This window comes from Lathyrus oleraceus, chromosome 4, assembly GCF_024323335.1.
Source record: "Lathyrus oleraceus cultivar Zhongwan6 chromosome 4, CAAS_Psat_ZW6_1.0, whole genome shotgun sequence".
NCBI lineage: Eukaryota > Viridiplantae > Streptophyta > Magnoliopsida > Fabales > Fabaceae > Lathyrus > Lathyrus oleraceus.
This window is the reverse complement of record NC_066582.1, coordinates 5,745,278-5,812,228: the sequence shown is the minus strand read 5'-3', so window position 1 is coordinate 5,812,228 and position 66,951 is coordinate 5,745,278. Positions and strand designations below refer to the sequence as shown.

General features: G+C 37.2%; 1 protein-coding gene across 1 annotated transcript; it reads left to right on the top strand.

The window, feature by feature from the left end:
• Positions 1–42,764: 42,764 nt before the first annotated feature.
• On the top strand, positions 42,765–43,888 carry LOC127135082 (peroxidase 7). The gene is made up of 2 exons (XM_051061898.1): positions 42,765–43,029; positions 43,139–43,888. Exons 1-2 carry the CDS (start codon positions 42,772–42,774, stop codon positions 43,886–43,888), a joined length of 1,008 nt encoding a protein of 335 aa, XP_050917855.1. The 5' UTR covers positions 42,765–42,771.
• The last annotated feature ends 23,063 nt before the right edge of the window (positions 43,889–66,951 follow it).

The following is a 66,951-nucleotide window of genomic DNA, read 5'->3' as shown; positions in this document are numbered from 1 at the left end:
GAGAGAGAGAGAGAGAGGACCAATACCAACATCAACAATGAGAGTATTGGTAGTATTCATATACAACCCAATCTCGATCTTTAGTCGCACAAAGTGGAATACAACATGTCGAGAACGATTTTGTGATTCAATATAATGGTTTTTTCTTGAATACAATTGATCATCAAAATAAAAATAAATGCTTTCTTAAAATTTTAGAAACTCGATCATGTATGTGAAAGAGTAGCTCATAGAGGATCAAAACATATTTTTTAATACCATTTTAACAATAGAGATAATAAAATTAAAGAGAAAACGAGGTGCCCACTAAAAGTCTAATACAACTTCAACGATGTCTTATATGAGTAATTTTTTAATGGGAAAATAATATATTAATAAATAAGAGAGAAATAATCCAACATAATACAATATAAAAACACCGAGGAATAAGGAGTGTCAAGTCAAATAAAACAAATACAAATAAAAGAACAACCAAATCACAAGAAAAAATTTTAAACAACTCGAAAGCAACTAAGGAGAAGGAACAAATGCCTAAGAACCCCTTGCATAACAGAGCACCACCCCAACAAAAATCAAGATATAACACAGACACCAGACCCACTACCAACAGACAAATCTCAAATGTAACGTTAAAAACCACTAAGTATCATAGGGATAAGTCAGAAATATTGATCTGCTATTAACTCAAACACATAATAGGATTCTAAAGCTAGTCGTCGAAGGAGCAAGAGTTCACAGACGATCTATTAAGGAACCAACTCCAAACTAAAAAAATACTTTTATCCTCCGTCTTTTTTCCATTTTATTGATGTCCTAAAAATATATTATTATTACGAGCCGAATACATAGAATACACCACAACATACTAGATTATAATAAATCTACCTCTCAACTTGGCCTTAGGACCTAAAGAAAAGTAAAACTCACACAAAATCCTATGATCCCTAAGAAAAGACAATTGCACCCCTAACCACATAAATATCTTATACTAAAAAGTAGAGGCTAAATTATATATAACAAACAAACGATAGGTCAACTCAATCCAATCCTCACACAAAATACATAAAGTTCGTGTCAAAAATGACCTTCCGCTTGAATCAATTTTCCTTATACGAGAACATGTTTTATAGAAGCTATCTAAAAAAGACAACCATTTTTGAGGGAGCCAAACTCTCCCATATCAAAGAAAAAGAAGGAAGCACATTGACTCGATGAGCCTCAGAGATAGAACCAAGTCCAGTAATACTCTCCCAATAATACTCGATACGAAACTTAACATCGCACACTTGAACTTCACAATGTTTTGTTCTCAAATATATTTTTTACAAACTATAAGTATTAAGCATATATTAATGAAGAATTATCAATGAATCTTGTTTACAAGTATTTTGAATACATATAACTTTTATTCTATTTTCCCGAAAATTAAAAAATATGGATTTAAGCTATGTTTCAAAATACATCTTATTTCCCCTCTTTTATCAAGTATTTTGTTATGATTCGTATGTTTAGTTTTAAAAGTTTCAAATATTTAAAGCACAAAAAACAAGTTTCAACTATTTATGTTGTATTCTACGCATTCTTACTAACTATAAATAGAAGTCTTGTATCCACTCATCCTATTTCAACTATTCAACCCAATAAATTGAACATTTATATATAATTTCAATATCATTTCTCTTAAATTTCTCCCTTATACATATTAATTAGTATTCTAAGAAAATGAACAAGTACGAATTTTGTAAAAGAAGTATTCAATTAGTTTTCGCAGTTTCTATAGTTGCTTTGTTTGTATGCTACTCTTCTTGCTTTTCCTACATACACCCCCCTTTGAATTCATTCAATACTTACTTCTCAACGTGCCTTCTCTCCATGCTTGAAAAAAAATACATGTTCCTTATCTGTAATCTCATCCTTGCATTTCTAGCAAACACCATTTCCTCTTCTTCGGATCACTTTGACAACGACACTCAATCTCAATTTTCCAATGATCTTGTGGTTGATATTGAAGATGAATATAGTGAAGTACTACTACAAGTGATGAAAAAGGAAGAAGAAGAAGAAGGAAGTTCAGAGAATGAAGATCCAATTGAAGAAGAAGAATTAGGAGATATTAATAGAGATGAACTCAACAGAAAGTTTGAAGAGTTCATAAGAAAAATGAAGGAGGAGATAATGAATGAACCCAAATCAGTCTAGTTTGCTAGTAAGGGTGCATGTGATTGTTGTAAATCACACTTTGTCATATTAAACTTGTTCAAAAACTAATAAGATGTTAAACATATCATTATTTTGAGAGCCTAGATTCAATAGATGGTTATCCTAAATCATGAAACTAAAACTTATTTTACAATAACACACGAAACTTGTAAATCGATTTTCTGGCAAAATTTAACATTTTATTATGTCGAAGTAGTTAGCTGAGGTATAAGAGTCAGCTGTATAATTTTATTTTATATTTTGTATGTTTTGAATTTAAATCTGTTTGTATAGTTTTTGGACATGTGCTTTAATTATTTATATAAAGACACTGTATGATGTAAACAATATACAACAAAACAACAACTTCGCTCGATACTAATTTCTACAAATTTAGTTTATAACTTTCACTTTTTTTTCTCTCTTCATCTTTTTCTCCCATCTTTTTTAAAATATCTTTTCTAATTTTTACATAAATCGATCTTTGGCTATGCATATAAATTTTAAACATACCGTTATTTTGAGAGCCTAGATTCAATATATGGTTATCCTAAATCAAGTACCTAAAACTTATTTACAATAACACACGATACTTGAAAAACAATTTGCTAAAAATTGTAATTAAATGTTCTTTCAAATTTTAGTTTATAGTTTTCTCTCATTTCTTTCTTCATCTTCTTCTCCCATCTATCTCGAAAAACCTTTTGTTCCAACATGATTGATCGTCTCTATTTATCCATATAAAATTAAATTGCATGAAAAAGTCATCGACTTTTATCTCTTAATCTCATAACATACATGCTACGACCTGATGTACTATGAGATGTACTAGTTTAACCCTAAATTGGTTGACTACGTATAGACCGATCCTTGTCAATGCTTGTAAATAGCTATGAAGCACGAACACCTCTAGGAGTAAGCGTGTCGCGGTGTCCGACACGCGTTAGTGTCCAACACTTGTATGACACTCGTACGACACGTGTTGAAAAAGTCAAAGAAGTGTTAGAAAAGTCAGACAAATGTCCACTAAAATGATTTTTTTCTTTGTTTTGACACTCTATGAATCAATGGTTGACATCCGTATGACATTCATAACACATATATTAAACAATTCATACAAGTGTTTCAAACAAAAATTTGTTTTTTTCTTTGCTTCAACACAACTTTATACATATTTTGGATAAATCTCACACAAATTTAAAATTGTTAAATGTGTATTTACGCAATGTTATCAATAAAGAATTAAATACATTAATTTTGATTAGAATATTTTCACCTTTTAAAATCATAGATGTATAAATAAAGCTCAAATACTCTATTATATATAATGGCATCAGTGTTCTATATTTTAACATTATCGATATCGGAGTGTCTGTGTTGTGTCGTGTCGTGTCGTGTCCCGGTATCCGTGTCAGAACCTGTGCTTCATAGGTAAATAGTCGTGTAATATATAAATCCAATTTACCAATACATTGCCTTGGTGATATTTGGACCTCCTAGTAGAAATAATGTTGAGATGAACCAAAGAAACAATAGAAGGATCACCAGCATCAGATTTAGTTTCAATACAATTTTCAAAAACTAAATTTGTTTCTTTTATCATAAAAAATAAAAATATTTTAATAGTATTCGTCTCGCCCACCAAACTGAAGACAAATTTGGGCACACATGATATTGTGTTTTCATTACAGATTTTATTGGCCTAAGCCGAAAGTTACAACAACAAGTGGATGAATCATCTATAGTTTTCATTCAGAGATTTCCTAACCCCCAATATACTTGAATGGCCATAAATAGAATCCAACCTTGTATAACAGAGAATTTGGCCCAACATGCTTGCCATTATCTGGATTAATTGACTTCTAGAGAAGCACAAATCAGACAATTCAAATAAGAAAATGAGGCTAAATGTGTTAGGGGAGGAAGAAGCTCACATGTTGGTCCTTATCACACAACAATTAATTTTATTGTCTTCTTGAAATAAATTATAAAGCTATCAAAGATGTTAGGTTTAAGTGATCCGATAAGTGAATTTCATAAATAACTATTGATAACAATAATTTCCCAACCTTCTTAGAGTCTACAAGATTTTAAAGCCGAAAAATATGTTTCTGAAAAATCATATTTAATATTATTTAATATTAAAACCGAAAAATCACCCGGGGTTAAAAAACTGAATTAGGACATAGTAAAACAATATGTTTCTGTTGGTGAAGTGGGTTTTCAATTGGTTGCCAAAGTCCATAACAAGTATGAAAGGGAGTTATCATCAAGTATTATAACTTTATTCTGATTACTGAACTATATTTACAATTGAAATTACTGAACTATATTTACAATTGAATGTCAACCACATCATTTTTTCCTTCTGATTAAGATTATTAGGGATTAATTGGATAAGTGATGACTAGTATGTTATTTATAAGAAAATTAAACCCTAGCTTTCAACTAACGTACTAAACGGTTGGATCAACATACTAGCCAAATTCGACATGCTAACTTAAACAACAAGCTAACATACGACAACATGCTAGAACAAGCTTCGACTACAACACGCTCATCTTCGACTAAAACATACATAACTCGTGTCGAAACATGAAGTTATCCCTATCGAGACTATATTTTGATCCAAAATACCACACAACGAACATAATGACAACATCATGATCTCCAAGGAATATAAAGAAAAGGTATTGAAAACTTGCGGCCATACTAAAGAAGGCTTTTAACTGAAAATCAATTTGACTTACAAACATTTTGTCACGGTTAGCCATACAGTTATCACCTATATGGATATATACTCGGGCTATAGTAAAATATTTGTAGCCAACGAAGATACCCACAAGAAAACGTTCATATGTCCATGATTTCTTGGAATCTATGAATAGCTTGACATTTCATTATGACTGAAGAATGCAAGCGCCACTTATTAAAAGACCTATGAATGTCATCTTCCACGATCTCATTGGCAAGAATATAGAAGTTTATTATTATTGATATCGTGATCAAAGTACATAAACCTTAAAAAATAATATATTGAAATTTAACATGTTGTGAAAGCGATGTCCATAAAACAGAGTATGATCGATTTTTGAATCAACAAGAAAACCATATAGTAAAAGAGAAGAGATAAGAGAATAGAAAGAACAGACAAAGTGGTTAAAAACTGGATTCTTGGTTCAATTACACATTAAGAAATGATTTTTACAATTGAATTTCAACCACGTCACTTTCTCCACCTGAATAGGAATAACTGGGATTAATGGGAGAAGTGAGAACTAATATATTATTTATTAGAAAACTAAACTCTAGCTTTCAACTAACATACTAAACAATTAGTCCAATAGGCTGATCCAATTCAACATGATAACTTAAATAACAAGCTAACATATTTGTGCATGCAAGAACGGATTTCGACTACAGCATGCACATCTTCGACTATTTGTCGAACCAGGAAACTAACTTTGTCGAGACTAGAGTTCGATCCAAATACCACAAAACCAAATCATGAAGCGGATGAGATTGTACAATTTGAAAATAAATAAGACTAATTGTATATTTAGGGTTTCTACATGTGACTTTTTGGATTTCCAGATACATAAATGATTACTCTCTCTAGTCACTATTCTAAGCAAAAAAGTGACCTTAAATCTTGACCACTATTATAAGTCAAAATCATTAAGTTTTACACTAATTAATACTTATATTACTATTATACCTTTAATTTAATTCAAAAATATTTATTGTTGATAGTTGATTTATAAAATATAACTAATAATATTATAGTAAGTTTTACTTTGATACACAGAAAAAAGTTTCTTACTACTATTTTTTTAACTTATAATAAATTATTTATATGAGAATATTTTTGTTAAAATAAATTTAATGTAGGGTAGGGGAATAAATGATAGGATCTCTGGAGACAGTTCTTTAGGTTTTTGGCCTTGTTGAGATTATTGAGGAGCTTAAGTTGTACCTTGAGTTTGATCATTTTTTTTCCATGAGAAATTTGGATGATTCTTTTATCCAAAGCTATATGTGTTGGAAATGAATTCCACTGCCTTTGATTTTTTATATTTAAATTTTACTTGTTTTTTCGGTATATCCCTTGAGAACACGATGACCATTTGCATGACCTCCTCCACGAAAATAACACCTAAGGACTTATTGAGGAGTATTCTTTGCAAAATTTATCGTAGTCAATGGTTGGTTAGTTCCTTTAGTTGACAATCATCAACTTATTTCTTACTAAGATTGCATTTGTGTCATCTAGCTTCGATATAATACTTTTTTAGCATCCTTAACATTGAGTGCAATATTCATTGTCTGCATATCAAGTCTTTTGTTTGAATTTTAGATTTGTTACATATCAAATCTTTAGTTGATGGACAAAATATTTAAGAAATAGTAGCTTAAATATCTCTCGTGCATAAGATATTTTGCACCATGTTTCCCAAAACTTATGATTTCACTCTTTATCTTCAAAAAATTGAATATTAGAAAAATTCTATCAACAAGAAGTTCTTATAAATCATCTCACAATTGAATTATACCATATGATAGAGCATGCAACCTGCATTTCCCCTTCTTGATAAATGCAAACTCGAATAACCTCAATATCATGGCATCTTCTGATACTCCTAATAAACTATTTATTATGTGTGTCTCATAACGACTCAGACGTTGAGTAGGTTCTTCACGGTATACTTCAAAATATTCATATTTTTAAGAGCAGTGACCACAAAACTCTTACTCTCGAAGGCAGCTAGGTTTTCCAGTTGAACCCATGAGTGAGTTGTTGTTCTATATTGTTTCTTCGTATGTAAACTCAAAGTGTTTTCCTAAGTGGAAGTAATGGATGTAGCTTATCTTCCATTATTTATTTAAATACTCATTCAATTAGAGGAATAAAATGTGTTTTGCTTCTTGTGTTGTTTCTTCCTCTATTTACCATGTTAGTCTAACTCTTTTCCGAAATGCTTTTGCATGAAGGAATATCACAAATAAAAATGAGTAAACACGATAGTTAAATACTCTCTTTTTCCATTTAAATTAATTCTTAAAATAACATAAATGGAAGGATTTCATTTTTTTTAGGAAGCCAGCATGTTTAGTATGACTCATATTGTGGAGATTATCATGGGTATTGTTGAGATAATTATATGTAGAAATGATTGTTTGTTAAGGATAACTAGGGATTAGGGTTTAGGTAAAACGTATCCTAGTATTATATATAGGAAAATACTAATGAGTGCCCCTAGGACACTGGTTAAGAAATTAAAATGGTAAGTTGAACATTATTTAAGAGATTTAAAAGATATGCTTTTTCTAAATATATGTGTATTCAATGCACTGAAAACATAAATAATCAACTTTTAAAAAAAATATTATGTGTATTCAATGAACTGAACATAATATATTTTCTTTATTTAGAATTCATAATATATGGTTTGTAACACTAGAATCCTAATTCATAAGAAGAAACAAATGGAACTATAGTTGCTCTATAATCATAAAGGTAGAAATCATTGTCCGAACTGCATTAACAAAGATAAATCGTGTTCATTGTCTTTTACATTCGTTTATCATTAATCTTCTTACTTGTGCTATTCTAACAATTGGTATCAGATGACAATTAACTTTAGTTAGACATTCGAAGTAACAAGTTTTAACGGGATGAGTAATTTTGGATTATGGAAAAGGAGAATCAAGGAGTTGTTGGCTCAATAAAGTATACAAAAGACATTGTGTGAGACAAAACCAAACGAAATAGAGGATACCAATTGGACATAGATGAAAGAGAAGGTCACGAGATTGATTTTCCTACGTGTTTCAAACAAGGTGATGTATCATATCTTTGACCTGACGACTCCGAATGAGGTTTGAGACAAATTGGAGAGTCAGGAAATGTCAAAGACACTGATGAAAATATTGTTCTCAAAGTAGAGACTATAGAGTTTGAAGAGGCATGAAGGATATGATTTGAAACAACATATCAATGTCTTCAACAACATAATTTCCCGATCAGGTAAGGCTTAGAGTGAATATTAATGATGAAGACAAGGAAATCATCTTGATCTTCTCGTTACCAGGTTCTTATGACCACTTTGTGACTACTCTTACCTATGGGAAAGATATTACAAGTCTTGATATAATTACTGCTACACTTTTATCTCATTCTCAAAGGAGATAAAGTTTATGGTAAGGAACTCAAGGTGACAGTCTATATGTGAAATAGGGTAAAAATAATGGGTGGAACAAATGTAATGGACATTATAGAAAAAGAGTTCTAATACATGAATCGTTAAACAACTAAGTGTTACAGTTGCAAACAGATTAGGCATTGGAAGATGGATTGTCCAAACGGGAAGAAGAGCTTATCCACTTATGCAAATGTGGTTCGAAATGATTATTTTGGAAGTGAAGTGGATATATTGTTTGTTTCATCCAACAAGTGCACATATCCATGGATTCAAGACTCTGGTTGTTCTTACCACATGACGTCGCACTAGGAATTTTTCTCAACATTCAGATCATGTTATTTGGGATTTGTTTATCTAGGTGATGCTAAAACATGTACTATTATTGGAATGGGATAAATTAAATTTACATGGACGACAATGGTGTGCGAATATTGAACGAGGTCATATATATTCCAAAATTGAGGAAGGACTTAATTTCCCTAGACACTCTATAGGCAAAGGGTTTTTTCTACAAGTATGATGGAGATAGTTACATTATGAAGGTTAGAAAGGGTGAGTTGACTATGATGAGAGCAAGGAGAAAAGTAGGTAGCATCTAAAAATTTTAGGGGAACATTGTAGTAGGTGATATTGTATGAGTTGAGTTTGATAATGATGCAATCAAGCTCTGGCATATGCGTTTGTGTCATCTTAGTAAGCGTGGGATAATTGAAATTCATAAGAGAATCTATGGAAGGGTGTTCGTAGTTTCAAGTTGGAATTATTAAAAGATTATATAATAGGGAAATATTGTCATGTTCGGTTTAAGACCAGGAAAAAAAACAAGGGAATTTTAGACTATGTTCACTATGACTTGTGGGGACTTACCCTAGAGGTTTTAATGGTTGGTTCCACAGATTTTATCACTTTCAGAAATGATTTTTCTCGCAAGGTTATGGTGTATTTCTTGAAGCAGAAATTTGAAGTCTTTACAAAATTTAAGTTGTGGAAGGAAAAGGTAGATAACCAAACAGACAGGAAATCAAGTATTTTTAGATAACATGACAAAGTGTGTTGATTATAATTTCAAGAGGTTCTATGAAGAAAATGATATTCAAAGATGTTATTCCTTTTGGATTGACTACATTATGAAAAACAACATGGAGTGTACAAAATATTTTGGTGAATGTTGGTTCTAAGTGTTGGCAGCAAATTTGGTAAAACAAAGAGTGTTCATAAGATGTTATGTGTGATATCTTAACATATAGATATCTTATGTACCTCCTAGAGTTTAAGGAACATGATCATGCAGGATTATTTCAGAATGTCATAATGACATGGCATCTGATGTTGTGTACCTGCTGGAGTCCAAATGGAAGACATGATCATGCAGGATTGTTTCAAGATGTCATACACAATGTCATGGCATCTGATATGTTTGTACCTGCTGGAAGTTATAAATGGAATTATGCAGGAATTACTCCAGGATGTCATACCCGATGTCATGACATCCTGTACACAGAACATTCAGTGTGAATGTCTGGTGTTTTGTGATTGCACAATTAATGGCAATCTATGTATGATTGAAGATCTGATTTGCAGGCGCATTCAATCATGGATTACAACCTGATTTACTTATTTTCCAAGGAGATCTAACCAGCTGTCATGAGAAGATTTGATTGGAAAATAGATTTAGGGTTTTCAAGATGTCCAAGCCTAGCTGAAAGCTTCTATAAAAAGGGACTTGGAAAGCCTGTTTTAATACACAACCAATACTGAGCGAAATACTGAGAGAGAGCTAGGGTTTGTGTCTTGTTTAGTCATGAGACTTGTAAGCCATTCAAGTCATCCATTGATGATTGAATTGGTCTGATTTGTGGTTGTAATTTGTCACTCTAAAGCTGTTAAGCAAGAGTGTGTGTCTACTTGATCAAAGCTGTGAAGCAAGATCAAGTGTGTGTCTTCTTGATCAAAGCTATTAAGCAAGATCAAGAGTGTGTCTTCTTGATTGAAACTGTGAAGTAAAATCAAGAGTGTGTTATTGAAAAGTGTTTTCTTTTCTCAAGGAATTGTTGTTTAAGATCACAGGTGTGATTGTAGGGAAGTGAGTGGGTTCTCATATCTAAGAGTGCTTAGGTAGAAATTGCACGGGTAGAGATTAGGTGAGAAAGACTGTAACTTGTTGAAGTGTACGGAGAGTCTTTGAACTAATTCTATTTTAGTGAATTTCCTTCCTGGCTTGGTAGCCCCCAGATGTAGGTGAGTTGGACCGAATTGGGTTAACAATTGCTTATGTCTCGTGCATTACTATTATTTATCTTTCTTCTGTTTATGTTAATCAGATATTAGTGTCGTGACATTACCTTCGGCATCTCATATCTGATACCAGAATTTCAATTGGTATCAGAGCAGGCATCCTGCTCTGGTTCTGGGTGAGATCTAGGGGCAATACTTTTTGGTACAATGGAGAGAGATGGAGGATCTGTTCACAGGCCACCAATTTTGGATGGATCTAACTATGACTATTGGAAACCTAGAATGATAGCTTTCTTAAAATCTCTGGATAATAAGGCTTAGAAGGCTGTGTTAACAGGCTGGGTACATCCAGTAATTACTAAGGAAGGAGCAGCCACAACTGACAAGAAGCCTGAAGAACAATGGTCCAAGGAGGAGGATGATCTAGCCCTTGGAAATTCTAAAGCATTGAATGCCATATTCAATGGAGTAGACAAGAACATCTTCAGGTTGATAAACAATTGTGAAGTGGCTAAAGATGCTTGGGACATTCTCAAAACCACTCATGAAGGCACATCTAGGGTTAAAATATCTAGACTACAGCTGCTCACCTCCAAGTTTGAAAATTTAAGGATGAAAGAAGATGAAAATATACATGAATTTCATATGAGCATTCTTGAAATTGCTAATGCCTCAGGAGCACTGGGAGAGAAGATGTCAGATGAGAAGCTGGTAAGGAAAATACTCAGGTCACTCCCTAAGAGATTTGCTATGAAAGTGACAGCCATAGAAGAGTCCCAAGACATCTCCAACATGAGGGTTGATGAGCTAATTGGTTCCCTCCAAACATTTGAGATGGGATTGAATGATAGTTCTGAAAAGAAAACCAAAAGCATGACCTTCATATCAAACACAGAAGAGGAAAATAGTCAGGATGGTGATGAAGATCTGGCCAATGAAGTAGCAATGCTGGGAAGACAGTTTAACAAACTATTGAAAAAGATGGATGTAAGATCTAAGGCTAATGTCAAGAACATCTCATCTGACATCAGTAAATCCAACAATGTTGGAAGAAGAGCAAGGTCAGATGAGAAGCCCAAAGAAGGAAAAGAAGTTCAGTGCTATGAATGTAATTGGTTCCCTCCTACACATTTGAGAGATGAAAATGGTGTTTATGCTGAAGATTTAGCAGATGGTAGCAGCTGTTCTCAACAGGGTTAGTTGAAACTACTGATGATTGCATACAATGTTACACACGATGTCTTGACATTGTATTATGACAATATGAATGCTACAACTATGTCCAAAAACTCTATTCAGCATAGTTGGACCAAGCACATTAATTGCTGTCATCACTCCATTAGAAAATTGGTGGAAGACAAATTCATAGCTCTAAAGCATGAAATGCAATCAGCTGACAAGTTTGCAAGGGACTTGAGTGATAATCAATTTTAATATGTAAGAGGGAAATTAGGGATTTGGATTCTTGAAGAATTATGGCAATTAATATGGAGTGGAAACGGTAACAAAAATATTGTCTGCCCAATTAAAAGAAAGAGCCACATTAATGATGAATCATTCCCTAGCATTGGAAATAGTATCTATGCCAAGTGCACACTCTACCTAAACACAACTCTTTCCATCTTCATCAAACTTCTCAGAGAACCTCTGCTAGGGCAAAGAAATTTCTCTCAAAAGCTCAACAACATGTCTCAACATCCTTCATCGTCTGGATCAAATCCCACTCATCATGCAAGGACTCCCTCCATGGAGTTTCTAGATGAAGACGTGTTAGATGTTACTCCTCCCTGTGTGATACCAGGTGACGCCCCGGGTTCTTCTTCCATGGCTGGAAGTAAGCAAGGTAACATTCCTGAAAAATCTCCTCATAAAGATGACATACACTTTACTGGTCGTACTATTAGAAACCAAGTTACTGGGATTCTAAATGAAGAGCATGCTGACAAGGGTGTTTCTACCCCTCTGTCCAGAAGGGACCCCTCTCCTGAGGTGGAAACCCAAGCCGAGAAAGATGGTGACTCATCTAAGTCAGAAAAGGAAGTAGCTGCTGAGGGATTATGTTCTCTTGGTAAAAATTTACCTAGCAAGAAACCAGCAAATATGTCTCATGAAACTACTGAGGATAATATTGATTTGGAGGAAGAAAGTTCTGAAGAAGAGGATGACACTTTGGTCCATCTTGTGAAACCGAGTGTAGCTAAGAAATTGAGGACCAGAAAAGGGAAGACTATGGCTGAAATGAGGAAAGCAATAAGATAGAAAAAGGTTGCTGGTGTAGGACCCTCCAAGTCGTGGAGTAAAGTTGAGGTTAGAAAGAGGAAAGAAAGAGAGAGTTCTGAATCTGAAGAGGATGTCGAAGACGATGTCCCAGACATCACCCCTGCTAAAAAGCAAGTTGTTAAGAAGTCTCCAGGCAAAACTGCTGTTGTGCACTTAGACAATATCTCATTTCATTTAGAAGATGGTGCTGCAAAATGGAAGTTTGTCATTCAGAGGAGGGTAGCTGTTGAAAGAGAGCTGGGAAAAGAGGCTGTTGAGATAAAGGAAGTAACGGACTTGATCAAAAATGCTGGACTGATGAAGACTGTGGTTACTCTGCCCCAATGTTATGAGGGGTTAGTAAAAGAGTTTATTGTGAATATTCCTGAGGATATTTCTGAAAGGAGCAGCAAGGAATTCTGTAAGGTGTTTGTAAGGGGTAGATGTGTGAAATTCTCACCAACCATTATCAACAAGTTCCTAGGGAGAGGAATGTATTTAGAGACTACAGACAATGAGGTCTGTAGGACTATTACAGCTGACCAAGTTAAGGAATGGCCTAGTAGGAATCACCTATCAGCTTGCAAGCTAACTGTCAAGTATGCCATCTATCGCAACCTGAAAAATGGAATGCGAAAAAAAACAACCAGCGAAGAAAGACAGGAGAGTCGCCACCATGCGTTATTTATCCCAAAGGAGGGAAAAGAAACGCTCGAAGTAAACCTGGAAAAAGGAAAGGACAAGACGGGGTCTCGCAACCAAATCTTGGGTTCGGGAGTCGATTATGCGAAGGAAAGATATTAGCACCCCTACACATCCGTATTACTCTAAGGGATCCACTTTTGTAGTTCTTGTCTAAAGGGTGTGGGTTTATCTAATGTGTTATTTACTAAAGAAAAGGGGTCAAAAGAAAATGACTCGCACGGATGTCGCATCCACTGCATACGTATCTCATCTGAATATGAGAATCAGAGTCTTCGTAGCTCGGCTGCCTATGGGTTAAGGGTAATTGTGCTCACCTAAGACATCGCGTCTTATGCCTACGTATCTCATCTGGAATGAGAATCAGAGCAAGCCGTAGTTCGGCTAACTACGGGGTTATGGATTGGGTTTTGGACGAACGACGTTACTACGCAATCTACCGGATGCTCGACCTTTGGAGACTTACTCGCCTGTAGTAGAAGGAGTAAACGTGTGTTTAGGAGAAGAAAAATCAATGAATTTGTTTGCGTTTTAGGAACGCTCAGGCAAAACGGAAATCCTAGACGAAGGAAACTGCATAAAGTAAACACACAAAACATTGCCTCCTATCGAGGTCTTCCAGCTAAGAAAGCGGTAAAAATACGGGAAAATGTAAAAGTACCACAAGGATAAAGATCCAAAGTAACAGTAATTAACGGAACAAGGAAACCCTGAGATCCTCCCAAGCTAACACCATCAAAGTGTAAGAACAAAAATAGTTCTACAACATATTCCAGGATTTTGATGATAACAAAGGATGAAACCAAAAATGGCACTCTAACAAAAAGTGTCTAACTGTGCAGGACTCTGAACAAGAACAAAGGAATCTGATCGCTTTATCAGATACAGAATCAAATCAGACGCAGAGTACCAGAAGATCAGAAACATCTGAAAGAGGAAAACACGCTCTAGAAGTTCCGACTCTGAGCAAAACAGCATAGCAGAATATCAGAAGCTCTAAAGTTCCTCTTGAACCAACGTTGAGGATCTAAAAGAACAGGACTATCAGAAGCTCTGAAGTCACATCTCAAAGATCTCAGAGTAACGCAGACTCTGACAAAGAACTTCCATATCCAGAAAGAGTAACGGCAACTACAACTTCAAAGGGAAAGAAACCATATTTGGAAAGAAGTTATTCAGGGAGACAAACCTGTTTTGGCAAGAAACAACAGAAGTTATGACATTAAACTTTCATCAAGACAAAATATCTGCCATCACTACAACGGTCCTTTCACCTCTATATAAAGGACGGCGAACCTCATTGAGAGACACACCTAAACGCACAGAAATACTCTACTCTCTCTCTTAATCTTTCACGAGCTTTTGCTCATAACGTGAAACTTCTTACTTGCTCAAATTTCTTTAATATTTGCTTTATCCTAGAAGCACTCTAGATTACAAATTCTGTCTTTACCTAAATTGATTTTTTATTCCTCAAGTGACTCTGCGCAGTCTGTATACTTGAGAGGACTAAGAGATCTTTCTCTTAGACGTTGGTTGTAATAATCTTTCAAGATTAGTGGATTAAGTCCTTGTTGAAGGCGAAATCACCTTGGCCGGGTGGACTGGAGTAGCTTTGTGTTATAAGCGAACCAGTATAAAATCCTGTGTGAGTTTATTTTTGCAAAAGCGCTTATTTTCCAAATCAATTCAAACCCCCCTTTCTTGTTTTTCTCACCTTCAATTGGTATCAGAGCTTCGGCTCTGTTATTGATTTTCCAATCAAACACTTAACCGTGTAGAGAGATCCAGAACGAGAAAAACTATGGCTCAGACAAATGAAAGAGACAGTTACAATGCTAAGCCTCCTGTCTTTGATGGAGAGAAATTCGACTACTGGAAGGATAGAATTGAAAGTTTCTTTCTAGGCTATGACGCTGATCTCTGGGACATTGTCACAGATGGATACAAACCTCCTGTAACTAATGCTGGGGTTGAAGTTCCCAGAAGCAAGATGACAGATGATCAGAAGCGCGAATTCAAGAATCATCACAAATCCAGAACGATACTTCTCAATGCCATATCCTATAATGAGTATGAAAAAATCACCAACAGGGAAACAGCTAAAGATATACTTGACTCCCTGAAGATGACTCATGAAGGAAACTCCCAGGTCAAAGAAACAAAGGCTCTGGCTCTAATCCAGAAATATGAAGCCTTCAAAATGGAGGATGATGAAGCTGTAGAGGTAATGTTCTCTAGATTCCAAACTCTTATTGCAGGTCTCAAATTACTAGACAAAGGATACACAACTGCAGACCACGTCAAAAAGATAGTCAGAAGCTTGCCAAAGAAGTGGAGACCCATGGTCACTGCATTAAAGCTTTCAAAGGATCTGAACAACATCAGCCTTGAAGAGCTTGTCAGTTCACTCAGAAGTCATGAGATAGAACTGTAGGAAGATGAGCCTCAGAAGAAGAACAAATCTGTAGCATTAAAGTCCAGATCTGAAAGACGTAAGCCTGACAGGAACAAAGCCTTCCAGGCCGAAACAGAAGATGCTGATGACTCTGAACAGGAAGATTCTGATGATGAAGAAGAATTGTCCCTCATAACTAGAAGAGTTAAACAACTCTGGAAAAAGAGGAACAATAACTTCAGGAGACCAAGACCCAGAGGGGATCGATCAGAATCAACCTAAAAAGGTAAAACTAACAAAGATGTTACTTGTTATGAATGTAAAGAAACAGGTCACTACAGGAACGAATGCCCAAAGTTAAAGAAAGACAGCTCCAGAAAAGATAGCTTCAAGAAAAACTCCCTCAGAACCAAGAAGGGATTAATGGCCACCTGGGATGATAGCGAATCCGACTCATCAGAATCTGACTCTGATGAACAGGCAAATGTGGCATTCATGGCTACCACATCCAGGAGCACTTCAGATGAAGAATCTGAATTAGAAGAGGTATTTTCTGAACTCTCTCGATCTGACCTAGAATCATGCTTGTCTGAAACTCTTAGCTCATATCAGAAACTAAAACAAAAATTTAAAGCAATAAAAGGCTGTCTTGAAGAAAAATTTGAAGAATGTGGCAAACTTGAGATGACAATTCTAGAACTAAAAGATGAAAACAAAGTTTTAACATCACTAAGAGATGCAGCAAAGAAAAATTGTTTAAAACTAGAAGAAGCGTTATCTCAAGCTCCACAAACTTCAAACACGATAATTTATAAGTACGAAAAAGCCTTTCAAAAGTTTCTGAAAAATGGGATAGGAAGGAGTGTAATGGCATCCATGGTTTATGGAGTCAGTCAGAACAATAGAAGAGGAATTGGGTATGATCCTAAGGAAGATAAAACTTCTACTAGTGACCAACCTAAATCCCCATTTTCATATCACTATACACACACACAAGAACAAAAGTTTGATAATGCTAGAAAACCCAAGGTAATCAGAAACTCTGGGAAAACTAATCATAAAGGACCCAAGAGACTCTGGGTACCAAAAGATAAGATTGTTTATGTTGCAGATATCTTATGCAGCAAAGTTCAAACACCAGTCATGGTACCTGGACTCTGGATGCTCGCGACACATGACGGGAAGAAAGTCTATGTTCCAAAGCCTGGAACTTAAAGACGCTGGATTCGTAGGTTTCGGAGGAGATCAGAAAGGAAGGATCAGAGGCTCCGGAACTATTGGTAATGGTACTCTTCCCTCTATATCTGATGTTCTTTACGTAGAAGGATTAATGCATAACCTGTTATCCATAAGTCAATTAAGTGATAACGGTTATGATGTAATCTTTAATCAAAAAACATGTAAAGCCATAAATCAAAACAATGGTTCTGTCCTATTCACAGGCAAGAGAAAAAACAATATTTATAAAATTAATCTGTCTGATTTAAAAGAACAAAATGTGAAGTGTCTGATGTCCGTTCACGAAGAGCAATGGGTATGGCATAAACGCTTGGGCCACATTAGCATGAGGAATTTATCTCAGCTAAATAAACTCGAGTTAGTCAGAGGCCATCCTAAATTGAAGTTCTCTTCAGATGCTCTGTGTGAAGCATGTCAGAAGGGAAAATTTTCAAAAACATCTTTCAAAAAGAAAACTATTGTTACTACTTCTAAGCCTCTGGAACTTCTTCACATTGACTTATTTGGTCCTGTGAAAACAGCATCAGTCAATGGAAAGAAATATGGACTAGTCATTGTTGATGATTTCAGTCGCTGGACATGGGTAAAATTCCTAAAGCACAAGAGCGAGTCTCACTCTGTATTCACTAGCTTCTGTTCCAAAGTGCAAAAAGAATTTGACTCTAAAATTGTAAGAGTCAAAAGTGATCATGGTGGGGAATTTGAAAACAAATTTTTTGAGGAATTATTTGACTCTAATGGAATATCCCATGATTTCTCCTGCCCTAGAACTCCACAACAAAATGGAGTTGAAGAGAGGAAGAATAAGACACTCCAAGAGATGGCAAGAACTATGATCAATGAAACAAACGTGGCTAAGCACTTTTGGGCCGAAGTTGTAAATACAGCGTGTTATATTCAGAATAGAATCTTCATAAGACCCATTCTGGAAAAGACTCCCTATGAGCTGTGTAAAGGAAGAAAACCAAACATTTCATATTTTCATCCTTTTGGATGCTCCTGTTTTATTTTAAACACTAAAGAATATCTGAACAAGTTTGATTCTAAAGCACAGAAAGGTATTATGTTAGGATACTCAGAACACTCTAAAGGCTACAGAGTATACAATACAGAAACCAAAATTGTGGAAGAATAAATTCATGTCAGATTTGACGATAAGCTTGACCCTGAAGAGTCAAAGCTAGTTGAAAATTTTGCAGATTTAGAAATCACTCTTGCAGGATCTGACAAAGCTCCAGAAGCAACTGTCATTCAAAATCCTGAGGAAATTAATCTTCCATTAATCCCAAAGAAATCTAAAAGTCACCTCAACATATCTGAAGAATTGATTCTGGGTAACAAGGACGAACCTGTCAGAACCAGATCTACCTTCAAGACCTCTGAAGAGACTCCTCTAGGACTAGTGTCTCTGATCGAGCCTACGTCTTGTGACGAGGCACTTCAAGATAACGACTGGGTTCTAGCCATGCAAGAAGAATTAGATCAATTCACAAAGAACAATGTCTGGGATCTTGTTCCCAAGCCCAGAGGCACTCACGTTATCGGAACCAGATGGGTATTCAGAAACAAGCTGAATGAGAAAGGAGAAGTCGTCAGAAACAAAGCTCGACTGGTAGCTCAAGGTTACAGTCAACAAGAAGGTATTGACTACAATGAAACCTTCGCTCCAGTCGCCAGGTTAGAATCTATTCGTCTTCTTGTATCCTTCGCTATAAATCATTCTATCAAACTGTATCAAATGGATGTCAAGAGCGCATTCCTTAATGGTTATATATCAGAAGAAGTGTATGTCAACCAACCTCCAGGTTTTGAAAATCCAAATTATCCAGAACATGTTTTTAAACTTAAAAAATCTTTATATGGACTTAAACAAGCTCCCAGAGCTTGGTATGAACGATTAAGTAACTTTCTTCTGGAACATAATTTCATCAGAGGAAAAGGTGACTCCACACTCTTCTGTAAAAACCTTAACAATGATCTCATGATATGCCAGATATACGTTGATGATATTATTTTTGGTTCAGCTAACGCCTCTGTTTGTCAAGAATTCTCTGAGTTAATGCAGGCAGAATTTGAAATGAGCTTAATGCAAGAACTAAAGTTCTTTCTGGGAATTCAAATTAACCAAACTTCAGAAGTCACGTACGTTCATCAAAGCAAACACATAAAAGATGTTCTGAAGAAATTTGACATGGCTGAATGCAACTCTGCAAAGACTCCCATGCATCCAACATGCATTCTTGAAAAGGAAGAAGTCAGTAAAAAGGTTTGTCAGAAGCTCTATCATGGTATGATAGGCTCCCTTCTCTATCTGACTGCTACTCGACCTGATATTCTCTTTAGTGTCTGTCTCTGTGCCAGATTCCAATCAGATCCTAGAGAAACTCACTTAACTGCAGTTAAGAGAATTCTCAAATATCTGAAAGGAACTCCTAACCTGGGCCTGATGTATGAGAAAACATCAGAGTATAGACTTTCTGGTTACTGTGATGCAAATTACGCAGGAGATAGATTGGAACGAAAAGGCACATCTGGAAATTGTCAGCTCCTGGGAAACAATCTGATATCCTAGGCAAGCAAAAGACAATCAACTATCGCTCTGTCCACTGCAGAAGCAGAATACATCTCAGCATCTCTGTGCACGACTCAGATGCTCTGGATGAAGAATCAGTTAGAAGATCTGCAAATCTTCGAGAGTAACATTCCTATCTTTTGTGACAACACTGCTGCTATTTATCTAAGTAAGAATCCCATTTTACATTCCAGAGCCAAGCACATTGAAATAAAACATCATTTTATTAGAGACTATGTTCAGAAAGGAATAGTAACGTTGAAGTTCATTGATACAGATCATCAATGGGCAGATATCTTTACTAAACCCTTAACTGAAGATAGATTCCGCTTTATCTTAGAAAATCTGAACATTCAAAACTGCCCTGAATAAAATGTGCCTCTGAAGTTGTCAAATGAGACTCTGACATAAACAAATAGAATCTGCCTCTGACTCTGATACTTCTACCTACTTAGAAGTCATTTGAGTTAGAAATCTCCAGGAACCAATTGTTTGGTATTCCTGAAGATTAGATAAATCAACACTTGGAGTGACTTGCGTCTAGCCTTGAAACTTCTAGACAGCTGTCCAGCAGTAATCAAGGAACAGACTCTTGAGATCTCCTCGAGCAGTGTGCGAACTGTGGGATTAGACATCATTTATGAGCCATAATCATTTCTCCCTCTAAACGTGCTAACTTGGTTTGTATGCTAACTCTGATTTCTGTGTCGTTTTGCATGCGCCCTTTTGGGTATTTAAACACCCTTTTCACACTTTGCAGACACTTCACTCTCACTCACTCGTTTAACCCCAATTCTCTCAGGCATTTCTGCAAACAGTTCATCTTCATCTCAGTTCTTCATCAACACCATGGATACTCAACAACAATCTGTGTTCAACTACTCTCAGCAAATGGATTCCAGCAACCCAACTCAGAGCACCAGCAACCCTACTCCAACGGTTACAGGCGTAGTTACAACACCAGTTTACAAGGAGCCTCAGATTCTTGACCGTGAACCCCATATTAACCTTGAAACACCTTTTGAAAAACTGGACGTGCTATGTGAATCCCTAGTGGATTTTGATAACATGAGAAGAAATGGCGTAGACCTCACTGAAGAACTTCATCAACAAGGTTGGGGAAACTACTTTCAACGCCTCTACGGTCCAGTTTACCCAAATCTCATTAAGGAATTCTGGAGATTTGCTGATGTTGACGATCATTTCATCGTCTCATACGTCCTGGGAGTAAAGATTGTGATAACTGAAAAGCCCATCGCTGCTTTGCTGAACATGCAGAAAGATGGAGGAAGAAGGATTTACAACATCAATCCCAGGGCGAAATACATATCTCAAGAAATCAACCCAACGATCTTCAAACTAAACGCAGAAGGCAACCCCTCAAAGAACAAGGAACTGCATCAGAACCTCCGGGTCTGGCTCAAAATCATTCTGGGAACAATCCATCATCGCCCAGCGTCAAATTCATCAGATTACATCAATACAGATCAGAAATGTATTCTGTACTGCATTCATAAAGGTCTGAAGCTATGCCTCCCTGCACTTCTTTTCAAATACCTCAGAGACTCTGTACGAGAAACCAGAAATCACATGAAGCCCAGAACTTACATTCCCTTGGGAAGACTCCTCTCAGATGTACTGATAGAGAATGGTCTCGTGGACCATCTGGTAAAGCTCAGGCTTATAGAAGACATGGCAATCGACACTGGAAGGCCTATGAACTCCATGAATCTGAAGAGCATGGGGATTTTGGAGAAGGTCAACGTTAGACCTACTTTGGACACCTCTTGGGAAGCCTTAAAAGATCAGAGGAAAATTCCCCATGGTCTATATCTGTTCTCCAAGGAAGAACCCAAAGAGGCAATCCTGCACTATCTCCAACGTCTGAAGGATGAAGGAGTAGATATCTCAGATTTCAGGCTGAGCGAACTGCCAGATAAAGCTCCCAACTTCGTAAGACATAAAAGAGGTCCATCTGAGAAGACATCACAGGCGAAGAAAGCGAAGCTAGGAGAATCCTCTGAATCAAGACCTCCAGCACCTCTGCATGAGTCTTCTGGTAAGTCTGCCTCTCCTGCTCCTTCTGTACAGCAACTTGCTTCTTCTATTCCTCTACCAACACCTCTATACACCACATCTAAAACCCCACCTTCAACGACTAGAACATCTCAACCACTCCCAAAATTCAATCTCACCACTACCTCATTACCCATATCTGAAGCTGAACAAATGAATGAAACCACCTCCTCATCCTCAGCCCCAGAATCACCCCCTTACTGTATCATCTCATCTGACACAGAATTCTCTAACCCCGCTTCTCCCACTATAGCCCAACTTCAGACACAAAACCTTGCCTCCCAACAACCACAACCACCTCCACCTGAACCTGAAGTAACCTCACCCACAGAACAACCAACCGTCACTCCATCTGACGTTCAACCCTCTGACCCCAACGCCTCTGACCTTACCCTTCCAAACACTTCCGCTGAACCTCAAACTCTCAACCTAAGCCCTCCCAATTCCTCACCTCTACCATCTGAACCTGACCACTCCTTGCCAACCCTAGAAGAGGCAATTATGTTGTTTGCAGAAGCATCAGTGGAAAAGGTTAAGTCCCTGTCCACAAACTCTGGCATCAGTGACGATCCTTCCTCTGTTAGGACACATTGGAACAGAGTCATTGGTTGGATGACCTCTGAGGCCTTTAAGCTGAAGAACCTCTCTGAGCAAGTCAGAAACGACTTTATCAGAGACGCTGAGGCAAGACTACAGGAGCGCTTAGCCAGAGAAGCTGAGGAAGAAGCCAGAAAGGAAGCAGAAGAAAGAGCAAGACAAAAAGAACTTCAAAGGGTAAGGGAATCTGAAGCCAAAGCTCTAGCTGATGCTGCTGCTGAAGCTGAAGCTAAAGCCGCTGAAGAACAGAATGCTCTGACTCAGGGGAAGTCCTCTACATTTTCCCCTCTGGTTCTCAAAACCCTTGAGGAGCTTCAGAAAGAACAGAAGGAAGTCCGAGGCAGATTGGATCAACAAGACACAGTCAACGCCAACATCCAGAATCTTCTGACTCAATTGCTTCAGAGAATGCCTCCTCCTCCCAACCCTTAGGCACTTAGGATGTTTTTTCTTGCTTGTTGCTTTTCTTGTTTTGTCTCTAATGTTTTTTGCCCTTATCTGGATATATCTATATATATTTTCTTCCTGCTTATTTTTTAAGTCTTTTTGATTCTGACAAAAAGGGGGAGAAATCAAACAGCTCTGATGAAAAATTGTCTAAATCCTTAAGTACTCTGCAAACATACTATTCAATAAAAATCTATCTAACACTACTTGACTTAGAAAATTGCAGAAAGGTATCTAGAAACTTCATTGCTTGGAAGCTCTGGTAAGAACTTCTGAACTCCCTAGCCTATCTCAGGGGGAGCTCACTTCTATCTGATCTGATATATCTGAATGTTTCATCTGACATTTGAGTTTGTTTTGTCATCATCAAAAAAGGGGAGATTGTAAGAACAAAAATAGATCTACAACAGATTCCAGGATTTTGATGATAACAAAGGATGAAACCAAAAATGGCACTCTAACGAAAAGTGTCTAACTGTGCAGGACTCTGAACAAGAACAAAGGAATATGATCGCTTTATCAGATACAGAATCAAATCAGACGCAGAGTACCAGAAGATCAGAAACATTTGAAAGAGGAAAACGCGCTCTAGAAGTTCTGACTCTGAGCAAAACAGCATAGTAGAATATCAGAAGCTTTAAAGTTCCTCTTGAACCAACGCTGAGGATCTAAAAGAACAGGACTATCAGAAGCTCTGAAGTCACATCTCAAAGATCTCAGAGTAACGCAGACTCTGACAAAGAACTTCCATATCCAGAATGAGTAACGGCAACTACAACTTCAAAGGGAAAGAAACCATATTTGGAAAGAAGTTATTCAGGGAGACAAACCTGTTTTGGCAAGAAACAACAGAAGCTATGGCATTAAACTTTCATCAAGACAAAATATCTGCCATCACTACAACGGTCCTTTCACCTCTATATAAAGGACGGCGAACCTCATTGAGTGACACACCTGAACGCACAGAAATACTCTACTCTCTCTCTTAATCTTTCACGAGCTTTTGCTCATAACGTGAAACTTCTTACTTGCTCAAATTTCTGTAATATTTGCTTTATCCTAGAAGCACTCTAGATTACAAATTCTGTCTTTACCTAAATTGATTTTTTATTCCTCAAGTGACTCTGCGCAGTCTGTATACTTGAGAGGACTAAGAGATCTTTCTCTTAGACGTTGGTTGTAATAATCTTTCAAGATTATTGGATTAAGTCCTTGTTGAAGGTGAAATCACCTTGGCCGGGTGGACTGGAGTAGCTTTGTGTTATAAGCGAACCAGTATAAAATCCTGTGTGAGTTTATTTTTGCAAAAGCGCTTATTTTCCAAAACAATTCAAGCCCCCCTTTCTTGTTTTTCTCACCTTCACAAAGAAAGTGAGTCAGTACAGGTAATCGGAATGAAACCTCTAGGCGGTATCCCACAAATAAAGTGGAACACCAAGCAAGCTATCCCTGCAAAAGTCATGTGAGTCTTCACAAAAACTCAACAAAAGGGTTAGTGAAACACGATAAGCATTTTTTCATGGATAACAGTATGGTTTCAGAAACCTCAGACCCTGTGGCATACACTTCAGAAATTAAACGATTAAGCATTCAAGGCATTATTTATACATTCATACATAATTATGAACCCGTGGGCAAAAACCTAATGAAATTCATCCATCATACCTCAAACATTCAGAGTATTCAACTTCAAAGCACAAAGGTAATGGGAATAAGGGCAAACCTGATTGGAGAGATCAGTAGAAATCAAATGGCACGACTGGATTTGCAAACCAATGTTAGGGTTTGCTTGAGCTGAAAGTGTATGAGTCAGAATGAACCTTTCAGAGTTGCCTGAAGGTTGCTGCAGATTAATTCTCGCTCTCCCTGTCTAGGTTTCTCTCCAGGTTTTGTCCAGGGTTTTGTTCCAAGGAAACCTCAGAGTATTTTGATTCTCTTCCTTTTTCTCAAGTGAAGCCTTGGTATTTATAGACTGAATTTCATGGTTTTGTGGGCTCAAATGAGAGAGACCAAAGTCAAAAAAAAATTGTTATATTTTATTTTATTTATTTATTTATTTATTTATTTAAATATATTTTTATTATTATTATTTTTTTCGTTTTACGTTTTTTTTTAATTCGTTGTTTTTTTTTTCGTTTTTCGTTTTTTTTTTAAAATAAAGTTTCTTGGATCTGATTCTGATTGACATGATGAAATGCAATATGAAATGTTAAATGACCTAAAAATGAATGCGTGAATAAGGAGGACAAATTTTGGGGTGTTACAGCTGCCCCTATTCAATCATCAGCTAACCCGAGCAGGATGAAAGCGAACAGCTTATCAGACAAACAGGGTGAGCTGTGGTTGAATACCAAAGACAGACCGAAAATTTGCGCTCCGAGAACACCACAAAAATGCTGAAATACACTGCGCTGTTTATTTCTCTTCCGATCCTCTGGCTGAATCTGAATCAGTCTTCTGACTTAATCTGGAGTTTCGATCCTCTGGATGAATCTATACTCAATTTAGTCCTCTGGTTGGATGTTAATTTTGATCCTCGGGCTGGATACGGTTTCAATCTTCTGGCTAGATCTTCTTCGATCTTCTGGCTAGATCTTCTTCGATCTTCTAGCTAGATCTCCTTTGTTTCGATCCTCTGGCTGAATCTCTTTTCTTTGATTCTCTGGCTGAATCTACTTCGATCTTCTGGCTAGATCTGAATTGTTTCGATTCTCTGGCTGAATCTATTTTCGGTCTTCGGGCTAGACCTGACTTCGATCTTCTGGCGAGATCTTCTTCGATCTTCTGGCTAGATCTGAATTGTTTCGATTCTCTGGCTCAATCTATTTCGATCTTCTGGCTAGATCTGAATTGTTTCGATTCTCTGGCTGAATCTATTTTCTTTGATTCTCTGGCTGAATCTATCTATTTTTCGGTCTTCGGGCTAGACCTGACTTTGATCTTCTGGCTAGATCTGGATTGTTTCGATGGTAAATTCCCATCATCAGGATCTCGCATCTGGGGCATGCGCTGGTTGACCCTCTTTCGAAATCTGCAGTCTTCATGTTAGATATGCAGCTTCGAGAATATCCCACTTTTGGGCTTCGTACATATTCTTCAGGCTAGAACCTGTTATAACGACTCTTCGATTAGACTTTGTTTTTTTAATGCGATCCGCGGGCTGGATCCTTTTGTAGGTTGATTTTCTGTTGAGCTGTTAATCTATTCCTCCAGCTGGCTTGCTGGGGAAATAACGCTCGTAGTCGACTCTCTGGCTGAATCTTCGAAATGACCCTCAGGCTGGATCTCTGGAAAACGATTCTCAGGTTGAATCTTCGAAATGACCCTCATGCTGGGTCACACACACACTTGATCCTCTGGCCGAATCTCATGACTTTGGTTGTAAAGTAATTTTTCAGTCTGCTTTGAAGAACCTGTTTATCAACTTATGTGTATGTTTGATATGCATGCAAATGCAAATGCAAATGTTATGCATGGTGCAAAAGAAAAAAGAAATTTGCTTGGGGAAGCGACTCTGGCAGGGAGCGGATCGCTGTATCATTCCTTGAATGCTCTGTGGGGAACGATCCGTCTGCCGGGACCGGGGAGCCACCGAAAATAAATCGGCCTTTTTTGAAAAGTTGACCTTGCTGGGGAAGTATCAACTATGGAAACTTTGCTTGGCGAGGCTCTGCGAGGAGAGTCTGTGAGGAAAGCACTTCCTAGGGAAATGTCGTAGGAATCGACCTTTGCTGGGGATATGAACTTGCTAATCGTCCTCAGGTTGGGGATTAAAACAAATCTGTTAAAAAAAATAATCTGTTGGGGACGAGATGAACACTGGGAACACCACCCTCTTGTTTGTTGGGTATGCGACTACTCCGCTGTTGCTGGGAAGATACAGTATGGCACTGTCGACTCCGCTGGGGATATACAGTCTGGATACTGTCAACTCTACTGGGGATATACAGTCTGGATACTGTCAACTCTACTGGGGAACCTGCTATGTAGAGGAGAGGCTTTGTCAACCGCTTGGGGGTGAGGATTCATGACTTGGCATCCGGTTCCTGTGACCTGTAACCAAAAAATACACGTATGCCCCGGGGAATTACTCGGTTTGAATTCACCGTCCAGGATTAAGCACATTCAAAGCAATTTTGACTGTTTTCCTGCGCAAGTCATCTGCAAAAGCCACCATTACATTCAGATGCAATATGTTTCCTCAAGAATTCAGACATCTTTTGCAAACAAACTGATAAATGAAAAGTAAAGAGGCTTTTTAACTGAATTATTCGACTTTTGTTGGTTGAAAAATTTGTCCCAGGAATAGGCGAGTACATCAGGAAGCTGATCCCTGGAAAGAGGCGATCGCTATAAATTGAACAAGAGAAACTATCCTAATGGCAATGTGGAAATGGGGTCCCACCGAGTTTTGACTCTGCTATGGCTCGTATGTCCTCAAGACGCTCTGCTCATCTTGCTTTCTGAAGTGGATGATTAGTCGATCTTTTACCTTCGAAGATTGCCGGATTGAATGAAACGGTGATATAACACGGATGAACTCAGATCGCAGTTATTCGCTTATTCCCTAACTTTTGCGTGGACCGCCCTTTTGGGTTTTCAATCCACCGGGATACCCTTTTTTGCCTGAGCCGCCCTTTCGGGTTTTCGACTCACCGGGTGTACATTTTTTTGATTTTTATATCCCTAATTTTTGCCCGAACCTCTTCATTCTTTTTTTTGGTTCATCGGGATGCCCCTTTTTTGCCTGGACTATTCTTTTTACTGTCCAGCGGGTCTATTTTATGCGAAGTATTTTTTTTAACTGTGTCTGAGTTGACAGGGGACGGGAAGTCTTCACCATCCATGGTTGTTAGCATCAGAGCTCTGCCAGAGGAAACTCTTTTAACCACGTATGGACCCTCGTTGTTCGGTGTCCATTTGCCCCTGTGATCTGTGTTGCGAGGAAGAATTCTTTTGAGTACCAATTCACCGACTCGATACTCCCGAGGGCGCATTTTCTGATCAAACGCTCTCTTCGTCCGTCTCTGATATAGCTGGCCATGGCATATAGCTGCTAGTCTCTTTTCCTCAACTAGGCTTAGCTGATTGTATCGAGAACGGACCCATTCTGCTTCGTCCGGCTTCATTGTTGGTGCAGGGAAAAGTTATTCTGGCACAAAATGGCATATGAACCCCCTCCGGTGTGATCAACACTGCACCAACTCCGCGACCATTGACGTTGACCGCCCCATCAAACATCATAATCCATTTGGATTCAGGGTCAGGCCCCTCCTCCGGGAGTGGTTCCTCGCAATCTTTTGATTTGAGAAACATGATGTCCTCATCAGGAAAGTCGAACCTCATAGGTTGGTAATCATCAATCGGTTGCGCGACAGGATAGTCTGACAAGACACTTCCTTTGATGGCTTTTTGTGAAGTGTATTGGATGTCATACTCTGTCAGCATCATTTGCCACCTAGCAACCCTGCTGGCTTTTCAAAAATATACTTGACTTTGATCCATCTTTGATATCAATAGAGTCGTGTGAGTCAACATATACTGTCTTAGTCGGCGAGCAGCCCATGCTAAAGCGCGGCAAGTTTTCTCGAGCAGTGAGTATCTTTGTTCACAGTCGGTAAACTTTTTGCTAAGGTAGTATATTGCGTGCTCTTTTCGACCTGACTCGTCATGCTGACCGAGCACACAACCCATTGACCTTTCTAACACAGTCAAGTACATGATCAACGGTCTTTTCCTCTCGGCCTGTAGACTGGCCCCGATCTTGATCTCTTTCTTGTCGTCTTCGGTACCAATGTTGATGGTCTCAACCACCTCCTGATAAGGTGTGATAGCTCGGCCCTCCTGTTTCAACAACCTGGCTAACTCCTCAGGCAATTCACAATCTTCCTCAACCCCTTCTTCGGCTTGATAGATAGGATTGTCGAAGTCATACTTGGCCATAGCAGTGTCGTTAGCAGTGAGATCCGGGTGATCAGTTTTACGAGGTGTTTTTTTGGAAAGAAAAACGAAAAAGAAACATGAAAAAGAAACATTGTCGTTTTTGTAAAAGTAAAAATAATTGAAAGAAAGAGAATACAATTTTTTTTGCAAAAGCTGTCCTTTATTAATGATGAAAATAATTGCGAAATGTAACTAAATGGATGGCCCTACAGATGAGTCATTACACCTTGGTCAAAGTGTAAGACTTTGTTATGCATGTGATAAAAGGAAAACAATAAAAATTACTCCTTCAGTAGAGTAAACCGGACGACTTTTTCAGACGACCAATTGTCGAGCTTTTCTTCTGGGACACACGGGCGAACCCAGCTATCTAAGTCACAGTCGCTGTCAGCCTTGTCTTCATCTGCAGCATTAAGGGTGTGGGGAGAAACCAAACCCCCGCTGGAGAAAGTACCGGCTTCATTCTTCTGAGACCTGGGAGTATACCCCAATCCAAACTTGTCTTCTTTTATGATTGGCTCCACAAATTTGCCCCAGCCTTGGGCATTACCAGCCTTAACCACGTCAACAACTTGCTTGTATGAAGAGATAGAAGTCCCGACCTTCTCAGAATCAGGTGAAAAGATAATTTCGGGCGCGACCTCATTGATGTTTATGGCTTCGAAGCCCTGACACAGCATCTCATGCATCTCGCCATCCATCTCCACATACTTAAATGTAGACAGGTGGCTAACAAAAATATCCTCTTCACCACATACGATGACGATCTGACCTTCTAGTCCATATTTGAGCTTCTGGTGGAGAGTAGAAGTAACAACACCGGCAGCATGAATCCAGGGTCGACCTAGCAGACAACTATAGGCAGGCTGGATATCCATCACATAAAAGGTACTCTTGAATACCTGCGGTCCAATCTTAACTGGCAACTCAACTTCGCCACAAACAGCTCGCTTAGAGCCATCAAAAGCCCTTACAACTAAATTACTCGGCCTCAGGGTGGTGTCATCGCAATCCAACTTCGTTAAGGCTTTCTTTGGGAGAACATTCAGAGAAGAACCTATATCAACCAAAACATGGGAAAGCACCGTCCCTTTGCATTCCATTGTGATATGCAAGGCTTTGTTGTGATTCCTGCCCTCAGATGTTAGGTCATAATCGGTGAAACCTAGCGCATGGCTAGTGTGTACATTCGAAACTACCGACTTCAGCTGGTCAACAGTTATCTCTGGGGGAACATAAGCCATATTTAGTACTTTCAACAAGGCTGCTCTGTGTGCCTCAGAGCACATCAATAGTGAGAGAATGGAGATCTTTGAGGGTGTCTGATTTAGCTGGTCGACTACCTTGTAGTCACTTTTCTTGATAATCCTCATAAACTCATCCACTTCCTTCTCGAATGCAGTCTTAGGAGGAGCTTCCTCGGTAGTAACCTCTTCGGTGGATACCTGTTTTCCTTTAGCCTTGACAGCTTGCCTCAGCTTCAACATTCGTGCGCAATGTTGATGGTGAAAATAGGCGTCCACTGCGAGTGAAGCCACCAATTCCTCCAACATTGTCTACAGCGGAGCTACCAATGTCAATGTCTTCTTCGTTAACTTTCTGCCCATGGTAGTAGATATCAGCCCCATAGTGCCACGGGATAGCACTGTCTTTCTCATACGGAACAGGTCCTGGTACCGTGATGGTGACCGGACCAATCAAAGTCGGTTGAGGGTTGTCAGAGTAAATTGGTGCTGGACTTTCTGGGAAATATATTATTGTCGGAGCGGGTCTCTCGGGAACATATATTTCTTCAGGAGTGAAATAAAACGTTAATGTCGACACATCATTCTTCACTGGACGAGTCTGATCGAACTGAAGACAACCTTCTTCTATCAGTTGCTGAATACCCTTTCTCAAACTGTCACATCCGTTCTCGGCGTCTTGACAATTTCTGCACTCTTCCCCACAGCCCGGGAAGATCCGTCCTTTCAAGAGTCGGTCTTTGACCACCGATAGCGAAGTCTTCACTTTAGTCACATCAGAAACCAAATTCAAAGTTTCCCCTCTATCAACAGCATTAATCCTCTGTCCGCCGTGAGTTGGCATCGGGTTTTGGATAACATTAGGCACCGGAGAAAAATTGATGGCCTGGGCATCTCTCAAATATTGTACCTTTAGCTGGAGAGCCTTGCAATTATCCGTAGTATGGCCAGGTGCGTTGGAGTGAAAAGCACATCTGGAGTTGACATCATAACCTCTAGGCAGATTGTTGGGATCGACCGGTAGGGCCAGAGTTCTCAACATAACCAGATTCATGTCAATCAGCTTGGGAAGTAATACAGAATAAGGCATTGGGATCAATGACCCGGTCCGCCTGCCTTGGACGTTGTTGATAGTGTCTCTGCTGACCCGGATTACCTCCTTGTTGTTGATTGTTGTACCTGGGTTGCTGTTGCGGATGATACTGCGGTTGAGGAACAGGTGTTGGAATAGTGACTGCGGCCACTTGATCTTGATAATAATTAGGGCGTCCTCTGCCCCTGCCTCTGCTGGCATATACAACGCTCGTCTCATCTTCTCTTCTTCGCTGGCCGTTACCAGCAAACGGTTTCTTGGGAATTGATGAGTTGGAAGCACTGTTGTCTTGAATTCGGCCCATCTTCAACAGACTCTCGATCCTTTCTCCAGCAATCACTATCTCTGCAAAGCTGATTGACGGGAAAGCAACCAATCTCTCGATATAATTGCCTTGAAGAGTGTTCATGAACATGTCCGCCATCTCCCTTTCAGACATAGGGGGTTGGACAGATGTAGCAATCTGTCTCCAACGCTGAGCATATTCTCTAAAGGTTTCCTTGGCTGTCTGAGACATTCCTTGCAACAAGGTCCGATTTGGAGCCATGTCCAAGTTGTATTGATATTGCTTGACAAAAGCCTCTGCCAAGTCTTTCCAGCTCTTGATGGTAGTACGAGACAAATGAGAATACCATTCACGAGAAGCCCCAGTTAAACTGTCTTCAAAATAGTACATCCACAGCTTTTCATCTTCAGTGTGAGCTCCCAACCTTCCCAGATAAGATTGGAGATGAGTGCGTGGGCAAGAAGCCCCGTTGTATTTCTCAAAAGTAGGGGGTTTGAACTTGTGAGGGATCCTTACTCCCTGAACCAGACCAAGATTGGTGACATCAAAACCTAAGGAATTTTGAGACTCCAAAGATTTAAGCTTCTCAGCAAGCTCATCCATACGGCGAGTGGTCTCGAGGGCCTCGTCGTGCAAAGAAAATTGATCATACTGACAATCTTCAGTAACGGGGCGCCCGTTAATCCGAATCCCTTGATTCACATTGTACCTTCCGCCAAAACCATTCCCAACATTTCCCGTGTTGCCAACATTACCCGGGTTTCCATCAACATTTGCGTTACCCGCGTTTCCAGTGTTCACAGGGTTATCAGCGTTCCCAAGGTTACCAGGGTTCCCAGGGTTACCAAGATTCCCCTCAGCACTTGGAATTTCCACCTCTGGATCGGGCCTCGGTTGCTCAACTAATTCCTTCAGCTTCGCCTGGCCTTCTGCCATACCAGTCATCAATGTCATGAACTGATCCATCCTTTCACGCATATCAGCCAGTGCTTTCTGTATCTGGTCCATTGCTAGTCGTGGACGGTTTTCCTTTGTCGGGTACCTGTGAACTCGCTTGGGACCAATAACTTCCCGAAACAGGGAACAAACATTAGACACTGCGGTGACACCTGCAAAACAAACAAGGGTTAGTATGCATGGTATGCGATGCACTGCTTATTCAATTTTAAGGCCTCCCCCCTAAAAAGGGAATACTCTGCAAATGAATAAGCATGAGATGTTGGATGCAAATATGCGAATGATGTTATGCAATGCAATGGCATGTCAATCAGAATTGCTGGATCCGCTTGAACATCTGTCAGGTTGCACTGCCTGGAGAGAAATTAAGAGGATCAAGCAAAGCACACCAAACAAAGGTCATGGGATGGATCATGTTATCCTTAATATCAACCATCCATTTTTGGTGGATTATGGTTTACACCTTATCAACACCGAAGTTTCATTGATATTAAGGATACCTGAACGAATCAACCATGAATCAAGGGTTTGTTGCAAGTCACGAGTATGGAGTTTAGGTTAAGAACCACCCAAAGGGAGTGTACTAAGGTTTAAACCTGCCAAACATGTTCTACAAAAGGTTCCCATAGTCATAATCCCATCTTTCGGATATTATCGGAGGAACGACTACTCGTATTCCAAAAATATTCTCAAGAGAGACTCTTATGAGTGTAGTATCGCGTAACAATCGTAACAAATCTTACACTTGAACGACTTTCGCACTACATCCTACAAATAGGCCAAGATGGGTTTGGTAAACTAAGGTCCTTGGCTTCTAAGGTCTATATTGGAAAAAGTAATGTCTAACCACAACTTACTTGTGTGACATTATTGATCTCAACATGACCTCCACCAAGTGAATGGGCTTGCAAGTCAACTTGCTAAGGAATAACTCCACACAAGTCAACAAGACTATGCCATTCTCCTATCCTAAGTGCACTCGAGTTCGGGTATAGAACTCATCTCACAAACAGAGCCAGCAGATATGGCAGTCATATGTACACAATGCAATAAAGCAGGTAAATGCTGAAAGATAAACAACTGTACAAAAGAATAAACACCCAATAAACAAACAACCTACAAAAGCTAGGAGGGACTCGCTTAGGGAAACCGGGTCCCCAGCAGAGTCGCCAGCTGTCGCAACCTGAAAAATGGAATGCGAAAAAAAACAACCGGTGAAGAAAGACAGGAGAGTCGCCACCGTGCGTTATTTATCCCAAAGGAGGGAAAGGAAACGCTCGAAGTAAACCTGGAAAAAGGAAAGGACAAGACGGGGTCTCACAACCAAATCTTGGGTTCGGGAGTCGATTATGCGAAGGGAAGGTATTAGCACCCCTACACATCCGTAGTACTCTACGGGATCCACTTTTGTAGTTCTTGTCTAAAGGGTGTGGGTTTATCTAATGTGTTATTTACTAAAAAAAAGGGTCAAAAGAAAATGACTCGCACGGATGTCGCATCCACTGCATACGTATCTCATCTGAATATGAGAATCAGAGTCTTCGTAGCTTGGTTGCATATGGGTTAAGGGTAATTGTGCTCGCTAAGACATCGCGTCTTATGCCTACGTATCTCATCTGGAATGAGATTCAGAGCAAGCCGTAGTTCGGCTAACTACGGGGTTATGGATTGGGTTTTGGACGAACGACGTTACTACGCAATCTACTGGATGCTCGACCTTTGGAGACTTACTCGCCTGTAGTAGAAGGAGTAAACGTGTGTTTAGGAGAAGAAAAATCAATGAATTTTTTTGTGTTTTAGGAACGCTCAGGCAAAAGGGAAACCTAGACGAAGGAACCTGCATAAAGTAAACACACAAAACATTGCCTCCTATCGAGGTCTTTCAGCTAAGAAAGCGGTAAAAATACGGGAAAATGTAAAAGTACCACACGGATAAAGATCCGAAGTAACAGTAATTAATGGAACAAGGAAACCCTGAGATCCTCCCAAGCTAACACCATCAAAGAAAGTGAGTAAGTACAGGTAATCGGAATGAAACCTCCAGGCGGTATCCCACAAATAAAGTGGAACACCAGGCAAGCTATCCCTGCAAAAGTCATGTGAGCCTTCACAAAAACTCAACAAAAGGGTTAGTGAAACACGATAAGCATTTTTTTCATGGATAACAATATGGTTTCAGAAACCTCAAACCCTGTGGCATACACTTCAGAAATTAAACGATTAAGCATTCAAGGCATTATTTATACATTCATACATAGTTATGAACCCGTGGGCAAAAACCTAATGAAATTCATCCATCATACCTCAAACATTCAAAGTATTCAACTTTAAAGCACAAAGGTAATGGGAATAAGGGCAAACCTGATTGGAGAGATCGGTTGAAATCAAATGGCACGGCTGGATTTGCAAACCAATGTTAGGGTTTGCTTGAGCTGAAAGTGTGTGAGTCAGAATGAACCTTTCAGAGTTGCCTGGAGGTTGCTGCAGATTAATTCTCACTCTCCCTGTCTAGGTTTCTCTCCAGGTTTTGTCCAGGGTTTTGTTCTAAGGAAACCTCAGAGTATTTTGCTTCTCTTCCTTTTTCTCAAGTGAAGCCTTGGTATTTATAGATTGAATTTCATGGCTTTGTGGGCTCAAATGAGAGAGAACCAAGTCAAAAAAAAATTGTTATATTTTATTTTATCTATTTATTTATTTATTTAATTTTTTTTTAAATAAAGTTTCTTGGATCTGATTCTGATTGACATGATGAAATGCAATATGAAATGTTAAATGACCTAAAAATGAATGCGTGAATAAGGAGGCAAATTTTGGGGTGTTACACCATCTTACACAAGATTGGTTCAGCCAACTGGGTGCCTACTAATCATATCTCTACCATATCCATTGGTCTTGGAAGAATCATTCATGCTATTGGAACCAGGATAGACTTTGACTTTGGAAAGTTTATGTTTGATCAAACTATCAGACATGCCTCCACAAATGTTGTGAAGCTGTCCATTGCCTTCCCATCCATTATTTGTGGTATTATCTTGAGCCAACAACCAGGAATTCTGAGTACTAGTGACATTCCAAGAAGAAGAAATCCCCCACTATCCATTCATTATAAGCTGTTTGAGGGAAGTCATGTCAATGATGTTGTCATGACATCTGCCAGAAAGGATCCTGCATCTCAAGGGAGTTTAATTGATTAGTTGAAGGAAATCTGCAAGGAACTGGATAATGGTATAAGGGTGGCCAAGGCAAGAAAAGAAGCTTTGGAGGTTCTTATTAGGAGCCTAGAAAAGGAAGAAATGGAGAAGGCAGGTGAAGATTCAGATGCAAAAACCTCAAGTGAGAGGTCAAAAGCTCAATCCAGTGGCAACTCTGAAAGCCCTGAAGGCTCTGAAGGTGAAGGTGATACTTCTTCCTCTGATTAATGGTTCCCCCCTTGTGTTGAAGACTGAAGTTGAAGACTGTGTGAGGTGTGTTGTGGCTGAAGACTATTCTGGTGCTGACGTTTGGAAGCTGAAGTTTTTATTGTTTTTTGTTTAATTGTGTAATCTGTGGCAGTCCTTATTGATGCCTTTTTGTAATATTTTGGACTCTTAATGAGTTCCATGGATTTGTTCATTATCTCAGCTATCACAGCTGTGTATAATGGTGGTATGTATCTCCTAAACAATTATGTTTTAACATTTTTAATGTTATGACATCTGGGCTGACATTCTTTGCTAGGCTAATTGACATTTATTTTGTCTAATTGGTCACCTTTGGTCAATTTTTGACTAAAAAGGGGGAGAAGTGTTTATGTGGAGCAGTTAGATATGTGGAGCTGTGAGGAGATGTATGTGGCTGGACAGATGGACAGCTATTGTTAAACAGAATGTTGTTCTGTTTACAGATGTCAAAGGGGATGTCTGATGTGTTGCATAGGTGATGTTGAAGCAGATGTCAGAATGACATTCTGATTGTTACAGGTGCTGTTTTATCAAAGGAGATGTTTGTGATGCACAGATTTAGGGGGAGAAGTAGTACCATTGTACATTTGTGTGTCTTACTAGTTGCATCTATAACTAGTAATTCTGTTTGTGTTACACAGATTTAGGGGGAGGAGAAGTACCCTTGTGCATGTGTATATTACTAGTAGCTTAACTAGTAATTGTGTTTGCTTCTGTTGCTGTTTAAACTGTTGTTATGCTGTTTAACTGCTGATAGTTTTCTTGTGAACAAAAAGGACAGATATATGTTTTAGCCAAAATTTGCCAAAGGGGGAGTTTGTTGGTTCTAAGTGTTGGCACCAATTTTGGTAAAACAAAGAGTGTTCACAAGATGTTATGTATGATGTCTTAACATAAAGATATCTTATGTACCTGCTGGAGTTTAAGGAACATGATCATGGAGGATTGTTTCAGAATGTCATAATGACATGGCATCTGATGTTGTGTACCTACTGGAGTCCAAATGGAAGACATGATCATGCAGGATTGTTCCAAGATGTCATACACAATGTCATGGCATCTGATATGTTTGTACCTGCTGGAAGTTATAAATGGAATTATGGAATTATGCAGGAATTACTCCAGGATGTCAGACCCGATGTCATGACATCCTGTACACAGAACATTCAGTGTGAATGTCTGGTGTTTTATGATTACACAAATAATGGCAGTCTATGTATGATTGAAGATCTGATTTGCAGGCGCATTCAATCATGGATTACAACCTGATTTACTTATTTTCCAAGGAGATCTAACCAGCTGTCATGAGAAGATTTGATTGGAAAATAGATTTAGGGTTTTCAAGATGTCCAAGCCTAGCTGAAAGCTTCTATAAAAAGGGACTTAGAAAACCTGTTTTAATACACAACCAATACTGAGCGAAATACTAAGAGAGAGCTAGGGTTTGTGTCTTGTTTAGTCGTGAGACTTGTAAGTCATTCAAGTCATCCATTGATGATTGAATTGGTCTGATTTGTGGTTGTAATTTGTCACTCTAAAGCTGTTAAGCAAGAGTGTGTGTCTACTTGATCAAAGCTGTGAAGCAAGATCAAGTGTGTGTCTTCTTGATCAAAGTTGTTAAGCAAGATCAAGAGTGTGTCTTCTTGATTGAAACTGTGAAGTAAAATCAAGAGTGTGTTATTGAAAAGTGTTTTCTTTTCTCAAGGAATTGTTGTTTAAGATCACAGGTGTGATTGTAGGGAAGTGAGTGGGTTCTCATATCTAAGAGTGCTTAGGTAGAAATTGCACGGGTAGAGATTAGGTGAGAAAGACTGTAACTTGTTGAAGTGTACGGAGAGTCTTTGAACTAATTCTATTTTAGTGAATTTCCTTCCTGGCTTGGTAGCCCCCAAATGTAGGTGAGTTGGACCGAACTGGGTTAACAATTGCTTGTGTCTCGTGCATTACTATTCTTTATCTTTCTTCTGTTTATGTTAATCAGATATTAGTGTCGTGACATTACCTTCGACATCTCATATCTGATACCAGAATTTCAGTGAAGAAAGGACATATGTAGGACTTGATATTCCAGCATGTGTGCAACATCTGGCCCTTGTCAGCATGTCAATGTTGTAGTTAATTTAAGTGTGATTTTCTGATTTAAATTCAATCATATTTGTTGTGGATTGTTTATTATCTTTTAGAAATACATTTATGTAGATTCGTTAGATTAAAATTGACATGATTAAATCAATTTAATGAAGATTTAAATTTGAATCAAATCAAATATTTTTGGAGGATATTTGAAAAAAAAAATCTTAACAAAATATCGTACAATTCAAGACGTGATCTAATGCCCATTGGAAAAGCTCGTAGTTTTGCATTGTTATTTAAGGAGATTCAAACCTAATGTTTGAGGTGTGCAAGTATTGAAGATTCCTTGTGTTAGGGTTTATCTTTTGAGTCTTCATTTTTGTTATTATTTGTGCACCACTCTAGCATTTTCATTCATAGCTTAAATCATGGAGTTTGGTTTGTTTAGTTGAGTTGTAATTTAACATTCATTATCATCTTTTTTTGTAGTGATCACTTCGAATTAGTGACTGAGAGAAATTGTAAGGGGTTCTCGTATTTATGGAAAGTCTTAAATATAAAGTAATTAAGATTAGGAAGAGGCATTGAATAACATGAGGTTGTTGTTCCTATAAGACTAATTATATTAGTCTAAAATAATGGATTTCCTTTCTTGGGTTGGAATCCCCTCAGACATAGGTGCTGAACTGGATTAACAATTATTTGTGTTCCTATATTTCTTTATTGCTTTATTATTTTGTTTCTCAATAATATGTCAAACATGGTTTAAGATGTTAAACACCTTGTCTTAAGCATCTGGTTCAACATTTGTCCCCTTAAGAACAAAATTTCAAAAGACATTTATTAGTTCCTAAGACACCACAACAAAATGGTACGGCAGAGATAATGAAAATTTCTCTAATAGAAATGTAAAGATGCTTATTGTTAAATGTTAGACTATCAAAGGTTTCATGGCAGAGGAAGTTAACATGGCGTGTTATCTTATCAACAAGCCACCACACACTTCATTGGAGGGGAAGGTTTCATAGGAGGTATGAAAAGGTAATCATATTGATCTTTACAATTTAAGGATTTTTGGATTTTCGGTGATGATCGATCCAAACTTGATCCAAAGTCGAAGAAGTGCGCCTTCGTTGGTTACGTAAAAGGTGTGAAGGGGTTTAGGTTATGGGATCCGATTAAAAATAAGATGGTAATTAATAGAGATGTAGTTTTGGGTGAGCAGTTAATGTTTAAGCAATAAGTTGCAACAAATGTATTAGCACCTGAAGAAGAAACTTCCAACAAACACATGATTCAGGTGGATGTTAATCCGCCACCAATGAACAATATGTAGTTAGTTCCTGAACCACAGGAAGAATTAGGCTCTAATACTAAAATTGACCACATACTTGAAGTTTTAGGTGGAGTACATGATTATCTTCTTGTACTAGACAAAGAGCATCGTTCAACCAAGCCACCAGAAAGATAGGTGAATGAAGACTTAACACTTTATGCACTTATTATAAATATACATAGTGTTACTCTTTCATGTATTAATTTTTCTTGTTAGTAATCTTGATAAGCTATGTTAATCTTATTAATTACTCATTGATGTATACTACAAGAAAAGAGTGGTAGTGGATGCAAATAGGATTTTGAAAGATGTAGTTTATTGTTCAACGAGGGCAATAATCTAGAGGGTGTCTAATGCCCATTGGAAAAGCTCAGAGTTTACATTGCTATTTTAGGAGACTCAAACCTAATGTATGAGATGTGCAAGTATTGAAGATTCCTTGTTTTAGAGTTTATCTTTTGAGTCTTTGTTTTTGTTATTGTTTGTGCACCACTCTATCACTTTCATTCATATCTTACAACATAGAGTTTTGGTTTGTTTAGTTGAGTTGTAATTTAACATTCATTATTATGTTTTTTGTAGTGTTCACTTGGGATTAGTAATTGAGAGAAAGTGAAAGATGTTCTCATATTTATGGGGAGTCAAAAATAGAAAGTCACTAGGATTAGGAAGAGGCATTGAATAATATGGGGTTGTTGTTCCTATAAGACTAATTGTACTAATTCAAAATAGCGGATTTTCTTTCTTGGGTTGTAAGCCCCCCATATGCAAGTGAGGTTGCACCTAATTGGATTAAAAATTCTCTTGTGCTCTTTATTGCTTTATTATTTATGATCTTGTTTATCAATAATCTGTCAATTATGGTTTAAGATGTTGAACACCTTAGCTTAAGCATATCGTCCAACATTTGTCCCCTTAAGAATAAAATTTTAAAAGACATTTATGATTTCGTAAGACTCCACAACAAAATGGTATGGCAGAGGGATTGAAAATGTCTCTGTTAGAGAGATTGAAAAAGTCTCTAACAGAAAAGGCAAGATGTCAATTGTTAAATGTTGGAATATCAAATGTTTCATGGTAGAGAAAGTTAACATGATATGTTATCTTATCAATAAGTCACCAAACACTTCATTGGAAGGGATGTTTTCATATGAGGTATAGAGAGGTAATCATATTGATCTTGACAGTTCAAGGATTTCTGGGTGTCCTGCTTATGTGCATATCCAAATTTGAATCAAAGTCGAAGAAACGTGTCTTCATCGGTTATGCAAAAGGTGTGAAGGGGTTCAAGTTATGGGATCCGATTAAAAAGAAGATGGTTATTAGTATAGATGTAGTTTTTGGTGAGTAGTTAATGTTGAAGTACTAAGTTATAACAGTTGTATCAGCATCTGAAGAAGAAACTTCCAACAAATACATGATACATGTGGATGTTAATCCGCCACTAGTGGACAATATGTATGTAGTTCCTGAACCACGGGAGGAACCAAGCTCTAATACTCACAATAGAAGGGGATTGATTATGATGAAATTTTCTCTCTGTTAGAAAGACATACTTCGATCAGGGTAATGTTGGTCTTGGAAGCCAGCTGAGACATGCATTTAGAGTAGATGGGTGTGAAAACTACACTTCTTCAGGATAATCTAGATCATAAAATTTACATAGAGAAACCAGAGGTGTTCAGTGACACTGGACATGACATACTAGTTTGTAAAATGAAGAGGTCTATGTATGGTTTAAAGTAGTCTCCGAGGAAATGGTACAAACACATTAAGTCAGGCATGCTTAAGATTTGTTACAGAATGTGCGAGTGTGACTATTGTGTTTATGTTAGGAGCCTTGATGATGACTCTTTTATTTTCCTGTTATTGAAAGTTGATTTTATGTTATTTTATACTAATCATTTACCTAATGTAAATGAATTGAAAATCATGTTGGGAAATGAGTTTGACATGGAAGACTTAGGTGCTACTAAGAAGTTTTTTGGCATGAAAATCACAGGGATATGAGTGCTAGAAAACTATGGCTTTCTCAGAAAAGTTGTGTTGAAAATATGCTAGACAAGTTTGACAAGAGTAATTCCAAGACCGTGAGTACTCCATTGGTGAATCACTTTAACCTCTCATTGGATCAATGTCCAGAGAAAGAGGCAGAAGTTGTGTATATGTCAAAGGTCTCTTATGCTAGTCTTTTTGGTTGTTTAATGTATGTTATGGTTAGCACTATATCTGATTTGACACAAACAGTAAGTTAAGTTTATAAATTTACGTCCGAACTAGGAAAGCGTTAGGGTATGCCTTTACTTCAGCATGATGAACTATTTGTTTAAAATCATTAACTCAATCCATAGTGGTCATGTCGACAATTTAATCAGAGTACATGGAGGCAGTAAAACTGTCAAGGAAGCCTTATAGTTTACATGATTGGTGAGAGAATTGGATGTTGAGTAAGATGGATTTTGATTGCATTGTGATAGTCGGAATGTCATTTATTTACCAAACAATTAAGGGTATCAGTCCAGGACCAAGAATATTGATGTGAGGTTTCAAATATCAGAGAGTTACTTGCTTTTGGACACATATTACTTGAAAAAGTTCATACTTCAGAGGATGTAGATGATATGTTGATCAAACAAACCATCAATGACAAGTTCAGTCATTACTTGAACTTGTTACATGTTTCTCGGTGTTAAGTAGGAGGTACACCTCCTTTGTTTCCAAGATGAATCATCATGTAGGAAATTTTCATGAGTTTGATATTCATCAATGTAGAAATTGTTAAGTATGACTCATATTATATGTGGAGATTATTATGGGTATTTTGAAAAAATTATGGGTTGAGATAACTATTTATTGAAGGTAACTAAGAATACATTTTAATTAAACTAAACCTTAGTATTATATATACAATTTGTAACACTGAAAATCAAATTCATAAGACAAAAATAAAGGAAATTATAACTACTCAATTAGATACCATTGACTGCATTGGCTTAACAACGTTAACCAAAAATAAAATCAATTATGTTTATTGTTTAATACTTTTGTTTAAAAATAAATTGTTGGTGCTCTTATATTGGTGCTCTTATAAGACAACATCCCATTTGATATTAGATGAACTACAATCCATGATTTGAGCAAACTGACTATTACTCCATTTTCCTTTTAATAGAATTAGAATATAAAAAACCATTGAAATATCATAGTTTGATGAATCATGTGATTGACTTTAGTTATTTAATATACTATTATCTAAACTGAAGCCGGTTGTCACATGAAACCTCAATATCTCTAATTACTTAATTCTTCACAAGTAAAACCATCTTGCTCAAGACTTTTTAAATATATTATAGTAATATAATGTGCCACATCCACACGTTGATATGTTAGTAATGCTTACCACGTTTTATCATCAAAAAAATCTCTACCTTAAATACGTGCATGACATTCTCATAATGCATCATCAAACAACATGAAGTTCCACTATCTTTCATTGTTCCTTTTTGTGTTCATCTTGGAATTAAGCACCAATATCTATGGTGTTTCATCGCCAAAAAAATCTGTGAAACCTTTATTACCTGCTGAAGCTTTGCTTTCTATTAGTCACTATCATTCTACATGTCCAGATGCTGAAGGAGTTATCTCACAAAAAGTTGCTGCTTGGGTTAACAAGGACCCTACTTTGGCACCAGCCATCATCCGCTTGCATTTCCATGATTGCGCCGTTAGAGTAAGTATTCACATAACTCAATCTCTCTTTTAAGTTTTACAGTGTCGATGTGTCAGTGTCATGTTTCTGGTGTCTGTATCTGTGTTTCATAGTTTTTTATACAATGTAGGGATGTGATGCATCAGTTTTGCTTAACCACAAAGGGAGTGAGAGAACTGCATTTGAGAGTAGAACCTTACGAGGTTTCGGAATGATTGATGAAATCAAGACTGAACTAGAGAAAAGATGTCCAAGAACAGTTTCTTGTGCTGACATTCTCACTGCTGCTGCAAGAGATGCAACAATTTTAGCAGGAGGACCATTTTGGGAAGTTCCATTCGGCCGAAAAGACGGAAAAATCTCGTTAACAAAAGAAGCAAATTTGGTTCCACAAGGACATGAAAACATAACAGGCTTACTTGCATTTTTCCAAGAAAGAGGACTTGACATGCTTGATTTGGTCACTCTTTCAGGCTCACACACAATTGGTAGAAGCACTTGTTATTCAATTATGAATAGGATTTACAATTTCAATGGAACTGGTAAACCTGATCCTTCACTTAGTGTCTATTACTTGAAGCTGTTGAGGAAAAGATGTAAAAAGGATTTGGATTTGGTGCATCTTGATGTTATAACACCAAGGACTTTTGACACAACATATTACAAGAATCTTGTGAGGAAAGTTGGTTTGTTGTCAACAGATCAATTGTTGTTTTCAGATGCAAGGACAGGTCCTTTTGTGGAAGCATTTGCAACACAACCTTTTCTTTTTGATAGTCAATTTTCTGTGTCAATGGTGAAGCTTGGGAATGTTCAAGTTTTGACTAGGCCTAATGAAGGTGAAATCAGAGTGAATTGCAATTATGTTAATCATGTTTGATTGATTTTTGGATTTATTGTGTTGTTTATTTCATTGTTACAATGTTATGTTTGTTGTATACCTTAAAGAGAGTCAGGATTAAGTTCATATAAGGCTTGAGGAACACTTTGTATCAATAATCTTTCAAGATTAAGGGGGTAACTATTGATTTAAGAGTGTAGTAGTATAAATATACATAATGATACTCTTTCATACATTAATTTTTCTTGTTGGTAAACTTGATAAGCAGACTGTGAAGCTTCTCAAACTGTACTATTTTTATTGGTTTTGTTATGATGTCCACAATTTGATCTTGTGAATTGCAGTAATTCAACTCCACGACTTCATCATTCAACAAAGTCTTTTAGGAAGTGGAATTTTACATCAATATGCTTGTTTTCGCCATGGAATACCAGATTCTTGGATAGTTGTATAGTAGAGTTGTCGTCACACATAATCAATGTCCATGTGTTCTCTTCAACACCGATCTTTCCCAGCATCCTTTTTAGTCAACCACACGACAAGTACATAAAGTTGTTGCTATATAGTTGCTTATGTGGTAGAGAGAACGACGACATATTGCTTCTTTGATGCCCAAGAAATAGCTCCTGATCCCAACATAAATACATATTCAAATGTACTTCTTCGATCCTCAAAGTCTCCGGCATAATCAATATCCCTAAAAGTCGTAAGTCTCAAGTTGCCTTTTCCTTTCTTGTAAAATATTCCAAACTCAAATACACATTTTAAATACCTTAGTATTCTTTTTACTGCCATATGTAGCTCCTAATTTATTTAATTGTTTTATTTAGTTATAATATTTTATGAATTATTTGATCATTTATTTATGTGATGTTGGTGTATCTTTTAGTGTTTTATGATGTTTTAGAATATTCGAGAGTATTTTAATAATTTAATAATTATTAAAATATTTGGGTGACAACGGTAGATTTTATTTAATTATTTAAAATAACGATAATAATTATTTGAGATTTATAATAATAATTATTTAATCATTTAAATATAGTGTGACATTTTATGTTAATATATATATATATATATATATATATATATATATATATATATATATATATATATATATATATTTAAATTAAATAAATATTTTGTTTAAATAATAAAGGGGTGACGCTTAATTGAATAACTATTTAATTTCACTACGCCAAAAACAGGAATAGACAGCGCACCTTAGAGGGCGCTTTATTACAAAAGCGCTCTCTAAAGTGAAGCGAAAAAATAAGGAGCAATAGACAGCGCAATTTAGAGGGCGCTTTTGTAATAAAGCGCCCTCTAAGGTGAAGCGAAAAAATAAGGAGGAGATAGAGGGACAACAATACATGGCGCTTTTTAGAAAGCGCCCTCTAAGGTTACCCTTAGAGGGCGTTTTTAATAAAGCGCTGTTATAAGTCCATGTGCATTTCCAGCTTATAAAGCGCTTCTGGAAAGCCTTAGAGAGCGCTTCCATAAGCGCCCTCATAGGCCCCCTTTAGAGGACGCTTTTATAATAAAGCGCCCTCTAAGGTGAAGCGAAAAAATAAGGAGGAGATACCTTAGAGGGCGCTTTTAATAAAGCGCTGTTATAAGTCCATGTGCATTTCCAGCTTATAAAGCGCTTCTGGAAAGCCTTAGAGAGCGCTTCCATAAGCGCCCTCTTAGGCCCCCTTTAGAGGGCGCTTTTTTTTCCACAAGCGCCCTCTAAGGTCCCCTTTAGTAAACATTAAAATTATAACATACTGCGCGTTTTGTTATTTCACTCTCTGTTATTTTCGTTCTTTTTCACGTTAGGGTTCTAAGGCGTTTTCCTTCCACCTCTGTTAGATCTACATTATTACTGCGCGTTTCCTCATTCTACCAATCAAAGGTACATGATGCATACATTATTACTTTTACTATTGCGCTTTGTTTTAGCTTTGCCCAATTTCAGTTTTATGTTATTGTTTTACTATTGCTTTGTTTTAGCTGCGCGTTTACTATTGCTTTGTTTTAGCTTTGTTTTAGCGCATGCAATGGGACTACATTACCCAGTAGTTAGGGTTATACGACCTATGAACATCTGATTTTGTGTCAACACCAGTATCATTAGAAACCTAGGTCTGATTGCGTTTGAACTCTTCTGAAATTGTTTTTTATTTATTCTAATTAGTAATGGATAATACATGGATGTCTTCCAATCGATTGTCGAGAGAGTACGAGAATGGGGTATCAGAATTCGTTAAGTTTGCCGTTGCGCACGCCGAAGACCCCAGTAGAATGATATGTCCTTGCTTGGGTTGTTGTTATGGGAAACGGGTTGACGCAGTTCAGTTGACATCGCATCTAATGAGGCATGGAATTGATCGAAGTTATACATGTTGGAATTTGCATGGTGAGAAAAGTAACGAGAATGTTGAACCGGGTGATAGTACGACCTATGCCTCAAACTATAGTGGCGCAGATACATACGATTGTGATCGAGTTGAAGAGATTGCAGAAGCACTTGAAGGAGATCTTAAGGATTGTCCCGAAATGTTTGAGAGGTTGGTAAGTGATGCAGAGAAACCTTTGTATGATGGTTGCACTAAATTCACAAGATTGTCTGCGGTATTAAAGTTGTACAACTTAAAGGCGGGCAATGGATGGTCGGATAAAAGTTTCACAGAGTTATTAGCCCTTTTGAAAGATATGCTTCCTGAGGATAATGTTCTTCCCAATCGACATATGAGACCAAAAAGATGTTGTGCTCTATTGGCATGAGCTATGATAAGATACATGCATGTCCAAACGATTGCGTTTTGTTTCGAAATGAGTATGCATCGTTAAATGAGTGTCTTAAATGCGGTGTCTCGCGATTTAAGAACAAGTTGTCTCCAGCAAAAGTCTTGTGGTATTTTCCTGTTATTCCGAGATTTAGACGCATGTTTCGTAGTGAAACCGATTCAAGACACTTGACCTGGCATGCAGATGAAAGAATTATAGATGGAAAGTATCGACATCCGGCAGATTCACCACAGTGGTTGAAAATTGATAATGATTATCCTGAATTTGGAGAAGAATCAAGAAACCTTCGCTTGGCATTATCTACTGATGGAATGAACCCACACGGTATCCAGAGTATCTCACACAGTACATGGCCTGTGATTATTATGATTTATAACCTACCTCCATGGCTATGTATGAAGCGTAAGTACATGATGTTGTCTATGTTGATTTCTGGACCTAAACAACCAGGGAATGACATAGACGTGTACTTGAAGCCCTTAATCGAAGATTTAAAGATTTTGTGGGAGACCGGTGTGGAGGTTTATGATGGATATAGGAAAGAAAGTTTCAACTTGAGGGCGATGTTGTTTGGCACAATTAATGATTTTCCAGCATACGGAAATCTATCATGGTGTAGCATAAAAGGTCAATGTGCGTGTCCTATTTGTGAAGATAAAACAGATTGGAAGCGCTTGGAGTTTGGTCAGAAGAATGTCTTTCTCGGTCATCGGAGATTCTTAAATTCAAATCATCACTACCGTGGATGGAAAAAGGCGTTCAATGGAGAGACAGAACAAGGCAGAGCTCCACCTATATTGACGGGTGATCAAATTTTTGAAAAGGTGAAAGATTTGGATACTCAGTTTGGCAAGCCTTTTGCCCACACACTTGTCAAAAGTGGGTGGAAGAAGAGGTCAGTTTTTTTTGAATTGCCGTATTGGAAGTCCTTGTATGTGAGACATTTTCTTGATGTTATGCATATTGAAAAAAATATATTTGAAAGTGTTATTGGCATGTTACTCAATGTACAAGGAAAGTCTAAGGATGGCCTTAAGGCAAGAAAGGACTTGATAGCGATGGGAATAAGAACTGAATTAGGACCCTTGAAGAAAGGAAAACGAACATATCTACCGCCTGCTGCTTATACTCTATCTAGAAAGGAGAAAAAAACATTGTGTAAGTTTCTAAGTGAAGTTAAAGTTCCAGAAGGGTACTCTTCAGATATTAGAAGACTTGTGTCTATGAAAGACCTCAAGTTAAAGAGTTTAAAGACCCATGATTGCCATGTTATAATGGAACATTTTCTTCCAATAGATATACGTTCTATTCTTCCAGAAAAAGTAAGAAGCTCTATAACTAAGTTGTGTTCTTTCTTCAAGTCAATTTGCAGTAAGGTGATCAATCCTGCGATCTTACCAATGTTGCAAAAAGAAATCGTTATTACTTTGTGTGAGCTTGAAATGTTTTTTCCTCCATCATTTTTTGACATAATGGTACATCTAGTTGTTCATCTTGTGAAAGAGACACAATTGTGTGGACCAGCTTATATGAGATGGATGTACCCTGTTGAACGTTATATGAAAATATTAAAAGGGTACGTGAAGAACCGAAGTCGACCAGAAGGTTGTATGGTTGAAAGATACATCGTTGAAGAAGCGATTGAGTTTTGTACTGAATATTTGTCTAATGTTCAGTCAATCGGACTCCGCAAGTCTCAGCTTGTCGAAAAGAAAGAAGGAAAAAATCTAATTGGAAATAAAATCGTGGCAGTATCAAGGGTCGAACGGGATCAAGTGCATTTGTATGTTCTGCACAATGAGAATGAGGTTGAGCCGTATGTTGAAATTCACAAGGATGTTCTCCGAGGTTTAAATCCCAATAGAAATGAAAATTGGATAGTACGAGAGCACAATCGATGTTTTATACCTTGGTTTAAGGATCATATTTATTCAAAGTATTATTCAGATCCCGCTTCAATAACAGAAAGGTTGAGATGCTTAGCATATGGTCCAAGTTTCCATGTTTTTTCTTATAGCGCATACGCGATTAATGGATACACATTTTATACCAAAGAACAAGATGATAAAAGTACTATGCAGAATAGTGGTGTCACCGTGGTAGCTGAAGCAATGCACATATCAAGTGTGAAGGACTTAAACCCCAAATTTGCAAATCTGTCGTATTTTGGTGTTATCGAGCGCATTTGGGTGTTTGATTATGAGAAGTTTCAGATTCCTATATTTGGTTGCAAGTGGGTTGAAAATAATAACGGCATTCGAATGGATAAGTCAGGATTTTTGCAAGTGGATCTTAATAGGGTGGGATACAAAGATGAGTCTTTTATTCTAGCCTCTCAAGCTAGACAAGTGTTCTATGTCAATGATCCGAAAAGTACGAAATGGTCTATAGTTCTTTTTTCCAACAAAGTAATTGATGAAAACACTGGAGATCAAGGTGATATTGATGTTGAGATTGAATCGTTTACCAGAAATGATCAAGATGAGAATATTATATCAAATGATTCATATATTAGAAATGATCATAATGAGGGTATTTGGATCAATCCAACCGTCCGTGTTGTTAAGAGACATGTATAACATATTCCAACCAAGAAAAGAAAGAGAACTTAGTGAAAAAGGTACAGGTCAAATGATTTTAATTGTGCTCTTTATTACAGGTAAAATGACTTTTATGATTTTAATTGTTTTTACATTTGTCATCTGATTTTAATTGTTTTCTTTATTACAGGTAAAATGGCTATTATGAAGTCAATCATTCGTGCAAGGGGCAAGGGATACTCGAAAGTATCAATTGATATTTGTTTAGATGGAGATGTTCCATTGTCGTCAAGCCTCATTCGCGTAGATGATGATGCTGGATATTTGAAAGTATCCCTCTACGACAATGGAACATGTCCATCTAAACAAATATCAATTCTATCTTCAAAAGATAAGAGACCAAAAATATAAGGGGATTACGCAGCAAATCGAGTCAGTTGCATAAAAAAAAAAGGTATAAACACAATTATATGATATTTATGCATAGAAAATGTTAATTCTTGATCTTATACATCACCTAACTAATTTTATGATATTTTAGGTTCATGCTATTGATATTGAACAAAAAGAGGTTGTTGCTAAGAAGACTGCTGCTAGCAAAAAAAACATACATCTCAAAGATGCTTTTGCTACTTAGTTTTATTTCTTTTTAAGTTATGAATTGGTTGTATATAGAATCTTTAGAAGTTAAACGATTATATATCAGTGGATTGTTGTATATGTATGGATTGTTGTATATAAGGCTTGTTGAATGCAATGTGTGAAAAAGGGCTTCAAATTATATAGTTTTAGGTGTACTGCTTCAATATACAGGTTGTCTAAAATAAATAAATAAATATAGCGCTTTTTAAAAAAAATAAAATTAAATAACCACCCACTTTAGAGGGCGCTTTTTAAAAAAAGCGTCCTCTAAAGTGGAAACATTTAAGGGTTTAGAGGGCGCTTTTACTGGAAAGCGCCCTCTAAACCCTTAAAAGTTTCCACTTTAGAGGGCGCTTTCCAATAAAAGCGCCCTCTAAACCCTTAAATGTTTCCACTTTAGAGGGCGTTTTTTTTAAAAAGCGCCCTCTAAAGTGGCCCTTAAAGGGCTTAAAGAGCCACTTTAGACAGCGCTTTCACTAGGAAAAAAAGCGCTGTCTTTACCTATGTCAGCGCCAGATTAGAGGGCGCTTTAAAGCGCTGTTATAGGCCAAAAAAAGCGCCCTCTTTTCCCTTATTTGGCGTAGTGTTTATAATTTATTTTATTTTATTTATCAATTAAATAAATATTTCGTTTGAGACTAAATATTTGAGAACTAATCTTAATGTTGGATTAAACATAATATATATCATAAGTGAGAGTGTGAGTGTTAGGGCAAAACTAAGGTTTAGAACATATCCCTAAACGACGCATCTGAGTCTGGGAAGACCATTTTGGGAGCGATCGTGAGGCAACGATTTGGAAAAGGAGGAACATTAAGACCTTGAAAGCTCAATCGATAAGGTAAGGGAGGAATTCTTACTATATGATAGGTTTTTAGGCAGCAGGATGATGAGGGTTTCATTCCCCTCTCATCAACGCCAAGGATCTTTGACCCTATAAATGGCTAAAATTATATGAAATTGCATGTTTGTGATTGTTTTATTAAAAAGTATCGATCGCTGAATGTTTGACCAAATTGTGTTTTTTCAAAACCCTTTTGGTCAATTCTATAGGATAATATCTCATAAGTGTTTATAGGGATAATGATATGAATATGAGTTTTTTTAGTGTTTAAGGCTGAATCGATCGTTTGTTTATCTGTGTTCAAATGGGATAATCCCATTTGGTCACTTTTGGTGAATCAATAATAATATTTGGGTATTTTAATCGATAAAATAATTTTTGAGAAAATCTTTTTAAATTACTATAACAACTAATGATTTTTAATGAAATATAAACATTTTATGATTTGATGATAAGTTTTAAGAACGGAATAATTTTTCCAGATTCCAGAAAAATAAAATTATAATTTGGTCGATTAGTGATTAGACATATGTTCAATGACTTAATCAATAAAAAATAAATTTTTCGATAACTTTAATCCTTTTTTCATAAAAAATAACTTAATCGATAACTTTCTATGTAAAAACTCTAAAATTAATCTTTTGGGAAAAATCATAACTTTTGCGACTTTGTCATTGAGAACTGTATGCTATAAGAACTTGTTCTTGGTAGACGGAAACTTGGAAAATATGAGGTAGGATGGCTGGTTGCACGTATCGAAGGAGAAGTCGCGCTTCAGAGCGGTTCAGCAGAACTTTGCGCAGGTTTGGTATCTGATGTCAGAATAACTCATATTATATCTTTTGGAAAGGGAATCGTCCTGGGAGTCAAACTCTCTATTATGCAGTGATTATTCGTTTTTTAAGTTGTTTAAGTTCCGAAAACAACATTTTCCTATTTTCTGAAATTTTAGCAATTTATGTTTTAATTGTTTTATTTATTTATTTTGTTTAGGATTTAAAGCCCATAAGACTCATTAGATTTTCTTTGTTTTATATATTTAAAAATCTTTAGCAATGTCATAAGGATTAACCTTTTGATTATAATAAATTTCAGAGTTTTGTTTAATCTTTCTGGTGAATAATAATATTTTTTATAAATAAAGATAAAACTAACAAAATCTTTTTTTTTAGTTGAAAGAAGTCTTTTTGTTGGAAATTTAATGTAGTTAGTTTTGATAACTTTAAATTTTCGTAATAAAATTAAATTAAGTATAAATATTATATTTAATTTAATTCTTTTGAGGAATTAACGTTGTTACGATGTTATTCTGGAGGACTATGACTAGCAATTGGGTTCATACTTGAAATATGTTATGGTGATAGTGATGAAATATCAATTTTTGGTGAATATACAACCTTTGATGATGTTTGGGTGATTTTCTGTGGATGTCGGTTTGAATCCTTATAACATGTCATGCATTCATATTATTTTGGAGTTAGGTGAGACTTCAGTCTATTTTTGGATGACCTCAAATTCTATGGTGGGGATCGTTAGTCTATTTGAGGGACTAAAGGTATGTCTCAGATCCTATGGTGGGTATCGTCGATTCAGTTTAGGGGTCGGAGAATATTTAGGATGGTATACGATATAAGTAACATAACTCTGATGTTCACAAAACTTTGGTACCACATGCATTTAGGTGATGGAGTTGGTGAACATTAGTCTTGCATACATTAATATGTCTTGTGATGAATGTTTGTTTCGATGTTATGTTTTATGTTTATGATTGCGTGATTATTATTCATGTTTTGAGTGAATTATATTTTCTCGATTATCATACTATTTGCCGAAACTATCACCATTATTATATGTAAGTATATTCTCACCCCTTTCTTGTTTGCTTGGTTTTGTGGTGTGCTTTGCACAGGTGATTAGCATGACTGAGGTTTGTTGTTGCAGTGAGATGACTGTTGCCCCTCAATAGACTTTTACCTTCCGTATATTCTAGTTTTCGAATAAGAATGCTTTGGTCTGTAACACTAGAGATAAGGGTGTTCTTTTGCATTACTTTGATTTGTTTGTAATCAACTATTATGAGATTTTGATTATGATGTATTGATTCAGTTCTATTCAGACATGTTTTATGGTGTTTCTAAATAAATTTATGTTGTGCAACATCTGTTGTTTTATGATTTATGAAGTATTTATGATGGAGTAACATCATTTTCCTGTTATTTTTATTTAAAATTTATTATCTGGGGTTTAGGGTGTTATATAGTGGTATTAGAGCATAGTCGATCCAATCAGACAATATTTCATTAATTATTTACTTCCTTATGTGTGACGAGTTTAGTTAAACTTTGTCAACACATTCTTTCTTCTAACAGATACTTGCTTGAATAGAGAGATATGAGGTGATCATGGTTTGTACAGGTTTGTACAGGTTTCTAAGAAACAAACCTCCAACTTTCAAGGGAAAGCATGATTCGAATGGTGCTCAGACATGGTTGCAGGATTCTGCTAATTAATTGGAGGAAATACTGAAGGATGAAGCACAAGTTTTTGAGATGTTTGCATCCCTGAAGACTGAAAGTAAAGAAAAGATAGGTGGATTGCCGATGGTGTGTCATTTTCCAGAGGTGTTTCTAGACGATATTAATAATCTTCCACCATAAAGAGAAGTGGAATTCAACATTGATTTGATACCAGGAACTAGAAGGGTATATATGGAACCGTATAGAATGTCTTAGCAGAGTTAGCTGAATTGAAGGAGCAATTGGAAGATTTACTTGAAAAGAAGTTCATCAGGCCTAGTGTATCACCTTGGAGAGCTCCAGTCTTGTTAGTAAAGAAGAAAGATGGTAGTTTGAGGTTATGTGTGAACTACAAACAACATAACAAAGTAACTATCAAGAATAAGTATCCACTTCCCAGAATTGATGATCTTATGGACCAACTAGTGGGAGAATGTGTGTTTAGTAAGATTGACTTGAGATCGGGGTATCATCAGATACGAGTGAAAGATGAATATATTTGTAACATTGCCTTTAGAACTCAGTATGATCACTATGAATATTCGCTGATGTCATTCGGAGTTTCTAATACGCCTGATGTATTTATGGAGTATATGAATATAACTTTTCACTAGTTCTTAGATAAGTTTATTGTAGTATTCATTGACAATATTCTTATTTACTCTAAATCAGATGAAGAACGTGCATAATGTAACACCCCGAATTTAATTAATTAATTAATTTGAATTATTTAGATTTTTATAGGATTAATGGGTGTTTTAAATTAATTGTGTATGATTGTGGGAGTAGGTATCCTTGAAATATAAGTATGGGGGAGTAAGAGTTTGGTATAGTTGTTGATAATTAATTAGAATTTTAATTAGTGATTGAAATAAATAATGTTTTATTCGAATTAATTAAATAAATAATAAAATAACCAGAATATGAGCATCTTAATTAAATAATGAAATTTAGTTATTTTACTTATTTAATGGGGATAATGAGAATTTTTAATAATTAGCCTATAACTATTTTATTTAATTGGTTGGAATAAAATAGAAGAGTAGAAATAATATGGAGAAACAGAAGAATATTATTAGTATTATTTTATTTAAAAAAATTAGAGCCAAGAGGGGTATGGTGGTAACTAAGATGATAAGTGAGGGCAATGGTGGAAGTTCCTAATTGAGGGGGAATTAAGTTAATGATAAAAATGTTAGTAAGAGAGTTTGGAGGGTTTTACGTAAAATAGAATTTTGTGGTGAGAAGGGGCAGGGGTTAGGGCTAAAGGAAAACTCCATTGTTAAAGCTTGGAGTATGCATCCTTTTGGAAAGTCTAAGGTAAGGGTGAGAACTTGTTCCAATAGTAAATGATATGATAGAAGGATAGAATGGAGGAACCCTTAACCTCCTTAGGGTTGAGTGTTTTGATTCATAATTTTAAATTTGGATGCTATGGTGATTATTATATGATGATGATATGATGAATTCCATGTGTCTTATATGTGTGTAGTTTTCTGTTTTGATGATTAAACTTATATTCACCATTGTTGCAATTTCGAAGGTTTTAGGCATAATCTTAAAGTTGTGATTAAGTTATTTAATTGTGTTAAAACTGTAAATTAACTTTATATAATTAAAGTATTACATGGGTCATAATTTTCTGAGCATTTGCCTTTTTACGGAATCGAAATCGGAGGTCCGAAAGGCCTCCAACAATGAAAAACGCAGAAAATTCTGCATTCCGTCCGTCGCAATCGCGAGCATTTTTTATGTTTTTCGGTCGAAATCATTTTGGTCATAACTTTTGATCCGTAAGTCCAAATCGAGTGTCGTTTAAAGCGTTGGATATCTGAAGCAGAGGGCTATAACTTTTTTCAGGAATAAAATAATTTTGGAGATTATTTCATGGATGTTTTTGGGGTTGAAGGAGATGAAAATTATGTTGGAAATTTTAGAAAACAACAAATTTTTAATAACGCCTTCGTGCACGGTTTTGATCATAACTTTCAACTCGTGAATCATTTTGGGTTGGGGTTTGAAGCATTAGAAAGCTGAATCTAAGAGATATAATGTGATGGTGATAAGTGAATTTATTGAGTATTATTCCTATTCCTACTGTGTTGGTGAAGTTTTTGTTCATACGTTCGGTTAATGAATTGTTGACACATCCTGACGATTTTTGTCATAACTTTTATTTCGTAAGTACGATTTTGATGTCGTGTGAAGTGTTAGAAAACTAATGCTCAGACTTATAACATGGTAGTTATTATTGATATGTTTTAATAATATTCACATGCCTAATATGTTAATAAATGTATTGGTTTATATGTTTGGTTGATCAATCGTTGCATTGTTGTAATATTGTGGTGTGATGATTATGTTGTATGTCGATGATGTTAAGATGTTGATAAGTTGCTGATGTTTGTTTATATGATTCACAAGGCAACATGAATTAGTTGTTGCATGATGAATGATGTTATGCATAAATGATGAGATGTGTGTGGGGATCCTTTAGGTGAACCTTGTTGTGTTAATGCATGTTATTTGAGAGTCATGCATCTTGGTGTACGGGCTTCGGTCCAATTTTGGTGAGCCTCGATTCTAGGATGATGGATCGGGTGCGAGTAGCTAATTCTTATTATGGGGAATTGGTGAAGCGTTACCTATGTTAATGGTAACGAGTTTTGGTGAGCCTCAATCCCATTGTGATGGATCGGGTGCGAGTAGCTAATTCCTATTATGAGGGATTAGTGAAGCGTTACCTATGGTGATGGTAGAAATTTTGGTATGCTCCGGTTCTAAGAGAGAGTCGATCTTATGGTGGGGATCATGGAGTGAGATGAACCTGAGCGTTCATATTTGGTACCATGTGCATGTCGAGTCGGTGTTGAGTACATTGCATAAGTGTTGCATTTTTATTGATTGTTGTTGATGTGTTGTTGGATGAAATGTTATTGCATATGATGTTAATGATAATTGAGATATGATTTGTATGATGTTGATGATAATTGATATGTTGTAGTGTATGATGTTGATGATAATTGATATGTTGTAGTGTATGATGTTGATTATGATTGGAATGTAAGAATGTGATATATTATTGTGCATGATTGTGTAGATGTACTTTATTCTTCATTCTATATCGTTATTATTGAAATGAGTTCTCACCCCTTCTGTTTGAATGTTGCCTTTACATGGGCATCATGCAGATACTCAAGAGTAGTATTGCTAAAGTAAGTGGAAGGTAGCTCTTGGATTACTTCTTTATTTTGTCTCTTTTAGTAGGGGTACCTTGCTCTGATCATGTAACATCGGGTTGGTTTAAACGCTTATTTTATTCCTTATGTCTGATTATGTTGAAGTTATAAGACTAATTTTTTTGTTGAGAATTCTTAAGATGTTGAGTTTATTGATTACAATTCTCTTATTTTGTTATTGTAAGACCCCAATTTTGGGCCCTAAGATCCCTCATGGCCCATATCATTCATATCATGACCTCAAGGATCAATGCATGCCTTTGCTTTCCTCTTAGTGGATAGATTGCCTTGTGGGTTTGTTTCTTGATCACCAAGCATACTTTGCATTTGTATATCTTTGCTTTCATATGTTTATTATTCAGAAAGTACAAAAATATTGTCAGTCTAACCTTGTTGCTTGCAGTTGAAGCAATCATCAGAAATTAGGTCAAAGATGGTCAACAGTCAGTCAAAGCAATGGATGATGGCCATTCTTGTGGAATTTGGGCATCATGATCAATAATCAAAGGTTCAAACAACTTGAGACATCATTAGAAAACAAGTTCTCAAGGAATTAGGGTTTGGAATTCATCAGAAGTGGTCCAGTCACTCAAAACCCTAGAAAAGTCAACAGACAGTCAAACTTGGTCAACTGTTGATTTAATCAGAGATTTGATGGATAGAATTGATTTGAAGGAGTTCATTCATGCTTGTATAAGCCTCATCTATCATGTTCAACCTCATCATGGAAGAAAATCAAGTCAAAACAGAAATTTTCCAGAAATAGAAAGTGGACCTGTAATTTCAACTGCCAAAAATGGAAACTTCTTGATCTTAAACTTACATCATGATACAAGCTTCAAATGAATTTTTGCCCAACATGAAAGTTGAAGATCTTGTCTTCCCATTTTCAAAAAGTCCAAGAACTCTCAAATCCCATGTGTGGTTGTCAAGATATGATCAAATCATTTTCACCAATTTTTGAACTTCAACAAGCCATAACTCTCAAACCATAAGGCCAAATTTGGTGGGGTTTTTTCCTACACACCACATTTTTCATCCTCTTTCCAAAAATATAAATTTCATGACCTAAAACCTTGCCAATCAAAATGGCATTTTTGGACCTTTTGCATTTAAATTCAAAGTTTGACCAAACTTTGACTTTTGGCTTCTTTGACTTTTTCTTGATTTTGCCAATTGGGAAATGTTCCATATATTATTTGTGACTTGTTCCAAGCCTTAAACCTTGTTCATTTCACCATTACATCACCATTATAGACCAAAATGCAAAATGGACAAAATTGGCAATTGGCTTCATTTGAACAAATCAAGTACAGCAGGTCTGCAGCACACAAAAAAAGCAATTGGCAAGGTCATTTACAGCATTTCCAAGCCCAACTCGTGTACAGCTTTGCACCTCCAATTCCACATTCTTCCACTTAGCAAAAGTGCAAATGAGTGCATTAACACTAAACCAGCTTAACACATCATTAGCTGACCTTAAACAGATGATATAAAACCTTGTTTCTGCACAAATGAACCCTAATTTTGACAGCCACCACACAGAAAATACACTCTCACTCTCTTCTTGCAAATTTGCATTTGGAAAAATTCTGTCCCGACCATCAAAAGACACGAGCAACCTTTGCTTCCTCCATCATCTAAACATTGTTTGGGAGTGCTTTTGAGCATCATTTGTCAACTGGAGCACCTCCTTTTGTTCTGCATCTCCAAGCATTCAACCATGGTGAAATCGAAATTGGACATTTTCCTGCATCTTTGAGCCAAGCAACCTCAAGTACCCTTCATTGCAAAGCATCATCATCATCTGTTTGCCCCTAAATCCACCAAAGCAACACTGCTTCACACTTTCTTCAAAAATAAGTAAGTAAATCGACCTCCCCTTTTTACCATGCTATAATATGCTTTTGAAAGGTATTCTTATGCTGACTCTAGAGAACTAAAGCATGCTTAATTTGGTTGTGTTTTGGCCAAGAAATCTTGAGTTTCATTTTTGTGTACAAATGCACTATCCATCGATTTGCTCATATGGTTGTGATTTCTTGAAAACCATTGCTATATGATGTTTGTACTTAGTTTGATGAAGCTATTGATAGGTGTATGGTTGATTTCTAGGCATGTTGATTCTTGTTGATTCTGCATATTATTGATGAGGGCATGCTGTTGTTTTGAAACCCTCATACTGTTTCCAGCATTCCACTTGTTGTGTTTGGTTTTGTTGTTATTTAAATGTTGCTGAATGATATTGCTATACCATCACCATGCTGATTGTGTGTTTTGGTCGAGACATTTTGTTTTGATGTTGGTGACAACATAAATTTTTGCTGCTAGTTAAACCCTGCTGTTATAATTTTTTTGCTCGAATGTTGTTTTATGATGATGTATGCATGAAGACAGTAAACACTTGTTGTTCATGATTAATACCTTAAGCTTTGCTCAGTTTCTTTTCCAGAATCATGTCTAAATTGGCTGTTATTGTTACATGTTGCACATGATATTTGTATGATGATGAATTTGGCTTGAGGATAAATTTTGAATGTTGCTTAACCATGTTGCTGTTATTTGAACCAAATACTTTGTCAAGAAAATTTCGTGAAGTATGCTTATGCTGTGTTGGTTGGTAATGCATGATGGTTGTATGTTTGTTCGAATCATGTTGGTTTGATATTGTTGTTGCTTGCTTGAAGACACCAAACCATGCTGTTAATGCATATTGTTGTTTGGTCTGCTGTTTGAATGATGATGATATCATGCTGCTGTTTCCAAAACATGCCCTATCCAGAAATTCCATTTGTTTTGTTGTTGGTTAATGATGATGCTATTACCATACTATGGAAACATTGATTGATTGTTGAATGTTAGTGATGATGTTGCTTCATGGCCGTGTTTTATTGTTGAGGCTGGATATGTTGGTCATTCATGGTTTAGTGTTTGATTGATGAGGATGCATGTATGTTGCTGCCAAACCCTAATGCTGTTTATATGCTGTCGTGTACTTTTGTTTTGTTTGATATGATGCTGATAAACATATGCTGCCATGCCTCTTGAATTTTGGTTGAGAATGTATGTTGATGATGAGCTTGTTTTGATTATATGATGAACATGAGTTACCATTGCTGCATTTGCCCTGCTGATTGAAAACTTCAAACTTGCTCATAAAATACCATGCTGTTGTGTGTTTAATGTTTGGACTTGCTTGGATGTTGATTGCATATGTATGAAAATACCAATGCCATGCTGTTAAACCTCAACTGTCCAGTATTTTCTTCCTGCTGTTGGTCTGTTGGTGCATGAGTCGTGCTCATGTGATTTGCCAAATGCTTGCTGCTATGCTGATTGGTCATACTGTAGAATGATGCATAAATCCTGTTGCTACACATTGCCAAATGTCTATGCTGCTATATGCTGTTGTTTTTTTTGATGAACATTGTTGAATGATGGAGCTTGCCATGCTGTTTTGAACCACATGAACGTGCCTAAAAAAAACCATATGAATTGCATTTGAATGCTGTTGTTTGCCTGTTTGGTCGAATGATGTTGATGTTCATAGTGCCCTGCTGTTTGCTATTTTTGAGTTGCTCAGAAATCCATTGGTTTGTGACTGTTATGTGTGGTTTGGTCGAATCATTGTGTTACATGTTGTTGATACCATTGCTGACATAACCTTGCTGCAGTTTTGAGATACCTTGAACACCATGCTGTTTATGTGCTATTGTGTGATCTGCTTGTTTCGAGTGTTAGTTGATGATTATGAGCATGAGGTGATGATGTTTGTTGCTGCTGTTATTTGAACTAAACACCATGTCCAGAAAATCCATGTGAAATATGTTGGTTTATTTGTTTGTTTGCTGTGTGAATGATGATGATTATTGTATGCTGGTCGAATGTTGCATGAACTTGGAAATGCCATGCTGTTGTTCTATGCTGCATGAGTATTACATTTGTGTTATCATGTTGGTTTGCGTGATTTTGTCGGAGGTTTGTTGGCCATGATAATTGTTTGAAGATGAGCATGTGCCCTGCTAGTAGAAACCCTATTGCTGCAGGAGTTTTCCAGAATTGGGTGGTGATTGGTTGTCTTTGCCTTTGCCACTGTTTCATTGGGGGCGGGCCAATCAGGACATTTCCTGGGCGCCCCCGAAACGATGTCGTTTTGTTTAATGAAAGCAAATATTACAAATTTGCCATCCGTTGACTTGGTTGACCCCATATTGCCATGCTTCTTGTTCGTGCTTGCACCAATTTATCATCCAATTTCACAAATTAATTTCTCATCCACATTTCATCCAAAAATCTTGAAATTTTTTCCTAATGATCATGAATGTGTCCTTCATTTAATGGTGATTTTTAATAATTTTTCCATTGGCTGGATTTTTTATGGTAATTATTTTCTTGACATGTATGCCAAAATGATACATCTTACCATTTCAATTGTGAAATTCTCATGTCATATCCTTTGCCTTTGAAATTTTTTGTGGTGAAACTAGACACATTGACCTTTGTTTCCATATAGAGTTTGTGCATTTCCCATTTATGGTTTGTGAGTTATGATTTTTTTGAAGTTGTGTGTTGCATTTGGTGCTATACCATGATCATGCATTTTCACAATTTTTGTTCACACACTTCCCTACATCCAAATCACTTCAAATTTTGCATGAATGATCCCTCATATGTCTAGTTTGTGTATGAATTTTCTTGGAATTAATCATGCTGTTTTCCATTTGATTGAGAATTTTCTTCCATATGTGGTCATTTGTTGACTTTTTGTGCTATGCCTTGCCAAATCTTTTGTGAAATTCTCATATCATATTGTATGTCCATGAAATTTCATATGTGATAACTAGACATCTCAAGCTTTGCAATGGTGTTAATCTCATTCATTTCTCTTCTGTTTTCAAATTGATATGATTTTTTGAAGTTGACCCATGCTTGTTGACTTTCACCATGCTTACTTGAATTTGGTGTGACTTCATGATTTTACTTGGCTGCCTTCCTCTCATCCAAATGCCTTGAAATTTTACATGTTTACCATGTTAGATGTTAGGATTGAGTGTGATTTATTTCATGATTTTTGAAATTGTTTGAGTTGACTTGTGAATGAAGTCTTTGCTGTTGACTTTTGTATGCTTCTCTTGCCATGCTTTGCATCCTTTTGCATATGAAATGACCATGATGCATGATATAATTATGAATCCAATTGAGAATGCTTCTTGAATGCTTAGACTTGGTTTGGGTTGACTTTTTTCTTGCTGCCTTGACTTTTTCTTTCATCTTTGACCCTAGGCTAGTCCTAGTGGCCTTCTGAGCTTATGTTGAGTTCATCTGTTTCAGGTTAAGCATCAATGCCTTGAGGATCATTCTAATATGTTTTAGTTTGATTGTTTATCATGTGCTAACCCTTGTCTTGTAGGTGACTCATATACTTGAGTCTTTGTGCCTTGCACAATTGGTCCCTCTGTGTGACTATTGGTTCATTTCATTTTGCTTTTGACTGTTGACTTGTTTACTAACAAGTTTGACTTTTTCAGGTACTTTAGTTGCCTAAGTTCTTTGAACTTGATTGCTTGCTTTGCTATTTAGCATTTGCTTTGAGGTATAATTACTTCTTCTTCATGTAGTCTGGAGACCCGGTCTGTTATTTGACCGGGCAAACTGTCTGAAGTCCTCCTTAAGAGGCAATGCTTGTGTTTGTTTATATTTGTCCCAAGCAGGAAAAGTCCTTCAAGTAAGGCAATTGGTGGAAGGTAGGGATAAGTAATCTATCCCCCACTATTCAGTGTGTCCTCTCTTTGCTCCCATTACATGGTTGAAGCAATGAGATAAATACCCAAGATCTAATCGAGTCAATAATGTGGAGAGAGTTCCTACTTTCTGAACTCCCACACTTTCTTTGATGCTCTCTCTGATTTGAGATTGAAGCAATGAGGCACACCCCTCATTTCCTATTCATCTGCTTCACCTGAGTCCCTCAATGGCCAGGTTAAGAGCAACCTTTACCCATTACAGTGGACTTTTAAAGTCAAACCCTCTTGTGTGAGCCCCCATTGTTTGGCTATAGAGTGTGCTGTTTGTTATTCATCGATTGTTTGATTTGCTTCATGTGCACTTGCTTGCCTGTATGCTATGCATTTATCATCATCATCAATTGCCATTAATACATGATCATCTCATTTATTTTGTGATGCTATCATTGTTGTTTGCCCATTGAGGACAATTGTAAGTCCATTGCTTTGGCATTTGCTCCTGTGATATGGAAGGATAGAGTGTAAGACCTCATTGGTCACTCATATCTTCTGTTTATCTGTGTGTATGTGAGGATACAGTTATAAGTCCCTGTAAGTTGGCATCTGTTATCCTGTGATCATAACTTGATCTGTTTGGTTTTGTATGTGAGGTTGCAGTTATAAGTCCCTGTAAGTTGGCATCTGCTTTCCTGTGATCATATTTTGTTTATCTGTTTGTATGAGAGGTTGCAATTATAGGTCCCTGTAAGTTGGCATTTGCATTCCTGTGATCATATTGTTGCTTTTGTTCTTGTATGCGAGGATCCATTGTAAGTCCCTGTAACGTGGCATTGGATTTCCTAGGACCATACTGTGGAGTTAACCTAAGTCCAGACAGATTGGCAGTTAACTTCCATTTCTCATCTTTGTTTTTCTTTTGAGGAGATTAGTGTAAGTCCATTGAGTGGCATCTGATATCCTGTTCTGTTTTAGGAGACTGGTGTAAATCCATCTATTGGTATCCGGTATCCGCCTTTTATTTCTTTGCCTGTGGAGATTAGTGTAAGTCCATTGAGTGGCCTCTGATATCCCATTTTGTTTTAGGAGATTGGTATAAGCCCATTGATTGGCATCCGATATCCGCCTTTTGGATTTCATCTTTGTTTGTTTTCTATTATCCATTGCATTCCAAAGGACACACTTGAATCATCTGCTATATGATTTCAAGAAGTGAACCTTCTAAGAAGTTTTACTATCCATCCTCATCCATTCATCATTCATTATGTCCTAAACCTTTTCACACTTTACTTTTCAAACTTGACATAAGTGTTGTGCAAACATCTTCATGTTTTCAAACTAAAAACCTGGACTCAAGTCCTTGACCTTTTTTCAAACTCATTTCATAATACTTATTTGAATTGATCTTAATCATACTTTGACTCCATTTTCATAATCATAATCAGTAACTTCACTCATTCACTTGTTTTGGCTTTGTCCATTAATGCTTTCATACATGAGCTATAGGTTTGATTTATCTTAGTGGTTGATGTTAATCTCACCTTCTGTCTTTAGTGATTGAATTGTAAGCCTTCCTTGCCTATTATAGGGTTAACCCCTCTCTGGCAAGTTGAAGCTTTTCTCACATGGTGGACGTTGTTGTTTATATAAGGTTGAGTTTTCTCCCGTGGATAACGTAAGACCTAGGGTTTGTGTTTAAAATTGAACCTAACCCACTTTTGGAAATCTTTTAGCCGAACTACGGCGTTCTGATCCTTACCTTTGATGGAAGGTACGTAGGCAACGGGTTCATCCGTTCGAACCCAATAAATAATAAAACTTGTATATTCTTTTCTCATCATCCCAATCATGTTTGCACAATATTTTTGTCATAACAAATAACAATTTAGCATAACAAGTGTGAAAAGGGCTCCCTAGGAGTACCTAGGACGTAGTGGGTGCCTAACACCTTCCCATTGCGTAATTTACCCCTTACCCAGACTCTCTGATCTTTTTATTAGTTTTCTACGTGTAAAACTTCTTAGGCTTTTGTTCGCTTTTTAGCCAGTCTTTTGGATAAATAAAAGTGCGGTGGCGACTCGAAAATTTTCATGTATCTCTTAGCTTATGGTTTAACCGATAGATCATATAGCGACGAATACACCGCTACAGAAAAGTGGCGACTCTGCTGGGGATATATCGAATCCCTGGTGGTATTGCCTACTTTTCACCCTTGTTGTGATATATGTTATTATTTGTCATTTCTGACATATTTTTGTACAATTTGGGATAAATGTATTGATTCTAATGTGTGAATTGCTTGATATACATTTGCTGTTTGCTTTGGTGATCTGTGAGATGAGTTCTATACCCGAACTCGAGTGCACTCTAGGATAGGAGAATGGCATAGTCTTGTCGACTGGTGTGGAGTAGTCCTTAGCCAGTTGACTTGCGAGTCCATTCACTTGGTGGAGGTCATGTTGAACTAATAATGTCACACAAGTTATTTGTGGTTAGGCATTATTCTTTCAATCATGTTCCGCAGAAGCCAAGGACCTTAGTTTACCAAACCCATCTTGGCCTATTTTTAGGACCGTAGTGCGGAGGTCGTTCAGATGTCAGTTCTGATGCGATTGTCACGCGATACTACACTCATAAGAGTTTCTCTTGAGAATATTCTTGGAATACGAGTATTCGTTCCTCCGATAATATTCGAGAGATGGAACGATGATTATGGGAACCTCTGATAGAACATGTCTGGCAGGTTTAAACCCTAGTACACTCCCTTTGGGTGGTTCTTAACCGAGACTCCATGCTCGTGACTCTCAACAAACCCGTGATTCGTGGTTGAGTCGTTCAAACATTGTTAATATCAATGGATCCCGGATCAGGTGTAAAACCTAAAATCCACCAAAGCGGCTGGTTGATATTAGGAATGTTTGAACCGGTTCATGTACCGTTAATATCAATGGAACTTGGGTGTCGATAAGGTGAAAACCTAAATCCACCAAAATGGATGATTGATATTAGGGATACATAGAGCTTTCCCACGACCTTTGTTTGGTGTGCTTTGTTTGATCCTTGAGTGTGTTTGTTGCATTCATGCATTCACGCATTCATCCGCATTCATGTCATCAAAAGAGAAAATTTTCAAGGAACTTAAAGGGTTATTTGCAAAATTTTCAGACATGGAAAGACCAAAAAGGCATACAAAGAAGTACAGCTTCAAACAGCCTGATGTAAAAGAGTTAAGGAATCTGACATCGTATGTATTAGATCCCTTGGGTTTCAAAGCTCGATATGGGAAGCTTCTGCCGTTGCTGACTACTCAGGTGGATGAGGGATTGATGAGCACTCTTGCTCAGTTCTATGATCCGCTCTATCATTGCTTCTTATTTCCGGACTTCCAGTTGCTGCCAACTTTGGAAGAATACTCTCACCTTATTGGGATTCCGATTCTGGATCAAGTGCCGTTCAGTGGCTTAGAGAGTATTCCATCTGCTCGAGAGATTTCCAGCTTGTTGCACATAGATGAAGATCTGATTAGAGCTAATCTTACTACCAAAGGCGGAATTCAAGGTTTTCCTTCCGAGTTCCTCATTGCCCAAGCTACCTTTTATGGGAAGGCCATGAGTGAGGATGCCTTTGAGGCTCTATTTGTGTTGCTCATCTATGGATTGGTGCTATTTCCCAACTTCGACAAGTTCGTCGACATGAACGCTATTAGGATCTTTTCGGTTCTTAATCCGGTTCCGACCTTGTTGGGTGATGCGTATGTCTCCATGCACCTGAGAAATATGAAGAATGGAGGAGTCATTGTCTGCTGTTTACCCCTGCTGTACAAGTGGTTTATTTCGCACTTGCCGCAGACAGTTGCTTTCAAGGAGAACAAGGGATGTCTACGGTGGTCTCAGAGACTCATGTCTCTCACCAATGATGATATCACCTGGTATGATCGCGTGTACGATACCGTCCAGATCATTAATTCTTGTGGGGAATTCCCTAATGTGCCTCTTCTTGGTACATGTGGCGGGATTACCTACAACCCTACGCTTGCACGTCGTCAGCTTGGGTTCCCCCTAAAGGATAAACCCCATAACATTCTGTTAGAAGGTGTGTTCTTTCAGGAGGGTAAAGATCCCCAAGGCCTGAAAGCCAGATTCGTCCGCGCTTGGCGCAATATTCGCATAAAGAGTAGGAATGAACTGGGTCCGAAGAACTGCATTGCTTTGGAGCCATACACCTCTTGGGTCAGACAGAGGGCTGCTACCTATCTGATGCCATACGATCATCCAAGACCTACACTGTTGGATGTGGCTGGGCCTTCAACCCTCCCTACCCAACGCGTAGAGGAGTTGAGAGAAGAAGACCTTTCGCGTGCCTGGATCCGCGAGAAAGAGGAATTGCTGCAGCAGCTCAAGGAGAAAGATGATATGATTGAATTTCTCGAGCACCGAGTGATCGACGATCCGAACGACACTTGGACTTCTCTGCTTCCTCAGTCATCCAAATTCTGGAAAAGGAAGTATGATCAACTTGCAAAGGAGAAAGCTGATATGGAGGCTGCCTATGAGAGAGAGATCAAGAAGTTGTACACTTCTCGTCTTCCAGCATCCCGAGCTGTTAGGGATCCATAGGATGTTATTTACCTTTTCTCTTTGTAATATTTAAGAAGAATGCTGTACTTCTTTGTCTTAATATTTTGAATGAAAATATTTTCCATGAGCAATCAAAATGTTTAAATATTCGAAATATTGCAAAAGAATACCCTGAGGGTTCCTTGAAAATCAAAGCATTTGCACAAGCAT

What these genes read in the sequence shown, in the direction of transcription:
- LOC127135082 (XM_051061898.1), top strand. Translation starts at nt 42,772, where the DNA reads ATGAAGTTCCACTATCTTTCATTGTTCCTTTTTGTGTTCATCTTGGAA. An exon ending in TCCATGATTGCGCCGTTAGA is followed by an intron (nt 43,030 to 43,138) that starts GTAAGTATTCAC and finishes TATACAATGTAG; the next exon opens with GGATGTGATGCATCAGTTTT.